Here is a 65,689-nt window from a genome sequence, read left to right on the forward strand (position 1 = left end):
CATTCATTCATTCATTCATTCATTCATTCATTCATTCATTCATTCATTCATCTTGCTCTCAACAGAGCTATGTTTAGTACTTGCTGTGCTAAGTGCTGTTTGGAGCACCAAGACAGGAGGGTGCAGGGACCTCATTCTCAGTTTCCTTTGGGGAGTCCTATCCATGCACCACAAACTGCTTCTTAGATTTTATGTGACACGTGGCTGAGTCCAGATTCCTCTACAGTCCGTTCTCCCCACCCATGCTACCTTGTTGCTGGCATGGTCAGGCCTAGGATGGCTGCTTCTGTTCCAAACATGGAAGCCATCAGTACACTCTGCACTATACAGAGACCAACTCTTAACGGCATTTACATTGTGTTAGGTGTTGCAAGCAATCTATAGGTGATCTAAAGAATACAGTATATGCAATTACAACAAATTCTATGAGACCCAACCTCTGCTCCCACTTCTGCATGCCCAGCCCTGCCACCACCACAGGGAAGTACTGTATTTTCCACCTTTCTCAGCCTGTGCTTGTCCAAGGCCCTAAAACGGAGCACACATTTGTACAAAGATCTTGACTGTGTTACCTTTCTCTTAAGTCTGCAACTGCCTTCTTTAGGCCTTCTTTTTTGTTGTTGTTTTCATTTGTATGTATGTGGCCTTGGACCCTTCAGAGCAATTAACACTAGACATCTTGCTTTGGTTTTGTTTGTTTCAAGATTTTATGTGTGTGAGTACTTGCTTGCATGTATGTATATGCACCATTTGTGTGCCTGATGACCCAGAAGCAGAAGAAGGTGCCAGAGCCTCTGGAACTGGGGTAATAGACAGTTGAGAATCACCATATAGGTTCTGGGAACTGAACCCAGGTCCTCTGCAAAGAGCAGCAAGTGCTACTCTTAACCACTTGAGCCAACTCTCGGGCTCCTTGGAGTTTTTATTTAATCTTGGTTTTATTTATCACAGTGTGTCACTCAACATCCTTTAGTAGGCCTTATCCAGGGCTTGCACTCATAGCTTCCTCTCCAAGACACATGATGCAAATCAACCATTCCGTTGTAATTCAAGTGCTTTAAAGAGGGTATAATGTATGCTCTGAGCTAGATGCCTGAATCCATATTTTGTCACTGTGTTCCCGTTGTCTTGGTGCTATGTCTGAGGTTTCCATTCTGGAGTCATCTTCTCATAAATGAGAGAATCGTACCAATTCTGATTTCCAATAGCTGTTTTGAGACCCCCTAGTCAATGCTCTGAGTATTTAACAAAGTGCTGTGGCCTACAGTCAGCAATTATATGGGACACACTGTGAATGTCCTTGGGTAAAAGATCCTCCAAGTGTGCCTACAGCTTCATAGAGGAGGCAGCATTTGAGTGGAGACTTCAAGGCAAAGAATTTGCCAGAGAGCAGAGCAAGCTAGTCAAAACCACCATGGAGAGTTCTCTCAAACATGGAGTTCAGATTTAAATTATATATGTATGTGTGTGTGTTTACATATAAGGGGCTGTGATACAAGGAAGACCCTGTGGAAGAAAGAGTAACATAACATGACATAAAAGTAAAAGGAAGAAAACCCATCAAGGAGACACAAAGAAGGCCAATGGGAGAAGAACAAATGAAAACACGCCTGCATGAAGATGCATATTGAAACCCATTACTCTGAATGCTAACCTAAAAATTAGTCAAGAACAAAAAGCAGTTGCCCAAGGTAACTCAGCACTATAAAAAAGTACAGGGTCACAACAAAGCACAAATTAATGAAGAGTTTGCCGTGGACACATGGACAAGAAGACTATCTATTATAAAAATGGCTATCCTCAATCTATAAATTAAATTCCACCTTCTAGGAGTTCTACTCCAGTAAGACTGTGTGTGTATATACACGACAGAGTTAAACTGTAAGTATCATTTTTTAGGAACCATCAAACTTGTTTTTCAGACAAGGTTTATTTCTGGCTAGGAACTTTGCTACTAGGCTAGGCTGGCTAGTCTGAAAGCTCCAGGGCTATGCCTGTCTTCATCTCTACCACACCTAGCTTTTACATAGGTGCTGTGGACCAAACTCAGGTCCTTATGCTTGCGCAATGATCACTTTACTGAGCTATATCCCCAGCATCCCATACCTGACTCTGCAAAGGACTTTTTAGAATATTCAAGCAAAATAGTAGTCAAGAATGAAGATAATTTTAGAAAAGTGGATTTTATAGAAATCTATCTGAATCACTTGATTCAATTTTAATCTTAAAACTATTAAAAATCTGTACAAGAGCTTTAGAATGATGTGTTTCATCAGTAGCAGATAGAAATTGACAGATTTCTATCAGATTTCAAGAATAGCAAAATATAATAACTTGTAGAATTATTAACTATTAGACTAATAGACAATAGAAAACAAGAGTATAAATAAAATGAACTTTCGTGGGAATGATAACAGGAGAGTACAGAGATAGCCTATGCCTCCATTCAGCTGCTTGATTTAGTAGGTTTTTAGCAATACATTCTTCCTTTACAAAATGTCCTAAACGCACATAGGAAAACTTGACCATGATTCCTAATAAGATAACTTCGGAGGTTTTTTTCTTCATGAGTCCTAAGTATTTCCAGAAGTGATCAGGGACTTCATCAATTAATGTCTCTCCATTTCCCAAAGGGATGCTCCATCCTGTCCTGTTTCACAAATAAATCTGGCTGTTCTTTATGTTGCAGCCTAACAAAAGCAGAAATAAAATGGCTTTTCATGACAATTTATAAAATGCATAAATTACATTGCATCTCTGTTGAGATTTGATCTGATGCTGTATTTTCATGTTGATTATTGGTTACTGCCTGGATACACCTATCCTTGTTGTGTAAACCTGCCTAAGACATTATATCTAATCGGTTGATTAAAAGCCTAAAACCTGGACAGGACAGAATGAGGCATGGTTAAAGTTCCCGAGTTTGGGGAAGAGGATGGGAAGAGAGGAGGAAGGAGGATGCCATGATGGGTTAGTGTGGAGAAGGAACCATGTGGGCCAGGAGGAAAGACTCCAAGGATGGCATGGATGGAAAAAACACCAAGTACAAACAAGTATTCATAAGATTATGGATAGAAAGTAGCCCAGATTAGGATAATTAAGGCAGATGACATTGGATGGAGCTTGGGAGGTAGACGGTGAGGTTATTGAGATGGCGTAGGTAGAAATATCTGCCCAGCTCAAGGTAAATCGACAATTATAAAATATAACAGGTGTCTGTGTCATATTATTTGTGCAGGTTAAATAATACCACCACAATAATTATAGGGCTAATAATATTAGCCCTATAGCCAACACCCCCCCCTTTTTTTTTTTAACAATAACACATCTATATAATCTTGATGGCAGTAATATGATCACTTCAGTAACATTGCCTCAGGGGGAGTTCTGTAGTTTCTTAATGTCTTTTTTTTTAAGATGTATTTATTATGTATACAGTGTTCTGTCTGCATGTACACCTGCTCCTCAGAAGAGGGAACCAGATCTCATCTTAGGTGGTTGTGAGCCACCATGTGGTTGCTGGGATTTGAACTCAGGACCTTTGGAAGAGTAGCCAGTGCTCTTAACCTCTGAGCCATCTCTCCACACTTCTTAATGTCATTTAAATATTTTATATTTATTTTAAATCATATGTACATATATGCTGGCCTGTGTGGGTGTGTGGAGATGAGTGCAGCACCAGAGGAAGCCAGAAGACCTGGAACTGGACAAGTGGTTGTGAGGCACCAAAAGTGGATGGGAGCTGAACTCGGGCTCTCTGAAGAGTAGCAAGCATTCTTAACTGCTGAGCTATCTCTCTAGCCCCTCACTCTCAACTTAAAAAATGTAGTCCTCAAAATATGATTCAAAATTAAGATGAATTTATTGAACTCACAAATAAATTATTAACTGAAAATAATGTTCATGATGCATTGTTTAGGGATATTTAGTTAATGATTATACAGTGTGATAATTATCACCTCACCTGAATTATTTTAATCTTAAAACTAAGATATCAAAAATCTACTGTTAGCACAAGAGCTTTAGAATGAAGTGGTCCATCTGTTTGGCTTCAGCTTCAATGTGTAGTTTTTACTCTATGGTCAAAATAAAATCAACATTAAGTTTTTGAAAATGTACTGGTCAAAGTGTGGACTTCTTATAAATAGGGATGGTGAAGAAAACAGAAAGTAGGATGCTCTTGACACGGTAAGGCAGCAGATGGACTTCTCCAAAGGCAATCTCCAGACTAGACACACATCCAACAAAAGCTTTCAGCTCCACAAAATATCAAATAAAAGAAAATCAAACACAGACACTCTGCCATCTAACAAAATCGCTAGCATACAAAACCATCTGTTGAACAGAAGCATCAAAGTATGAAGCTGCCTCTAAAACACCTGCCTGTTGATTTTACATGGGGAGAGTTGAGACTCTTAGCAGAGTTAAGAAAGCCTGATGTTTCCACGTGGCAATTCAAGTCTACTTTGGGAAACCTTACAAATTAACATTGCTGCTGGAAGGATCATTATACTTGATTTCAAGCTGTACTGCAGAGCCATAGTAACAAAAAAAAAAAAAAAAATGATATGGCAGTAACACACAGACATACAGATCAATGGAACATTATAAAGGACCCAAATTAAAAAAAAAAAAAAAAAACCCATGCAGCAATTAGTCACTTTGTTCTTGACAAAGTTACCAAAAACATCCCTTGGAGAAAAGGTAGACTCATCCACAAGTGGTGTTGGGAAAAGTGAGTATCAACCTGTAGAAGAATGAAACTAGACTACCCCCTCTCTGTATAATAAGCAGATGAAAATAGACTAATGTAAGACCTGGCACTTTGAAACTATTAGAGCAGCGGTTCTCAACCTGTGGGTCGGGACCTCCTTGGCAACCTCTATCTCCAAAAATATTCACAATTCATAGCTAGCAAAATTACAGTTATGAAGTAGCAACATAAATCATTTTATGGTTGGGGGAATCAGCACAAGATGAGGAACTTATTAACGGGCTGCGGCACTGGGAAGGTTGAGAACTAGTGTACTAAGAGGAACGTGGGAAGCAGAGGAAACCCTGAGTGAACGTGGGCTGCGGAGTCAAGTGTGAATGTTGAGAGTGTGTGCAGAAACGTCCACCACAGCTTTTTGCCCCCAGATGTTTATGAGCTGAAATCTGATCCCCTCAGAGGCTGCTCCTACCCCCATCAGCTAACCCTTCCTCCTCGATGCAGACGTAGACCCTGAGTGCTGCTTCCTGTTTCTCTGTATGTAATAGCCCAGCTACCTCACCCAGCTATAACCGATGACCTCGCCCCTCTCTCTGCAAGTTTACATAATAAACATACTGAACTTCCAGAGTGCTGAAGCTTCTCCATCAGAGAACCCAATCTCCCTGATCCCATCTTTTCTGTGTGTCCATGTGGCTGTGTTTTCCTTCATTCTCTCGAAGCCCCAGGCATGACTGTCCCTGGAGCCCTGCAGGATTCAGCAGAGGAAAACACAGGGTAGACATCCTAAGAAACAGGCTTGGGTCAACACTTTTCTAGGAAGACTCTAACAGCTCAGGAAGTAGTAGCAAGTGCTGACAAACGGGAGTACACAAACTTAAAGTTTCTGCACCATCCAGGGAGCATTCTACCCGTCTCCCGCTCCTTCAGACCTTGCTGCTGCTGGGAATGTAAACTATTACAGATGTGCTGAAAATGAAATTGGCAGGTTTCTTAGGAGGTTAAGCATACACTTACCATGAACCCAGCCATTTTTCTCTTGGCTCATCCTCAAGAGATGCAAATCCTACATAAACCTCTGTATGAATGTTGTTGGTAGCTTATTTATAACAGTTCCAAAGTAGAGCTAGCCCAGAGGTCCCTGTCAAGGGAGTGGATGGGTAAACAGGCATATACACATTAGGTCCCTGTCAAGAGAGTGGATGGGTAAACAGGCATATACACATTAGGGATTTCCCAGCCATGAAGGGGCACATGTGCACGGACTGGAGCAGCCCTGAAAAGTACAGAACTGAGTAAAAAGGCCAGTTTCAAAGGGTCACATATGACCTTCTTCCATTTATAGACTGTGCCACAAGTGACAAAATTAAAGGAAGGCAAAACAGACCAGTGTTTGCCAAGAGTGAGGTTTGGAGGAGAATATTAGAAAAGTGTGGGCTTTTTGTTTTGCTTTATGAAGGACAACTAGAGAGGGACCCTGTGGTAACCAATCAGTGTTATGGCCTGATGGTGGTGACCAAATGAGTACGTGTGATGGGACCCTAAACTACCACACACCTACCTACTGCAGATGGAAAAATCGTCAGCTCTAAGCATGACCTGAGATGAGTTGTAGTATTTTATCAGTGATAATTTTGGCTTTATTTTTAAATTAATTTTAACCGTTACAGAAAACATTAAAGAATCATATATTCTTCTGGAGTACCATGTAAAGTTTCAATATATGTACACATTTTATGATGTTTAAATAAGGCTACATATATTTTTATTTTTTTTATTTCATCTTAGTGAAGACCAAAAATAGACCTGCTAAAAACTGGTATACCCTTTAATACCCAAAATATCTTCTATAGTAAAATTGATGTAGTGACTGAATTTTTTTACAAACTGTTACCAAAGCTTCATTAATTATCACTTATTCACTATGTGCAAATGGGCTGTTAATGAAGGGGAATCTGGAGACTGGTGTGTGGGAATCAGTGTATTATATTTTTACTCTTTGGGCATCAAAATAAAGTGCTTTTTTGTCTTCATGAATGAATAAGCTTCTGCATGATGAGTCCTTTTCAGTTTATAGTTTGTGTTGACATCTGGGCCCCAACGATAAGCCTCATCTTATCGTTGATGAGACTGTGGCCTGCAAAGACACACCAGGGAACATAGCAGGTAAGTGGATTCTCCTGGACCTTGGGTGTTTTATTTGTGCTAGTGTATGCCTTCTTGGTTGTGACAGCTTGAGTACGTGCATGGGTGGACTGCTACAATGGCTGGCTATCTTACTACCTCTGGGCTTTAACTTGGAAATGCTGTTATTTGTAAACTATTGTTGCTTGAAAGTCACATACTGGACTCAAAGAGAATATCTGTCCGTTTTCCCCAGCCTAGACCTGCAACAGAAAATGTTACATAAAAACATTGTTATTAGTCAGGTGGGGTCTAAGACGGTGCTCTTGGTTGAAGGTGGTTGAGGAGCAGCTCCAAATCCGTCTTGTCCTGGACAGTGGTTGAGCTTCACCCAGACAGAGCAAGGACTCAGAGGGCAGGTGCTTGTGGGAACTCACAGACCTCTAAAAGCCTGCACTGCCAGCAAGCACAGCACACGCTTGTCATCCCAAATCCACACACTGGGGAAAACACCATCTACAGGGAAAGGAGGCAAAGGCACTGTGAACCACTGGCTCCACCTACCATCCATGATAGATACTGAGTTCTGACCAGCATGCTTGCTCCTCTTCTGAGCAATGTGTACCGAAATGGGGCCAACTCACATGTGTCAGTTGGGTTCAGACAGTTGTCACAGGGATACAAATTTACAGACATTCAAAATGGAAATGAAACTGCCCTACTTTTTCGATAGTCTGATTCAAATAATTAGACCGGTAATTAAGAGTAACTTGCCAATTAGGTTTTATAACCCATGCTTCACATAAATTAACTGAACCGTTTATAGCTCCAAAGTTCTGATAAAAGTATATTTGTAGTTCATGATGGGAGAAAAATCGTTGTTATTCTATCACTCAGTCTCTGATTTAATGATCTATTTCTAATTATTTTGTGTGTTCCTATGTGTATGATTGAGTGCATATGCTACAGCACACATGTCTTAGTCAGTGTTCTGTTGCTGTGAAGAGACACCATGACCATGACCACAGCAACTCTTGTAAAAGAAAGCATTTTTCTAGGTCTTGTTTATACTTTCAGAGCTTTATTTCATTATCATCATAGCAGAAAGCATAGTGGCATGAAACCCCAAAGCCCACTTCCAGTGACACACTTCTTCCAACAAGGCCCACCTACTCCAACAAAGCCACACCTTCTAATCCCTCTCAAGTAACACTACACCCTAATGACCAAGCATTCAAATATATGACTCTATAAGGGCCATTCCTATTCAAACTGAGGTCAGGGGACAATTTTGTGGAGTCAGATCTGTCTTTCCAACTTCACTTTGTCTATGGAGATCGCATGCAGGTCATCAAGCTCACACTGTCTGGTGGCAAGTATCTATCCACTGAGCATCTCACCAGGACACATTTCCCCACTTAACAATCTTAGCAAAGCCTTGTTGACATGTAGAATAGTCGGGGGGCTGCCTCCCAGATTTTATTTATTGTTTGTTAGTTTGCAGTACTGAGGGTGGGTCCCAGCACTTGCTGAACACCAGCTCTCTGCTATGGGGCTGTTATTTCCATACTTTATATGCTAAGATCCTAACCCCAAGGTGAAGAACTTAGGAGGTGGAGCCATAGAGGTGACTAAGGCATAGGGTGGCACCCCTTTGGATAGGATTGGCAGCTTTACGTAAGATCCTAGTGAGCTAGCTTGCCCCTTCCCTCATGTGAAGACCCACTTAGAAGGTACTATCTATGGCCCAGAAGGAAGGCTCCTACCAAACACCAGTTCTGCCTGCTTTGATCTTGGACATTTGAGGCTCCAGTACTATGGAGAAAATATCGCTTTTCTTAGGATATCCATTTTATAGTATTTTGTCAAACTAATCAAAGCATACTAAGACTGTGCTTCCCAAAGGTAGAATGAATAGCTACTTTGAAGAAAGAGCAACAAATACTTTTCCAAGTCAGGTGATTTCTAAGTATTTGTGAGGGGGAAAAAAAAAAGGACAAGAACTCAATTAAGTTGCCAAATGGTGCAGTAAGAGAAAGAAACACACACACACACACACACACACACACACACAAACCCTCTGTGACTAAGCATTATATGATGAGGTGTATAATTTGGGGAAAGTTCAAAGATTTGAGAGATGATACTTTAAAAAGCATCTTCCACTCTTGTGTTTTCATTTACATGGAAATATTTCTCCAAGGGCACATTCACACCATGACATAGAACTGGGACAAGCTCAGAGTCCTGCTTCCAACTAGTGACAGGAAACACCACCCAGGACCTTGTGGAGATGCCCAGCCCCCAGCCCAGCTGAACTCCCTGTCCAAACTAAGCTTATATGTTATATATACTAAGAATTTGTCCAAATATGTGCTGCTACATCTGTGTCACTTTGATCAAATACATGCTTACGCTACTTAATTATGACCTCTGAAAGCACAGAAATTGTTCAAACTTAGATCCTTGTTGTCACGAAAAGCTTGAAAAATTAATATTCAGTTTATCACATAATTTTGCTGTGAGAAGATATGAAGGGGTGACAGTAGAAGATTTTAATAAAATATACTAATGGGGCTATTGGTTGTTTTTTTTTTTCTTTAGGGATCCAATTCAAGCTCTCATGCTAAGCTTTGAGATGCCCTCCCAGCCATTAACAAGTTTTATGAGTTAAGTAGAATAGAAATATAAAATAATGAGAAAAAGATTAAATTACCATGCTGTTTAGAGTTCTTTGGATACATTTTAAATGGTAAAATATCTAATTTATGTTCACTTATTTTTAATTAAACATTTTTAAATTGCAGGCTGGATATGGCCATACACATCTTTTGTCCCAGCACTCAGGAGGTGGAGGCGAGCAGATCTCTGTGAGTTTGAGGTCAGTCTGGTCTACATAGAGAGTTCCAGGCCACTACAGAACTGAGGCTACATAGTGAGACCCTGTCTCAAAAATATTCTCAAATTGCATTAGTTATATATGTTGTGTAATTATATGTGTGTGCATGTGCATCCAAGTGTATGATCCAAGTGTATGCATAGAGCATGTGTGGAGGTCAGTTCTCTGCTTTTACCATATAGGTCCTGGGAATGAACTCAGCTTGTTAAGTGGAGCCATCTCACTGGCCTTTTAAGTTTATTTTAACAGTTAGGTAAACACCTAAAAAAAATGTGTATCTGTATTAGTCAACGTCCTCTGTTTGAACCAATAAGATATAAAGAATTTATTAAATTAGTCTGTTAGAATAACAGCTGTCTCACACCTGCGAGGCAGAGAACCCGGTAGATGCTCAGTCTTTGAGGCTGAGTACCTCGGCAGTTGGAATAGTCCCACAGTGGCTGTGACACACTGAAGTAGTTGACAACCTGCTGGTGGCTTGGTTCACCAGGCAGAGTGCCTTAGTAGTTCCAATGTGGTGCTGAAACCATGGAAGGCTCCTGGACAGTCACTAACCTTTAGTCCATGAAGGTACTGATACCAATGAAGAAATCAGTAGTGGCCACAGTAAAAACAGCTCAGAGGAAAGAGGAAACACAGACTGGGCAGAGCAAAAGGTGAATGATCTTCCTCCTGTGCGTGGAGCCATAAAATGGCTGCTTGATTCTAGGCTGCTTGGACTCCATGAAGCACAGTGTGCCCAGCATGACATGATGATTTTTTGCCTCTGGACCACGGTGTTCTTTGTTCTTTAGATGTGTGCTCAACCATTTAGATTTGGCAGGTATCCGCATGCGAATTTGCCTCCTGCTTACCTGAGAACTTTTCTCCCGCTTTTAGAATTTCCTTGAGAATATCCTGCTTTTTTATTTTCACTGAAACTAGTTCCTCCCCCCCAAACTGCCCATTCTTACCCCTTATAAGCTGTAACCTAAAGAACAATAAACAAAGACTTGATCGGAATTTTGTCTTGTCTGCATTCTTCAGGTCTCTTGTCCCATCCCATTCTCACCCCTCTGTTAGGGTCTCGTTTGACTGACCTGCGGGATGGGTCACTCCTGCAGCACCCTCTTTCCACCTGCCACGCCCCGTCTCCACTGGCCTTTCCACCTGGGCCTCTACCAGAAGGTGCTGCCCACACTTGAGCTGGGGTTTCCACTGTCAGTTCTTCAGGTGAGGCTTCCTACTTAGCTGATTCTAATTTGTGGCAGGCTGATAGTGAAACCAACTATCACAACATCCTACTGGAATGCAGTGTGCTCCTTTCTTATGTGTACATTTTATTACATTGAAGCATTCATCTGCTCAAACATTTCTTTCTGGTGTAAACTTCTGAGACACTTCTAGCTTTGAAATCCGTGCCCGTATCTAGATACCATATATGTAATAGCCCACCAGAAAATGGCTGCTGTGTTTCTGTGCCATGAATGAATGGCTTCATCTCTCCCCAGCTTTACATTTAAATATTTACAGTAATAGGAAAAGACAGTCACCACACTATCAATCAAAATCATATGAAATTGTTCATTTCAACCTGTAAATATCAATTTAATGTACTCAAACTAATACTTAAACTTAAAAAAAATAAAAAATAAAAATAAAGAAGTTGGATTTCCGCAGCAGCTGCAGCAGCTCAGATCTTCTGTAGCTCTATCTCCCTTTCATTTCCAGAAATACGGCTTTCTCTGATGGTGTCATTAAGGTGTTCAATGACATGAAAGTCCTCCATGCCAGAAGAAGTGAAGAAACACGAGAAGGCAGTGCTCTTCTGTCTGTGTGAGAACAAGAAGAACACCATCCTGGAGGAAGGCAAGGAGATTCTGATAAGAGATGTGGGGTAGACTGTGGATGACCCCTATACCACTTTTGTCAAGACACTGCCAGACAAGGACTGCAGGTATGCTCTCTATGAGACAACCTTTGAGACCAAGGAACAAGGAGGAGGACCTGGTATTCGACTTCTGGGGCCCTGAGGGTACAAAATTATCTATGCCAACTCCAAGCATGCCATCAAAAAGGAGCTGACCATAAGCATAAATCATAAGCAAACAGGGACTGCTGCACCCTGGCAGCTCCATCATCTCCCTGGAGGGCAACCCTTTGTGAGCTGCCTCCAGCACCCTGCCTGGAGCATTTAGCAGCCCCTGACCTGCTCTTGGGTGTTGCAAGCTGCCCCTTTCCTGCCAGACCAGAGAGTCTGGAGGATCCCAGTACAGAGAGGACAATCGCTTCACTCCAGTTGCCACATGTTCCTCCTATCCCCTCTTCCCTCCATCCCTGATGGTTCTGGCCTTCCCAAACTGTTTCTGATCTTCTTATTCAATCTCTTGGGTTTGAAGCAGACCAAGTTCTGTTTCAAGCACCCAGTTTGGAGGGGGAACCTGTGTTTTTTTAACAACACCCCTACTCCTCATCCCTCGCCATCCCATGCTGCCAATTTCTTAACACAATCATAACCCTCCACTCTTTTGTTTAGTTCTGTGTATGAGTGAAATGTGGAACTGACCCTCCCTGTGCTGGATGGTTGTCTTCCCCTTTTCCTTGATTGTGGCCATGCATGGAAGCAGTACCAGTAAAGGACCTTCAATTAAAAACAACAACAACAATAAAAGACTAACAAAAATATTAGAAACAAAAAAGCATTTTAGATACTGTTGAAAATAACCACTGAAAACACATTTTTAAATTTTTTAATGATTTTTGTATGAGTTTCACATCATACACCATTCATCTGTTCATTCCCTCATATCTGCATTTTGCCCTTGCAACCTCCCCCACAATATAAAAAACACAAACAGCAGCAACAACAAAAGCATAGAAAACATCTCATTGCGGAAGCTGTAGTATGTTACAGTGTGTCTCACGTTAGGTCCCTTTGTCCACACATCTTCACTTGCAATTGTTCATCGCAATGAGTCATTGGTCTGGTTCAAGATCTCTGGCTTCTGTGACCCCATCAAGGTTGGTTCTTCACTGGGACTCCTCTCAGTTATCCCACTTCACCCTTTATCATGGAGATCCTGCAGCTTTGGAAAAGCAGGACTGGCCCTTTCACCAACCGTCTGCAGATGATATAGATTTTGGGGTGGGCCAATTCAGAGCTCTGGATCTGGACCAGGGTAGCTGAGATGATCAGGATGCCAGCTCTAACTTATCTGTACCACTAGGGTGAGCTCTCCAGTGCTGCTCCAGCTAGCCCACCCAAAGCCACCATCTGCCTGAGGCAGGGCCAGCTCTCCTGTTCTCATGCTCTCAGGGTGGCTCACCTGCACTCACACCTCCAGAGCCAGATCCACTGTGCTGCCAAGTTAAGGTTTGGGGGCCCACTCTCTTCTAAGTGCTTCATCCTGTGAGGGTCTGGGATAGCTCTCACACTCTTGGGGCTGGCTCACTGATCATTGCCATCAGGGCCAGCTCCACTATATTGCCCAGGCCAGGTGCAGGGCCTGCTCTCCTGAGTGCTACAGCCAGTGAGTGGACAGGGCTAGCTCTCCCACTTTCATGACCCCAGGATCCACTCTCCCAGCTGCAGGTGGTGGAGGTAGGGGACACGGGAATGTCCTGCACCTGTGTTCTTAAATGGCAGATGAGTGGCAGGGCCAGCCCTCTCATCCTCTCATCATCAGTGCTGGTTCACCTGCACCCGTCCACCAGGGGGTGCTTTACTGTGCTGCCCAGAGGAGGTACAGTGTCTACTCTCCACAGTGTTGTTGCATTGGGCAAGGGGTAGGGCCAGCTCACCCACTCTCATGCCCCAGGGTCAGCTCTTCCAATTGCCTCAGGTGGTGAGGGTCAAAGGGGCAGAGGGCATCTCCTCCTCCCACCTCATGGCAGAGGGGGCCAGCTCTCCCACATTCTTGCCCTCCAGTCCGAATGAAACTTCAGGGAAGCAGGGTACAGGGCCCTCTCTCCCAAGTGCTGCAGCTGCAGCTGGAGAAGGCAGGCCGGTTCATCCACACACATGACCCCAGGGCCAGTTCTCCTGACTGCCTCAGGTGATGAGGTGGGGAGGGAGGGATGCATCACCCCACACCCAGTGTCATCTCACAGCAGACAAATAGCAGAGCTAGATCCCCAAAGCTCTCAACTTACCTACCCTCCCCTGCCCCCAGCCACCAGGGTCAGCTCTGCTGTGCTGTACAGGTAAGTGCTGAAGCTGGTAAGGAGCAGGAATAGCTCTCCCAAGCTCATGACGCTGTTGGCAGCTTTTCTGACTGCTGGAGGTGGTAAGGGGCAGGGGTTGGGCATCACCTCTGTGCCAGTACCACCCCACAGCAGATAAGTGGCAAGGTCAGCTTTCCCACACTCACACCCTGGGTGCTGGCTCACTCAGGCCCCCAGTACCAGGACCAGCTCTACTGTGCTTCCTAGGTGAATTACAGGGCCAGTGCTCCCAAGTGCTTCCATGGGTGAGAGATGGGGTCAGCTCTCCAGAGAGCTGGATCCAGTGAGGGGCAGGGACAATTATGCACAGCCCCTGGATGTCTACTTGGCCCCTGGTGGCTGCACCAAGCAGGGACATTCCCATGTTCTCTAGTAAGCCACGACACCAACCCTGACCCTGCCACCGCAGAGCCACAAACTCAGGCATGGCCCTCAGTGGCAGCTTGGGCAGGGACCTCACCATGGCCTTAGATGGTGGTGTTGGCCACTCATAACAGACTACTCCTCTCCACCCTCGAGTGTCCAGTTCCATCTCTCTTCATAATGCTCAAGCTACTCCACTTCCCTTTTTCTCCCATATGATCACTACATACTTGCACATTGTGGTGGCTCCCAAAATGCAGGCTGACCATGTGACTGGCAGGGCCCTGGGCAACATCCTCCATTGTGCTAAGTGGCATGGTGGACAAGCAAGTGTCTATGGCCCCCGCCTGTGCCATTTGCTGGAGGGCAGGTCTGTAGGTGGCACAATAGTTCAAAGGTTTCTGTCTTCCTCCTTCTGGACTGTGCTGCCTGGATTTGATTTGATTTGACTTTTATGAGTCCTAGGCATAAGACAGCTTTGGCCACTAAGCCAGACATCAAGTTAGGATGAAAAAAGGACTGCCATCTGCTCTGCCCCTGACTGATATAAGAACAACACCAATGACAAGGTGTCTCCACCCATTGCCCGGGATGGAGGGTGTACATATATATATATATATATATATATATATATATATATATATATATATATATATATATATATATATATATATATATATATATATATGTATATATATATATGTATGTATGTATGTATCTTCAGCCATATATGACAGCCAGGGCTGCATAGAGGGATCCTGTCTCAACAAGAAAAAGAAAGAGAGAAAATTGGCAAAGAACAAAGATACTCCTTCTTTTATGACTTTTTGGTCATGGTGTTTTATCACAGTAAAGAAAAGGAGCAGCAATACCCCATTCCCTGGTACCAACTTCCATCTTCATAGTTTCTACAACTATGAAGAGACACCATGACCATGAAAATTCTTATAAAAGAAAGCATTTAATTGGGGCTTGCTTACAGTTTTGGGAAGTTAGTTCATTATTGTGTCAGGGAGCATGGCAACACTCAGGCAGACGTGGTGCTGGAGAAGTAGCTGGGAGTTCTACATTGAGATCTGCAGGCAGAAGGAAAAGTGAGATTCTGGGTTTGGAATGGGCTTTTTGAAACCTCAAAGGCCAGTGACACACTTCCTCCATTAAGGCCACACTTCCTAATCCTTTCAAATAGTGTCACTTCCTGGTGACCAAGTATTCAAATCTATGAGCCTTTGGGAGCCATTCTCATTCAAACCACCACACACAGACATTGATACTAATTGGCCAAATATTTTAAATTAATTCTTTAAGTATTCTCAAGAAGCTAAAGGGAACCACAGACCAAGAGCTAAAGTAGGAAAGAGAGTGATATCTTAGCAAACAGAGAGAAAGCTTCTCTCTTGTTTGCATTTTTATTTTAGTTAGGGAACATTGTCTTGGTTTTATCTTCCAAGATAACTAAGAATAACTTTGTGTTCTTTAATTTTTCCAATAACATTGTTTTCATTTCAAAAACCATCTTTTTGAAAAAACTCCTAGACTACAGAGAATATGTACAGAAGATAAATAAACATACCCATGCAGAGACACATGCACATACATTATTAAAAATAAAATAATTTTTAAATTCTTGAATGTATTACTGTTGGTACTTTTAAAAATATTTATTCATTTCACTGTGCATGCATGCACACACACACATGTCACAGCATGCATGCCAAAGTCAGAGGACAACTTTCAAGAGTCAGTTCTCTCCTTCCATTGTGGCACCAGGGAATAGAAGTCAGGTCATCAGGCTAGTGTGGCAAGTGCTTATAAGAGCTGAGCCACCTCACCAGCCCTAAACTTTGTTACAGTATCGTGATTAATGACCAAAAAGCATGGAAAATCTAAATCCTAATTCGTAGAATGGATGGCTGGCTTGGTGCACAGTTGTATAAATTATACCTTTTTAAAACTTTGTAAGATTTTTTAAAAATGTGTGTCTTTTGCCTGCATGTATGTCTGTGCCCAACATGTATGCAGTGCCCTTGGAGACCAGAAGAGGGCACAGTTCTCCTGGAACTGGGGTTACAGTTGGCTGTTAGCCACTATGAGGGTGCTGGGAATCAAATCCAGGTCCTCTGCAAGAGCAGGCGATGCTTTCAGCCACTGAACCATCTCTCAGCACCTAAATGGATATCTGACAGAAATTAAAATGAATAAAATAGAGTTCTAGGTCCAGATGTGGACAGATCTCAAAAACTTGAAGCTGAAGGAAGAGGCAAACTGCAAAGAGATGCAAATATTTTCATTTCATTTACAAAAGATTGAACCATATGCAAGAATGGTATTATGTAGTTAATGAATCCACACATATGAAATAAATATTTTAAGCCATTTAGAATAATAAACTCCAAACTCAGGAGAGTAATTAGATGTAGGGAGGCAAAAATACTGAAATGAAAAGCATAAGCGGCTTTTATTACAAAATTTTGTTTCTAAAGCTACAGGTAGATAGATATTTTTATATTTTATAATTATATTTTTACTTATAAATGAGAATAGTTCAAAACTGTAGTTAATAGAAAAGTCGTGTTTTACCTATTTTTTCTCTTTTAAAATTTTTTATTCACTTTACATCCTTGTTGTAGCCCCATCCCTCTCAGCCCTATCCTCTCTCCATCTCTCTCCCTCTTCCTCCCCTTTTCCTCATAAAAGGGGAGCTACCTTTCCCATCCAGCCCAACTCATCAAGTTACATCAAGACTGAGCATGTCCTCTTCCCCTGTGACCTGGCAAGGAAGTCCTGCCAGAGGAAGTGATCAAAAAGCTAGCAAGTGAGTCTGTGTCCAACGCAGTTCCCACTTCTCTTTCTAGAAGACCCACATGAGGTCTAAGCGGCGACAACTTTGTAAGGGGCCTAGATCCAGTTTGTTCATGGTCCTTGGTTGTTGCTTCAGTGTCAGCAAGCCCCTCTGGGCCATGGTTAGTTGGCTCTGTTGGTCTTCTTGTGGAGCTCCTGTCATCTCCAGGTCTTTTTCTCTTTCCTCCCACTTTTCCACAAGATGCCCTATGCATCGCCCAATGTTTGGCTGTGAGTCTCAGCATCTGTTTTGAGGACAACTCTGTCAGGCTTCTGTCTGCAAGTTTAGCAGAGCATCATTCACAGTGTCAGGGGCTGAGTACTTTCTGATAGGATGGTTCTTTGGTTGGGCATTCCCTCAGTCTTTGCTCTATTTGCTCTATCTATATCCCTGCACATCTTGTAGGCAAGGTAAATTTGGGACCAAAGTTTTTGTGGGTGGTTTGGTGTTCCTTTCCCTCTCCTAGGAGACTAGTCTAGGTCCTGGGTGTCCTCTTCAGTCTCTATGGCCTCTGCAATTAGGAGTCTCCGCTTGAGAACCCCTCATAGCCTCCCAAAAGCCTGCCCTGACTTAGACTGTCCCAGAGATACCCCATCCTCAGTTTCACTTTTCTTTACAGTCCTTCTGTCCTCTTGCCCTTGTTCTCCCCCAGGTCCATTCTCCACCCTCCACCCTCTTAATTCTCTGAACCCACTCTCCTACCTTGTTCCCTCTCTTCAGCCACTACCTCTGCCTATTCTATTTCCCCTTCTGAGTGAGATTTATGCATCTTCCCTTGGATCCTCTATGTTACTTATCTTCTTTGAGTCTGTGCCTCATAGTATGCTTATCCTGTACTATATGGCTAAAATCTACTTATGTATTTCTTTCTGGGTCTGCGTTACTTCACTTGGGATGATCTCTTCTATCATGTTTTATTTAAAATAGAAAGGAACTCATGAAAATCAGGTCTCTGCTTAAATACATTAGAATAAAAGTATAAGGATAAAGGAGAAGATATCAAAATCCAGCTTCCATTTACAAGACATCAATAAACACTCTAGTTTTGCTTAAATTTAACCAAAAAGGATTGGCCTGTACAAGACTATACACAGAAAAATAATCAATAATAAATTGCAACAGAAAGGGAATTATGCAAGCAGGAGGCAAGATTTCCTAATAGGCTAAAATGACTTTTCTTATAATTCCAAAAGGATGATATTTGACTGGTGTGTAAATTGACAGGTATGGTATACAACATCTCTTGCTAATCTCCCTGGGATTAGCAAGCATGGTGAAGGAGGTAAGGAAGGTAGTGTGGGAGAGTTTAGGATTACACATCTATCTGATAATTCTCCAGGATTCTGTGATTGTTCTTCCTGCCCACCCAGCTACCACTGAGATAAAATAGGCCAACATGGCCTGCATTGCCTCACTTGCTGTTCCCATCAGCATCCTTATGTGCAATGTCCCTGAAATGGAAGATGGTGGTCTCATCTGGCTGATCAAGGAAATCACCCAGGCACCCTGTTCTCTCTATTCCACCTGAGTTAAGAAGGTCTACATCATACCACCTTGACCATGCTTGTCTGATCTTGGAAGCTAAGCAGGGTTGGGCTTCGTTAGTACTTGGATTGGAAAAAATTGAGATGGCCCCAGAAAGGAATCAGAGGTCCTTCAATATCACAAAGCAGGTTACTATAACAACAAATGACTCCCCCTTCTCCCCTGCCTCTTTCTACTCTTCTCCAGAGGCAAGCACTTGCAACAGGGCTTTCCAGAAGGTTCTTCCAGTATTTATTTACCTACATGTTTCAAAACAAAATAAACTATAATTTTGCAACTTCTCAACTTTAGACACTGTTTGTTAGCTTCCTCTCACAAAAGACAAGCACTTGGTCTTTGCATTTCTCCTCCCATTTCCCTGCATCCACTCAACATATCTTATCAACATTTTCATTAAATTCATGCTCAAATTACTAGAACTATGATCTGTTGAACCAAGCACTGAGATATTGAGTGCTTTCTCAACCTTTAAATTTTTCCTTAGGGATAGTGCCTGTCTTCTACTCACTGAACTTTCTAAAGCACCTACTACTTATTTCTACTCTTCCTGCATCTCAAACAGCCTTTTACTATGATTTCCTACATGGTCTAAGGTAATTTATCACTGTTTCTTTGGATATAAAAGTAAATAAGTCCTTGAACCATCTGTTCTGCTCCAGTCCAAACCACTTGTCCTCTAGACCTGCTTATACAACTGCTATCTGGGACTTCTCTTTGCCAGCAACCCAAAAATTCCCTTTGCTTCCCCTCTGTGGGGGTTCCTATTTCCTGAGCCTATGCTATATTCCTTCTCGGTTCATTTACTCATCTTACTGAGATGCAACCAACACTGGCTTCCCAGGAGAGTTAGTGGGGCAGGTGGAAATGCCCCCCAGACTCGGGTTGGATATCTATAGGATACTAGATGGAGAATCAATATCTGAGACATTCAGCTTATAGGAAAGATTGATTTTGGCTCACAGTTTCAGAGACTACAATTCATGATCAGTTGGGCATATGACAAGATAGATCATTATGGCAGGGAGCATATGGCAGGGCAAAGCTGCCCACTATACAGTAGCCAAGAAGTAAAGACAGGGAAAAGAGGAGCCGGTCTCAACAGGGCATGCCTTTCCCTACAAATAAACTAACTTCCCTCCCAATAGATCTCACCTCCTAAGATCACTTCTCAATGGTACTGTCAGCTGGGAACCAAGCATTCATACACAGCCTTTGAGTGACATTAGAGATCAAAACATAACATCTCCACTTGCATTTTTCAAAGTACTCATTCTTCTATTTGGTGTTAGTGTCACTGTGACTGCTGCTAAGTCCTGATTTTTCTCCCAGAAAGCTTTGAGGACTTTTTTTTTAACCCATTGATTTGGAGTAACTATTACCTTAATGCTGAACTTGGGATTTTTGTCCAGTTCATGCTGAGCACTACAGACCCCATCTGTAGATCTAGTTATGAGAGATTTCTTAAATAATTGTTGTATTTTTACCCTAATTTCAGCTCCACTGTAATCTTATAGGCTCACTGTCTTATTCTGTACAGCCCGCTGCTGACCAAATGTCACTCTGTAACATGACTGTTTGAAAATGTTATCTACAGGATTTTTCACCCCCTCCTTTTTTTTTATTTTTGAGACAGTGTCTTCTTTTGTAGATCAGGTTGGCCTTGAACTTAGATACTTCTGCCTCTGCCTCCTGAGTGCTTGGATTAAAGGCATGCCTAACCAGATTTTGTCATATTTTTTTTCCAGCTATATGCAAGGCTGGAGATTGACCCCAGAGCAGAGTATATGTTAGGCAAGTGTCATACCACTGACCTATATCCTAACCCCCTTTTGTCATTGTTACTCATCTAACTAACCACAACCGGCTTCTTCCTATTAAAAGAGCAAACACAAAGAAACCCACAACCACCTCTTTTCTTCTAATTCCATTTATTAATTCTGGGCATGTGTTGCCTTTATTGGAACTTGGCTTCTTTTAGTATCAAAGATTCAAGGACTTAAGCCAACTAATGCAGTCATTCCTAAATGCCTGAGGCTATGGGTACTTCCTCAAGAACAGGCATACATTGACATGATAGCAAATTTTGCACACATATCTGGGAGCACCTAGATTCCTAAAAATGCTCCGGGGCCCTGGTAAGTTTCAATAAATAAGGAAACACAGAAGCCTAGAAAAGCTGAGGCATCTCAAGCTCCTAGTTAATTATACTGTCAGGATTAGAGAGGGCTCTTATAGAAGCCAAGACTGCCTCAATGAAGGAGCTCTGAAAGCATCACCTGGGTGGAGGATGTGGCTCAGTTGTAGAGCACTCCATCTACAACCAGTGTGTGTGCAAGGCCTGAACAAAAACAGATAACTGAGTAAATAACCAAACCAAAACAAAAACCTTACCTGGAGAGGTAAGAGGGACTTCCTAATGACCCTGAAATGTCCTTGACATTGTGCTTGGATTGTAGGTAGCCTGGGGTGGGTAGAGGTGAATGACAATGTATTTTAACTAGGAAAAGGACTGGGAATATGCAAAAATCGACCTACCACAGGAGTAGATGGAAAAGCACTGAGTGCCTGGAGCTTCTGTGTCTAGCCCATAGTACTAATGACCAGGTTCCTCTCCTGTGCTTGCCAACAATGCAAGAGCTGTCAGGATATTCTCTGACTTCAAGAACCAGCCAGGCCTGAAGCCTGCCCCAAACATAGTCACTGATATCCCCAGGCTTGGATTCTATTGAGACTAGTCATTTGATGCAAACCACATGTAATTATGTGTTTTGAAAAATCAGCTCCCCCTCAAACATGCTGCACTCAGGGAGACTGCAATCTCTATGATCACATCTCCCAGAATACAAGCCCACTCTGGCCACATGGCCCTTCCCTATAGCTGACAGGAGCGTGTGCAATTCCAGTGTGTAATTTTTGTCTTGGAAGTGGAACACCTCTATCCTTACATGATTGTCCTTAGCCTTGAAAGGATTAGGCCTTATAAAGACTCCTATCAAGGCCAGATATACTAATGTTATTTGAATGTGCTTTCTTATCCTTCACATTTTTGTTTTCATACAAAATTTCTTTTTATTGTCAAACCAACACGTCAAGGTATGTATTATTCCTTCATGCCAACCCAGAATTCTGGATCCCAGGGAAAGGTGCCACAAAACAGCCTGAATCACACCTCAGGTTCCCTTTGCAAACCTTTACAAGCTCCCTCCCCTCTCCTGACCCACAGGCCTCACACAAAGTGACTGCAAGAAACTCCAGAAGAATGCCAAGCTGCTGAGCATGTGGCCACAGTGTCCTAGAAAGGAATTCTAAGTTCATAACAGAGTGATTCTCCAGCGTGTATATGGGACTGGATTGAGGAGGGTCAGTGACGGGCCAGAGATGGATAATAGAACAATTCAGTCACCCAAGCCCCCAGCTGGGCTTCAAGTTATGTGGGAATGGGGACAGGATTTTGTGCCACCCATATTATGCCTGCATCCACACTCTAGCTAAAAATAGTAATGGCTCAGGAACAGGCATGGTGGGCAGAAAGAATTTTTTTTATCTGTAACATTCCATGTTCTTAAAAAAGAACATATAGTCATGCATACTTTCATAATTATAAGTTGTCTTCAAAAAGTCAAAAGAAGATGGTTTTTGTTGCCACTTTGAGAACCCTTGCATTCTAGAGTGTTGTATGGGTGGAGAAGATTCCTAACATACTATTTATCTCAAATACACAACCATCCACATCTATTCAAGTCAGCCAACATGTGCCTGCCACTATTGTAAACCACAGTTAAGTTAACTGCCTTCCAGGCCCAAGTCACATGGTCTCTTCAGAAATGCAGGTTATAGACCAGCAAGGGCTTTGTTAGTCAGCTTCCCATTAATGTGATAAAATACCTGAGGTTAGGGTTGGAGAGATGGCTCAGTGGTTAAGAGCTCCGACTGCTTTTCCAGAGGTCCTGAGTTCAATTCCCGGCAACCACATGGTGGCTCACAACCATCTGTACCTTCTACTGTTCTCTTCTGGCATTCAGCTGTACATAATGATAGAACATTCAAAATAAATAAATAAAATCTTAAAAAAAGAAAGAAGAAAAAAAATACCTGAGGTTAGCAATGTTTAAGCAGCAATGGCTTTTTTTGGCTCAGGTTTTCAGGGGTTTCAGATCTTTGAAAAAGCCATTTGGTATCTTTGCTTGGGCCTGTGGTAGCACATGGAAGAGAAGGACTATTCATTTCATGATACTAGGAGGCACATAGCTAGACAAAAAGGGGCCAGGGTTCCAATACCTCCATTAAGGTCACACCTCAAGTGACCTAACTTCCTCCCACTAGGCCTTGGGCCTAAAGGGTCTACCATCTTCCCCCATAGTTCCCTAAGCTAGGGACCAACCCTTCAACACACAGGCCTTTTGGGGGCATTCAAATACCAAACTGGATCAAGTTTGCTCTCAAGTCACCTACGCCTGTGGTTGGTTGAGGACAAATTGAGATGAGCCAGACAAAAAGTACAAAGTTAAAAAGAAATGGGTCCTGTATCAGAAACAGTAGAGAACTCCCTCATGAAATCCAGTTTAAATTTTGACAGTGAAGGGAGGGATAAAGCAGGACAGAGGTATTCTACAAGAAGTAAAAGTCTGGGAAGAAAAATGAGGTTATAGGTGAAAACAACCAGAAACAAACTACATCAAAAGCTGCATAGTCAGAAGCACAGCAGGGGCTCTTAGGATAATTTCGTGCTGATCCCAGCTCTCCTCTTTACAGCAACATAACTCAGTCACCTGTGTTTTGAATGGAGTGACAATTGCAGTCATCATCACTTAAGGACAGGAATGCATCTTGAGAAAGGGGTCCTTGTAGGATTTTGTGACTGTCAGATTGTGTTTAACATTCTCAGATGGTGGAGGTCAATAACTCAATGGGAACTTTATACAATCAAGACACACAGTAGAACACAGAAGTGAGAGGCTGCTCCAGGGGAACCTCCTTTTGATGTGTACAGAACAGAAGCATATCTGGAGAGACCCCCTACATATTCAAGAGTTTCCAGAAGACTTAAATTTCACCTACTGAAGCATTCTTGTTATCAGACACATTCATGTCCATAAACTGTCTGCCTGATTAACCTGGTAGGATTTAGAATCAACATGAAAACAAATCTCTGGGCATGTCTAGATTAAGTTGAGGTGGGAAAACCCAGACTAAGTGTGAGAAGTAGCATCTCTCTCTCTCTCTCTCTCTCTCTCTCTCTCTCTCTCTCTGTGTGTGTGTGGGGGGGGGTTCTGTACTGAATTTTTAAAAAATGAAAGCAATTAAGCACAGCACAGCATTTAATTTATCACTCTCTGATCTTTGCTTCCTGACTGTTGATAAAATGTGTGAACTTCAGCCAGGTGGTGCACACCTTTAACCCAGCAAAGGCAGGTGGATCTCTGTGAATTTGAGGCCAGCCTGGTCTACAAAAGCGAGTCCAGGACAGCCAAGGCTACACAGATAAACCTTGTCTCAAAAACAAAACAAAACAAACAAAAAGAATGTGTGAACTGCAGAATAGCCACTTCTATAGTGCCTGGCCATGATGGGCCGTATCTCCTGAAACTGTAAGCCAAAACAAACCCATTTTCCCTTAGGTTCATTTTGTCAGATATTTTGTTGCAACAGTGAGACAAGCCCTCGGTTTGAAGGGTAGGATGGTTATCTTGTCTTTGTGACTGGGTTTGGAGTCACCTAGGAGATAACCGTCTGGCCTGGTTACCAGTCAACTCTCCTACTGCAGATCTGGACAATCCTCTGCAGTGGGGTGGAGACCTTTCACATTCCTTTGCAGTGGGGTGGGTCTTGTCTCAACTCATCTGCTTCTCCTGCCTTCTGGAAAAGTACTGGGAGAATTTAGTTTAACATAGGGTATAAAATTTATAAAGAAACTTGTAAAGTTAACTTGTTCCTTTCACCGTGTGGTGACTGATAAAAAGAAGGAAGTGAGCTGAGCACCAGCACTCATCTGCTTCCTCACTCAGACTCATTGTGACCAACACCTAATGCTCCAACCACCACACTTTCCCCCTCTAGGACAGACTGTATCTTCAGTGAGCCCATTATTCTTTCCTCTTCTCAGTTGTCAAGTGTTTTGTCACAAGGAGAAGGTAACGTACACAAGGGTCACTGACCCAATGTGGTGGGGAGGCATGGCAGAGAGCAGGCCACAGCTGTTTGTTATGTGGCACAGGGAGCAGAAAGGGGTCAGACAGGAGTCAGGGCTGGGCTATAAACCCCTCATTGACCTGTTTTCTCCAGTCAGGCCCCACTCCCTGAAAGTTTCACAAGCTCCTACAACAACACAGTCAGCTAGGGGACAAGTATTCAAATACAAGTCTGCAGGGGACATTTCACATTCAAATGGTAACACACGGTCCTTGGAGGACCACATTATTGGGAAATGGGGTGTTAACTTGTTTATGCTCCTGGGGCATAGTCATTCAAGTTGGCTCAGAACAAGCCAATTCTTTCAGGATTGTCATTGTTTTATTTATATCAATAGTAAACACTGGAACTTCCTAATTATTTTCTTTTAACCATGCTAAGGATTGAATCTAGAGCTTTGCAAATGCTAAGCAAGTGCTGTACTACTATTTGCCCAGCCCCGAGAGAGTTTGCTTACAGATGGAATATATATTCTATAATGACAATAGGAAGTAGAGTAAGTTCTCAAGCAGGTAACATTGTGATAACATTGTCTATTGTGATAGATACCTTACTGTTGGAAGTTGGTCTGATGCGGGTTACTGGCCCTTAAGATCTGGTTACACCTATCTTTTGTTTTGCAAACCTGCCTAAGACATTTATGATTGGTTGTTTAAACAGCCTATACCTGGGCAGAGCAGAATGGGGTGGGCATAGCTAAGGTTCCCAGGTTTTGGAGGACAGAGAGGCTCATGGGAGACATAGATGGACAGGAAGAGAGGAGGAAAGAGGCTGCCACTATAGGTTAGTGTGGAGAAAAAAGCATGTGGGTGAGGAGGAAGGACTCCAATAATGAAGATGAAGAATAAAAACAAGTACCATGGGAATATGTATGGAAGGTGGACCAGATGAGGATTAGGTAGATGGCACTGGATGGGGCTGGAAGATGGCTGGTTAGGATATTGAGAAATGTAAGGAAATATCTGCCTGGCCCAAGGAAAAATAAGGCAATTATAAATTTAAGAGGTGTCTGGGTCTTATTTGTGATAGCAGGTTAGATAATACCTGTGATAATCATAGGGCAAATAATAATAAACATTATATAGCCCAAAAGCCATTTTTTATTATACTACAACACTGTACACAATATTCAAAACGTTTACTTTTTTTGTGTGTGGAGGTCAGAGAACAACTCAGGTTCTCTGAGTTGTTGGTTCTCTCCTTCTACCATGTACATCCCAGGGACTGAACTCAGGGTGTCAGGTTTAGTGGCAAGTGCCTTTATCCATGAACCAGCCCTGTACAAAATGTTGTGTGCTATATCTTTTAGTTGGCATTTTAATATGTGTTTATAATACGACTTGCTCATATTCACACACCCTCTGCTTTCTTGCGTCTTGCGTCATGCCAAGGGCAGCACGAGTCCAAGTGACTCACTGCTGTGACACTCAACAGGTGCCGCATCACTGGATGACAGGACTTCTTTAGTTTTTCACATGTAAACCTACGTGGCTACTGTTTTATGTACAGTTCTACTGTTGAGGAAGATGTCATTATTTGGTGCATGGCTATATTTGTGAATAGCTCAGTCACTGAGGTATATTATTTTGTGTGTGTTAGGGGCCAACCCCAAAGCCTTATGCATGCTAGGCAAGTGCCATACCACTCTACTCCAAACCCCTCTTGTCATTTTTATTCATCTAATGATGCCCTGCTTCTTTCGGTGAGGGAAAAAAGAAAATGGACACAAGAAACCAGCAACTGTTCTATATCCACTTGATTCCTTTATTATTCCATTGTAATAATTTTGGACATGAGCTGCCTTTAACAGACTTTTTCCTTGAGCCTCAAAGATTCGAAGACTTGAGGTCAGCTAGTATTGTCGTCGGTCAATTGCCTGGGCCTTTGATCACCTATCTGAGAACAAATATATACGGACAGGGCAGCAATCTGCCCTGCAATTTCTAGGAGCACCTGGACCTTAAAGCTCCCAAGGAGCTTTCATGTAACTCAGTCAGCCAGGAAATAGCTTCCAGAAGGCTGAGATGACTCAAGCTCCCAGGTAACTATATTGTCCAGATCTGACTGCAGATTCCCCCCACCCCACCCCGTGGGTGGCTGTGGCAGAAGGGTCACACCTTGGGCCATGTTGCCTGGGAACTTGTGTCAGTTATTCAGGCCCTTGGTGCCTTAGCTTTACCATCTGAGGATGGGGTAACAAGGCCCCTTCATGGTATCTGGGCTTACGTCTGTGTTTGCCACCACTGTTTTTCAGCGAAGGACAAGCTCAGGAGACAGTTATCCCTGGCCACTCCCAAAACTTGCCTCAAAGCCTGGAGGCTGAGCATCCAGCATTCTGCACTCTCTGCCCTGTTCTTCACAAACCTTGTTTTCAAAGTCTAGCAAGGTGCAGATTAAGCAGGAGCTGCTTCTTCAGGGCGCTGACTCAAGCCTAACACGGGGGGGGGGGGGGGAGGGGGACACCAGACAGAAGCAGAGTGGAGAAGTCTTGTCGCAGGTTTAGAAAGGGGCGGAGACTCGGGTGAAGTAAAGCCAGTCAAGGCAGGATGGGGAGGAAGGAAGGAGCCTGAACACTCCACCCGGGAGGTCACAGTCACAGTAGCACAGGGACAGCACCGGATGAGAGACATGGCAGGGGACCAGCTCATGCTGCAGAATGGCCTTCTGGGAGTGTGCAGCTGTAGGGACCTGGCAACCTCCCTGAGCTGAGAATTCTCCAAGGCCCCTCCTCCCAGCTGCTCTCAGTTTCAGTTTTGTTTTCTTGTGTGAAAAAAGAAGAAAAAAAACGAAAGTCTACAGAAATACTCCAAGGAGCAGACCATGGAGGCTGACTTCCAGGTGTGCAGGAACTGGTAAGAAGGCATTTTCTCCAGGGCTGGCCAGAGAGGGGCAGCGCAGGAAAAAAAAAAAAAAAAAAAAAAAAAAAGCTTTTTGAGGTGAGAAGAATGAGGGACACTCCAGAGGGCACTAAGCATATGGTATTGCATGGAAGGAGCCAAACATTCTACTGAGCTGTAGTATCCCCAGCTCTATTTTTCCTTTTCATTTTGAGACAGGTTCTCACTAAGTTGCCCAGGTTTATCTTGACCTCACTCTATAGCATAAGTCAGCCTTGAACTAGCCATCCTCTGGGCTCAGTCTTATGAACAGCTGGGATTACAGGCCTGCTAACTTGTACATGTTTTAAGTACACCTTTTGATATGTTATCTGTGAAACCATCTCACAATGTAGGAAATTTATCATCACTTTCAAAAATTGCCCTGTTGACCTGGTAATGCTTTCTTACCAGTTTTTCCTCCTACCCTCCGGGGCAGTGTGGTACTTATTTTATGATAATAAATTTTTCTTTTTTCATGAGCACAAGCAGGGTAGGAGGGCATCATAAGCATTAGTATATTTCCCATGCTGCAGGCTGGGAATTGCTTGCCCAAGCTAAGCAACGAGGCTTCGTGTTTATACCAAAACAATGAACCTTTCTCCCCCTACTTTATCCTGAAGCAAAAGAAACGTGCCCTCTCTCCACTTCACCCTCCACGAGGCCCACTGCCTGCACTTCCTGGCCCTTTGCCCAGAATGTGAGGAGCCCATCTTACAGTCAAAGATGAAGGAGCATGTAGAAGCTGTGCACCAGCAGGTGAGCAGGTGGCGGGTGGGACAGGGGCAGGGGGCAGCAACTGGAGTTCAGCCCTCCCTGGCCCTGTGGGTAAGTTTTTTAGCTCCTTCATGTTTAGTCTCCTTTTGGGAAAAGGTATTTTTGTTTTGGTTTGGTTTGGTTTTTGTTTTTTGTTTGTTTTTCTTTTTTTGGTTTGGTTTGGTTTTGGTTTTGATTGGTTTGTTTTGTGCTACACTGAGGCTGTTCCCGGTTTTTCCCTTTGTACTCTCCACTGAAGGGCTATGGGTCTGGCAGGACAGCAGATCCATTTTAAGAAAGGCTAACCATTCTTCAGAGACTTGTAAGGAGGTGGCAAGCAGGCCCAGCTGAATCTTCTTTCCTACCTTTTTGAGTCAGTCCCTCTTGTGGCTTTATCTTTCTGAGAATTAAGCTCAGGCAACCACTTAGATTTAAGCTGGTCCAACAAACACTTTTTGATCCCTAGACTAGGTGCTAGAGGAAAACATAAGCAGCCATTCTTGGTCTCTGCCCTCTAGGATCTAATGGACCTGCATGTGAAGTATGGCTAGCCTGAGTGATGTAAGAAGAGGCCAGAGGCTGGAACCCACATTTCTGTATATAGTTAAGGCTACTGCTTTGATGAAACCCTGTGACTAAAGCAACTTGGGGAAGAAAAGATTTGTCTTACATGTCTGTATCACTGTTCATCATCAAAGGATATTAAGACAGGAACTCAAAAAGAACAGGAATCCAGAGGCAGGAACTGATGCAGAGGCCATGAAGGGGTGCTGCTTACTGGCTTGCCCCCATGGCTTGCTCAGCCTGTTTTCTTATAGAACCCAGGACCACCAGCCCAGGGATGGCACCACCCACGGTGGACTGGGCCCTCACTCATCAATCTCTATTTAAGAAAATGTCCTATAGCCATTTTTTAGAGAAGCATTTTCTCAATTGAGGTTCCCTCCTTTCAGATAACTCTAGCTTCTGTCAAGTCGACATACCAGCCAGTATAGTTTGGGTATTCTGTACTATGTCAGAAGCATTTTGTAAGCCTTCCCATGCTGGAGTTGGAGTGAATTCTCCTCCATAGGCAAGTGGGAGAAAGAGGCAGAGAGGGGAGGATATGCCAGTCATAAAGATTCCCCTAACCAGTCCCTCCCCTCCCGAGGGGCTAGGAGAACAGTGAAGAACCATGCCACCCAGAGACGAAGATTCTTCTGCACATGTACATGCTTGCATACATGGCATGTGTACATGCTTGACAGGAGAGAGTCCCTTGGTCTAAGAGTGGTTACTTTTGTTAACTTGACCCAGGTTATGGTCACCTGGGAAGAAGGACTCTCAGTTGAAGAATTCCATCAGCTTGGTGTGTGTCTACAGGCATTTTCCTGATTAATGTCTGATGCAGGAGATCCCAGCACACTGTGGGCAGTACCATGCCTGGGCAGGTGGTCCTGGGTTGTAAAGAAAGCAAGCTGAGTAAGCTAGTATGCAGCACCCCTCCATGGCTTCTGCTTCAGCTCCTGCCTCCAGGTTCCTTCCTTGAGTTCCTGCCCTGACTCCCCAGTGATGGGCTGTGATGTAGCAGTGCAAGTGAAATAAACCCTTTTCTCCGCAGGTTGCTTTTGGTCATGGTGTTTATCACAGCAACAGAGAGTAAAGTAGGACAAGGAATCAAAGAGAATTACTAGTTGAATTACTAGTTCCCAAGGGCAGTCTCTTGCCAATACTTTCTCTAATTGGCTTCAATTCCCTAGGGAGTTGGGGTTGTGTCTTCCATTTTCCCCATGACCAAGGAGAGCCAACAGCACCCTGCCAAGTGCAAGTTCTGTGAGCTGGCTGTTCATCCCAGCAATCTGGATATCCACGGGTCCCACTGTGGCAGCCAGACAGAGCACTGTCTACACTGCAACCAGCCCATTATACTCCGAGCACTGGCCCAGCACAAAGATGTGTGTCAGAGTTCAAAGGGCAGGCCTGAGGAAGGTGAGCAGCAGGGAGACACCAGGGCAGGATGCAAGGAATGGAATCCTTGATGGCACTGGAGAGATGAGTGTCCATTCTGTATGTTTCCATTAAACTGGAGTAGCCTTCTTGTGTATCTGTAGTGGCCTTCAATATCTTAACCAGGGAAAACAAGAGGCCAGGAATGGGGGTGTTAGAACTGCACAGAAGAGGAAGAGAAAAACCATGGGGAATCCTAAATGTGAAGGGTTTTCTTTACATTCCAATGACATAACCCTAGCCTGGTAAGGCACATCTGAATCATCCTATAGGTGAAAAACATACGGAGAGATTAGGAAACAAGACTATGCACTCCAGCTTCCAGCACTATACCCAGATCCTAGGCTATTGCTCATTTTTATAATTCTGTGATTTAAAAATGACGCTGATGAGAAGAAGTAGCAGCTTAAGGAAGAAAAGGTTTATTGTCCTCACAATTTGAGGAAATAACAGCCTTGTTATGTTGGGGAAAACATGATAGCAGGAGTGTGAGGCACTGCACTGGCCACGCAAAGCCCACAGTCAGGGAACAGAAAGCACAAGATGTGGAACTGGGCTAAGAAACCTCTAAGCCTGCACCTAGCACCCCACTTCTTCCAGTGAGGCTCAACCTCATAAAGGTTCCATGACTTTCCAAAACAGCATTAGAAGCTAAATGTCCAAGTGTTCAAACACATGAGCTCATGAGGAGGGTGGAGGGTTTTCATTCAAACCATACCAAGTAGCAATGGCCAGATGGGAGGCTGCTGTAACTCAAGACTGAGGTTTGTACTGTCAGCTTTCTAGTATCACTTCATATTCTCTCTCTCTCTCTCTCTCTCTCTCTCTCTCTCTCCTCTCTCTCTATCTCTCTCCCTCTTTTCCCTCTCCCTCTTTCTCTCTTCCCTCTCCCCCTCTTGCTATCCCTCTCCTCCCTCTTCCTCTCCCTCTCCTCCCTCTCCCTCTTCTCCTTCTCCCGCTTTCCCTCCTCCCCCTCTTCCCTCTCCTCTCTCTCCCTCTCCTTCTCCTCCTTCTCCCTCTCCGCCTCCCTCTCTGTCTCCCTCTCCTCCTCCCTTTCCCTCTCCTCTCTTCCTCTCCCTCTCCTCTCTCTCCCTTTCCTCTCTCTACCCTAGTAGCCAGTTCATATGCCAAAAAGGCACAGTGTGAAAAGCAGATTCTGGATAAACTTTGCATGGCAACAATTATCAAAGGTTTGAATATTTGTTATTTCATTTCATTTTGTTTTGCTCTCTTCCAAGGTTTTCTTTGGGCAAATCTGGCATGCATAGTGGTTTTCATTTGTGCCTAACCCATCAAGGAGCAGTCCTGATAATTCCTGATGACCCTGATCACCTCTAATCATCACCATCCTTCAGGGCCAGGACCCTGCAAAGTACTCAACTGGGTCTGCCTTTTTAGGCTCTCTGCCCACATGGTATTTAGGCTGTGAACTCCCTGATGTGACTAAAAGGGCTTTTTTTTCATCTTTGTATAATAAAGCTCACTGCACACTGAGTATAAAAGGGGACTCCAAAGATGTCAGATGATGTAGTTGGTTGACTGACTGGTTTTACTTAGGAGCATTCCCAGACTGATCCCTCCGTAGCCTTAAATGCCTTTTAGTGCATCACCGAACCAAGATGCCCTCTTGTCTTATGGAGCTTTTTCCTCCTGAGAAACTTCCTACAGCTTCTCTCCTAAGAACTTGCCTCACCCTCTAGGACAAAGAGCTGTTCGTCTTTCTAAGCAATTCAGCTATTTAAAACAAACAAACAAAGAACACCCAGAATATCCCAGCACTCTGAGGCCATCCTGGTCGACAAGGTGAATTCCAGGCCAGCCAGAGTTACATAGTGAGACAGCAGAACTAGGTGGACCTAGCTCTTTGGTTATTGCAACAGCTGAATCATGCCATTCCTGGCAGTGTGGTAAAGCTTTTCCTTCTCATTCATCTTTCACAGCTAGGATTTTCCTCTCACTCAAGCCCCTGAGTTACAAGATCAACAACTCTTGGCTTCCAGGGCCTTGGTCCATTTGCACTGCTGTAACGGAAGACCACAGGCCGGGTAATTTCTACATGACAGAAATGTATTTTTCAATGTTCTGAAGCTTCAAAATCCAAGTTCAGAGTGTGGGCAACTGGAGTCTAGGGAGGAGGGTGTTGCTGCTGCCTCAAATGGCAGAGCAAAAGAGCAAGCTATCAGCTAACTAGGCTACTCAAAGCCTCTTTTATAATCCCATTTGTGTGGGAGGAGCCATCATGACCTTCACCTCCCAAACACGCATCCCCCTACAAGCATATATGTAACATACGGATTTTAATTTATTTTCTAGGAGACAAGGGGAGACAAGATTTCTCTACATAGCCCTGGCTGTGCAAAACAGGGTAGCCTTGAATTTACAGACATCCACCTGCCTCTACCTCCCCCCTCCCCAAGTGCTTGGGATTAAAGGCATATGCCATTATGCCTTATTTTGAAATTTATTCATGTGTATATGTGTGCACCTACTTGTCTGTATGTGCACTATGTGTGTGCAGAAGAGTGTGTCATACCCTTTAGAACTGGAGTTACAGGTGGTTGTGAGTTGCCTCACATGGGTGCTGAGAACTACCAAACTGGGTCCTCTATAAGAGCAGCAAGTCCCTTTATAACTTAGCCATCTCTCCAGCCCCCAAAACCTGGAATTTACAGGGATGCATTCAAACCTCCATGCATGGAACCTGAGTCTTCTTTTAGCCAAGTCAGCTGTAACACTGAATATCTACCTTATATTATTCAGCATTGTGTGTGTGTGTGTTGTGTAAAGGCCTGTGAGGATAGGTCTTTTCTTTCTACTATTTGAGTTCTAGAGATCAAATTCAGGTCTTCAGGCTTGACAGCAAGCACCCTAACCCACAGAGCCATTTTCCTGACCTTTGTCCATCATTTTCTAAGTGTATATAGGGGAGCCTTTTGGGTTATTTCAACTGCATTGTCCAACTGTTACAGTGAAGTAACTGCTTCTTTAATCTCACACATTACTAGAATATGCAGAAACAGTCCTTGATATACCTTCGGAACGGAAAGCCAATAATCCTTCCTTCATCCCTTGCAATTATGGAGACTGAAAAGCAAACATCCACATTGAGGAAAGATGTTCGTCCAAAGACAAAAATTAGAAGCAGTTCAAGAAAGCAAAAGACAAAGGATCAAAGTGACACAGCAGATCTGCCTTTGATGTCTGTGCTCCAGCAGGGGGCTGCTCTTCCTGCAAGAGATGAGGATGCCTATGACATCCTTCGAAGGTGTTGTCAGTGTGGAATCTTACTTCCCTTGCCCATTCTAAATGAACACCAGGTACCTTGCTCTCCCCTCACCCCTCCTGTCTCCTCACCCAGCTGGCAGCCTGCTGCACAGTGTCTCAAACTCACCCAACCCTTGAGGAGAGGGGGGCTTACCAGTGATGTGGCAGCTCCTCCCCTGCCTCCTCCTGCTTCTGTGTGCCCATGCACATTCTCCCCAGCTACCTGGCTTGTATTACTTCTCAGTCACTGGGTCACCTTTGAGGGTAGAACTGGATTTCTGCTCTGTGTCTGCAGCTAGACCAGGCCCTGTATGTGGCAACACTCCAAGGCAGTAGAGTGAATGATCGAAGCCCAGGGCTGTCAACAAAGTCCTAGTGGAGATAAAGCAGCTTTAGGCCTGAGAGCAGAAGGGCCTGGCTCCACCTGTGAAGGCAACTGGTGGCTTGCCTCTAACATACCCAGAGCTTGCGCTCTCATCCTGTTTTCCATCCAAGACTATTCTTCTTTTTTGTTTTTGCTTTTATTTTTCTAAGACAGGGTTTTCTCTGTGTAGCTCTGGATGTCAGATGTGAAACTCACTCTTTTTAAAATATTATTATTATTATTTATACAGCATCCTGCCTGCATGTGTGCCTATCTACCAGCAGAGGGCACCAGATCTCACTGTAGATGGTTATGAGCCACCATGTGGTTGCTGGGACCTGAACTCAGGACCTTTGGAAGAACAGTCAGTATTCTTGACCTCTGAGCCATCTCTCCAGCACCGCTGGAATTCCCTCTATAGACCAGGCTGGCCTTCAGTTTACAGAGATTCATCTGCCCCTGCCTCCCCAGTACGAGGATTAAAGGCACACAGCACCACTGCTCCACCAAATGTTTATATTCTAAATGATTGTTTTTTAAAAGCCATTTTGGAGAGAAAAGGGTTTATTTCAACTTACTGCTTGGGGAAGTTGGGGAAGTCATGAAGGAATGCTGCTTACTGGCATGCTTCCACATGGCCTATTCAGCCTCCTGTCTTATTGCAGCCATGACCACCAGCCGACTGGTGGTACTATCCACAAAAAACTGGGCCCTCCCCACAGCAATTATCAGAATCAAGAAAATGCCACATAGATTTGCTACAGGCCAATACGATGGAGACATTTTTCTCATTTGAGGTCTCTCTTCCCAGAAGACCCCAGCTTGTGTCAAGTTAGCAAAAACCTAACCAGCATACTCAGTGAGGTTTAGTGGTGAATTCCTGTAATTCTAGCACTTAGGAAAGACAAGGCAGGGGCTGAGGAGATGGCTAGGTGGTTAAGGTGCTTAACATGAGGATATGAGTTCAAGTTTGTAGCTACCATGCAGAAGCCAGGCACAATGACTTGTGCTGGACACCTCAGTGTGTTAGAGGAACAGAGACAGGTGAGTCCCAGCCAGCCAGTCTAGCCAAACTGGTGAGTTTGAGGTTCAATGAGAGACTGTCACAAAACAAAGCAGAGACACATCAAGAAAAGATACCTCTGGTCTTTACATATGGGAGCATGGACCCTTACACACATATCTGCACATAGGTGCCAACACCACACAACTTTTAAAAAGGAAGGCTGAGACAGAAGGACCCTTGCATTTGAGAACAGCCTAGGCTATGTAATGAGTTTAAGGCCAACTAAGTTACATAGTGAGACCCTGTGTCAAAAATAAATAACCAAATGAGGGGAGGGAAGACTAGATAAAACATTTTTCCATTATGCTTAAGGCCTGGATTTAGTCTTTAACATCACACATATGCACAAGCTAATTCTCCCCTGCTACTCCACTTCTCCAGCCATATCACTGAGAAAGCTAATTCAGCAGCCTGTGTTGTCCTTTCAAAAGTTCACCTTCTCTAACATGAACCCTATTGGTAAACACAGACCTGAATTGTTTGCCATCTGTGTTATCTTAGTTTATTTATTACTCTGTATGATGTGCAGTCCTTTGTAAAAGGGGGTCTACATTTTTTTCTAATTCATTTATGCATTAATAAGCTTTATTAAAATGAACTAATTTCCTCCTTAGTGGGGTCTTTCCACACTTTTCTCCATATTTGTCAGACTTACCAAGAAGAAATATAATATGCCCAATCAAATTTAAATTTCAAAGGACTATCTAAGTATGTCTGGAGGAATGTACAAAATCTACCATTTTCAGTATGAAAACGAATTTCATTGTGAAAGTACATTTAGAGCTCACTACTGAGTTGCAGGTTAGCAGGAGACACTGGGCCTCTTGTCTTCTCTGGCTAGCAGTAGGCACCCATTTGCCTGGGTGCTTCTTAGTTTATGTCAGGGTTGAAAAGTTGTTTTGCTGCATGATTGAGCCCCTGTACTAGAATAGAGGAGGCTCTGAAACCACCACCACCACTTATGGAAAAAGGTGGGCAAGAATTTTTCACAGTCGAGAATTACAAAAATACTGTTTTGTGCCAAATGGGAGTGCTAGCAATTTTTGTCTTTTCTTTAGAGACCTACAAGGTTTAAACTGCTTCAGCTGCTTGCTTCTGTTTGGCTGCTCCGAGTCTCCCCTAACCTTATTATGAAAAGAAGATCATTGTTGCTTGCACAGTGATTTTTTTTTTTTTTTTTTTTTTTTTTTTTTTAGTCTGTGAAACTGAAAGTCAGTGGGTCATCCTGTATTTTACCCAACAGCCCTATGAGATACCCATATACAAACAGAAACATTTGGGAGTGTTGCTACACAAATTCCTCCATCCCTCAGTTCTGTGACTTGGCACTAAACAAGTAAACAATGAGGCTCTCTCATTTCAGTGGCTACACAGAAGCCGTTCATGTGCTTCTTCCCATTTGCCCATGATGCTCACCTCCATTAGCCACTACCACAAATCTCCAGACACCCTCCTAGCTCACAGTTTCTTCTATCCCATCTCATTCCAGTCTGTCACAGGGCACCCACGCCCTTCCAGGCTCACATTTCAGAACAAGGGACAGCATCACCCAGAGATGTTTGGAAACCAGCAGCTTTGGAGGGATGTGGCTGGTATAGCATTCACACAAAGCACAACCTTTGCTAGCCCCTGTTGGTGGAGTGGACAGACTACAGAAAAGTCAGAAAATAGCTTAGCAACTTGCCTCCCACTTGAAGCTTTTTTTTTTTCTAAATTTTTATTTTTTATATTAATTACAATTTATTCACTTTGTAACCACTTGAAGCTTTTTAATATGTATTTTCATTTCTTTAGGAGAAGTGCCTGATGTTAGCTCATCAGAAGAAAACCTAATGAGGAGGGTCATCTGGCTCCAGAGGAAAAGGACCCTAGGAAAAAGAGCAGTTCACACTGGCTTCCTTGCTTCTTTTCATGATGGTTACAACTTTTCTTTACCAATCTCTGTAACTGATTTTTTTCCTTTAATTTTTGACAGTTTCATGCATGCTTACAATGCATCATAATCATACTTATTCCCATTGCCTTCTCTCACCCTCATTCTATTCCTGTGAACCCCCTTCTTCCCAACAGTTCCCTGCTTTCACACCTTGATCCATGTGGGCCAGTGCTTGGCTGAGTATACACACCCGCTAGCACACACATGCATTTGCAGGTCTTGTGCAAGGAACCACAGCTGAGGAGTGCTCACGTATACAACAGCCATGGCCATGCTAAATCCAGAAGAGCATTTCATAGCACTTTATCTGAAGCCCTACTCCTTTGGCTCTCACAGCCTTTCTGCCTTCCACAATGTCCCCTGGGCCTTAGAGGGGGATGATGTGTCTCTCATTCTAGCTCAGGGCAGGATACTCAACTGTCACTTACTCTCAGCGCTTTGGGGTGGTCTTTATTTAGGAAAAGAGACAGCATTAATCTTTGGGCTTCAAAAGATGACTTTTCTTTCTTCTGAGCAAGACTCTGTAGGCTCAGGAGCTACATACAGACTTTCCACTCTTCCACTGCACTCCTGACTAAGCACTTAGGCTCAATGGCTGTGTTGCCCAAGAGACCCCACTTTATCCTGACGAAGTTTCTTCTTGTCCTCTTTCTTTGCCTTCCTCATTGGTTTTCGGGGCAAGGCATATTAGAAGTGTGGGGCCTATAGAGGAAAGGAAGGACTCATTGTTAGAATGTCAGTGGTTGTGGGAAGTTAGCATGTTGCAGGTCCAGCACGACTATCTTGAGCTATCTTAGCCCCTTAAATAGCTGATTATTGTCCCCACCTGTGTGTGACCTAACATCCTGTGACTCTTGGGTAAAGCTTTTGGAACATATCCCAAATGCTAAGGAAGATCACCTGCTTTGCTGTAGCCGGCCTACCTGATGTATCACCAGCATTTGTAAAGGGACTTTCTTGTTGTTACTATAAAAACTTCACAGAATGTATTTGTCGGAACACAGTTATTTGCAACCAACTGAGTCTGCATTTCTGGGCTGTGATCACACATACTTGGCTCTACAATAAACTATTTCTTCGTTTTCTTTGAAGTGAGAACTGTTTTTCACGTTGGAGGGTTGGGGCAAGGTAAAGCTCCCCCGTCCTGAGTGGGGTGACTGGCAGAGGCAGGGCGTGCAGGTGAGGCCTTTAGCAGTAAAGTAAGAGGTTGAGGCAGCTTATCTGGGGACAGACAGAACACTCAACTTTCAGCCTTGGCCTTCAGCACCAGGTAGGAAAGGGCAAAGCAAGGTTGGGTGTGTTTAGGGGTGTACCACCCTCCAGAAGCTGGGAAGGGGAACTGAGTTCAGGCTTTGTTAGATTCAAGTAAAGTCTGCTTGCAGATTCGATTTGAAATCCACCCATTGTGGGTGAGGTGTTAACCCATCTGAGGATAGGAGAGAAGAGGAGGTCCACGGCTAGCATGGGAGTGGGAGAAGTCTTCATGGAAGTCAAAACTGTAGAGAACAGACCTAAGCGCAGAGCAAGGTCAGACATCTTGCCTGCTGCGCACAGAGGTAAGGCTATACGTGTGCCTCCCTCCAGCCTCCGGCCTCTGCCTGGGCGCTTTCCTGGTGCAGCGCCCTCTTCCTTTGCCATCAGTGGATCATTGGCGACTCCGGGTTTGGGACCCTACGAGGCGGGCTCTAGCAGAGCCAGTAAGTGGCGGCGCGTCACAAAGGCGGCGGTGGCCTTGGCCGCGGCGGGCACAGGAGTCGCCCGCGTTGCTCTCGGAGTCGGTGTGAAAGCAGCAGCGCGGGCGGAGGGGCAGGCGCGCTCGGCGTCCATGCAGCCCGAGCGGGGCGCAGCCAGCCGGTAACGGGCGGCCCGAGGCACCTACGGCCCGAGGCACCCACGCACCCAGAGAATAGTGGTGGTCTCGCGCAGCCGCTAGGCCCTCGTGGGAGGGGCGCGCCGTCCTGGTGACGGGACAGCCTTAAGTTTCCCTCGCTGGTTGGCAGCTGTGTCCTATTATAGTGGACCAAGCCCAGGTTTGGGAATATTAGCGTAGGTTCAAATTCCTCAGCCATATACTTCGAACACCATCTCACTAGGAAACTTTATTAACCTCCCAACACCTCGCACTCCCCACCCACCGCGCCACCACGTTCTCTATTTGCAAAATGAGTATGTTCCCATCTTCATAAGGGAAATGCAGAGTACCTTGGCCCCGACTTACTAATGGCAGCTTACTCTTGCAGAGCACTTTCTGCCTTCCAGAATCAGCTCATTTAAATTCCCCAAAAGTTAGGAGAAAGGAATTGCTATTTCTATCTTCATGTTAGACAGCAGGGCACAAAATAATTGACAGTAGCAATTGGCAGGCCGCCGGATCCACTTGCCTCCTGCCAGTGAGAGAGATTCTCGTTTATTTGGGGAGTCCTTGGGGGGGGGGGACATCTCAAACTCAGGGACAGGGCAAAGCTCAAGGGGTAAAGCACTTGCAGGTGTGGGAGTTATTGTCCCCAGGGCCCTTAGGATGCTGTAGCTGTAATCCTGATGGCCCTACAACAAGAAAAGAAGTGTAAACACAAGAGAAGCCAGAAGCTCTTGCATGGCAAACAAGAGACCCTGTCTCAACAAGGTGGAAGGGGCAAACGAGGGGCAATGCTCTGACTTCCACACACGCACACACATTCATGCTTGCGCACGTCTGTAGCCCACCAACATAGTCTTCTAGCCTGTGTCTTTGCCGAGGTTCAGCAACGGAGCACGCGCTCGCGCACGCGCACACACACACACACACACACGAAGTCTGGGAGGCACCACATGTTTATGCATGCTGAGGATTAAACCCTAAACTTCAAGTGTGCTAGACAGCACTCTATTACCAAGCTCTACCCCAGATCTTGATTTGGCTCTTTTGATTGTTTTCATTTTCCCAGGTTACCTTTTGGCCTCTTGATTCACTCTGTCCCCAGTAGAGGCTCATTATCTTGGACAGATTGTTTACATGCAATCAAAGAAAGGTTTTTTTGTTTGTTTGTTTGTTTGGTTGGTTGGTTTGTTAAATAGAATTTACAAGCTCAGGATATACAAGCAATTGTTAGCTTATCAGTGTGAGCACTGTTCTGGTATAAAAATAGCCACACAAACCACTCAAACTGTGGTCTCAGATATGGACGGTTTATTGGAATGCCCACTTCAAGCTGATTGCTCAGGACCACAGTAAGGACTAGAGAGCTTAACTGTGACATCTACAAGTTCTCACAGCAGGGTTTTTATAGAAAGAACCAAATGCAAAAGACATAGGGAGGGCAGTAACACATTTTGACTAACCGTGCAAAGCAATTTTACATTTTAGGCTGACTAGACAAAGTATTACAGTTAACCTTTAAGCTGATTGGTCCTAAGTGAGGTAAGTGGGGCAAGGCTTGAAGTCTTTAAGAGTCCATCCAAAGTGTAGCCAGGTGTGTAGATAAGGGTGCAGCCAGAGTGTAGCCAAGTGAACAGATAATAAAGCACGAGTTATAGCACTATTGAATCACAGCAAAATATGACGTCATCTTGACCATCTGACAGGGTCTGCTAGTGCCAGCTATGAACAACTGTTCTAGGAAGCAAACTTGAAGAGTTTAAATTTTTGAAATTAATTTCACCTTAGTAACAAAATGGATACAAAGATGGCTGCAGTTTTGTCTCAAATAGCTTGATACAACAGCACATCACATGAATTCACATTTCTGTGGCTTTGCACATCACGCTATTTCTTTCGCCTGTAATACAATCAGCTTTTCCTCTGTCACTAGGCCAGCCTGGTCTGGCTTGCATCCTTTAAAACTTAACTCAGACATCACCTTCTCTGAGAAGCCCTCAGCACTTCCTCTTTACATGGAAATTAGTCACTCCTTATTTGTGCTATCCCCTCTATATTGTGAGCATGCCTGGACCTCCTCACTTCTCTTGTTGTGTTAACACTCACTGGGTGTTTTGTTTTGTTGGAGACAGGGTCTTGCTACATAGGATGCCTGGGACTCACCGAGTAGCCTAGGCTAGCCTTGAGATTGTGCTCCTTCTGCTTCAGCCTCCTGAGTCCTGGTGGCATATTACAGGAATACGCCACCACAGGTGGCTTCTCACTGTGCTGACACTGGGTGCTGATCTGGGACCCTAGATGAACTATGCACACTTCATAGGTGTATGGTGTGTTCACCAGTGAGCCACATACATCTGGTATAGTGCCTGATACAGTTCAGTTGAGTTTGATTTCTGCTTGGGAGGTAACAGGTCTTCCTTCTTACCCCTCACAGAGAACACAAGATTGCATTCTTTCCCTATCTGGGGAAGCCCTGCTCACCACACCACTACACTGTACATCTGGGTTCTTTGATGGATGAAGAAGGTGAAGTGATCCAGCCCCAAGAGCAGAGCTGCTGGGCCACTCTGCCAGATGTGTGCCTGCGACGTGTTTTCTGGTGGCTGGGAGACAGGGACAGGTCCAGAGCTGCCCTGGTCTGCAGAAAGTGGAACCAGATAATGTACTCAGCTGACCTCTGGCGATACAGGACCATCACGTTCAGTGGGAGGCCATCCAGGGTACATGCATCCGAATTCGAGTCAGCTCTCTGGTACATTAAAAAATTTGGCCGCTACCTGGAACACTTGGAAATCAAGTTTCTGAACCCTTACAATGCAGTCTTGACCAAGAAGTTCCAGGTCACCATGCGAGGCCTCCTGTCGTGCCTTGGCAAGAGCAACAACCGTCTAAAGTCACTCTCCATCCAGCACCTGGAGCTGGACCGACTGGTCTGGAGAAACAGCATCAGGGGTTCCCTCATCAAGAGCTTGAGTTTTTTCTTAAAGAAAATGGGCAAACACCTGGACCATCTTAGCCTGAAAGGAGCACGGCTGACAGTGGAGCAAGGCTGCCACATCCTCAACTCCCTGAGCTACCTGCGGAATGAGAGCACAGCCTCAGAGCTCAACATTGAAGACTTCTTCAGCCATCACCTGGCGGTCTATGGCAGCTCCCAGTTCAACAAGGCCATGGCCACTTTCCACAACTTGACATACCTGACACTCAACTACAACTGTATCTCCGACGAGCTGCTCGAGACCTTGAGTGAGAACAATGCTGGCACCCTCCGGACCATGAACATCAAATGCCACGTTCATGACCCCCATGGACAGATAGTCTGGGGCATGTCCTGGGCCAAGCTGGCCAGGCAGGCCAGCAACCTGAAGGTGAACTTCTTCTTTGAGCGAGTGATGAAGTATGAGCACCTGGCCCGGATCTTGCTGCAGGAGATTCCACTTAGGAGCATCAGCCTAAGAAGCTGTTATTTCAGCGACCCAGACTGGTCCATGCGGCCCACTCTGATGGAGCTCCTACCCACCTTCCGGAACACCCTGCAGGTGAGTGGCAAGTTAGGCCTCCAGGAGCTTCTGAGAAGCTCTGGCTCATGGAGAAGCCCACTGCCCATTCTCTGTTGGGATTTTACATGCTCACTTCATTCTTTGTCAAAGTTCTAGATGTTACCAAGCACACACTCAAGCCTCCCACATGCTTGCAAGACCACAACAGATGACAAAGCCACTATCCACTGGCTGGCTGTCAAGCAAGAAAAGCTCCTTTATCTTTAGTGTAGCGCTGTGAAGCCTGAGCCAGGAGATGCCTTGCCAGAGATAGGCAGCCTCTTCCCACCTTCCCATTGGCTCACAGCAGTACACAGGCAGCCCTGTGGTCCCCTGTGGTCCCCTGTGGTCCCTGTGGTCAATACTAAGCAGGGAAATGGGAAGACCAAACTTGACAAAAAGCCAAATTTGATTTAAGTCACTAGAGATCTCCAACCTTCTGGGCAGTCCCAGTACCTCTGTCCCCCACCTCACCTCCGTCCGGTGCTTTTCTAGAAGTTAACATTCGAGTTCAACAATAACCACGAGTCACTAGATGAACAGCTGCATCTCCTCATCCTGGCCTGCCGGAAGCTGTTTTACTTCAAAATCTGGGCTTTCCTGGATGTTAAGTTTGTGGAGCGGATCCTGAAGAGCCAGGAGGAGGGGCAGTGCTCCCTGCGCACACTAAAGGTAAGGACCCTCAGCTGCTTGCATGAGCTGAAGCAGGGGCGTGTAGACTTGGCACTTCTGCTCTGATGCAGGTTGGAAATTGAGACAGAGGATAGATATGAGACAGGCACTGACCCTGAATCTGTCCATGGGAGATGACCAGCCCCATAGACAGGATCTGGCGGTCCCTTCTGCTCTGTCTCCTCAGGGTTCTACATCCATGAATCAGATTTTATTGAAGATGTATAGTTTTTGTTATTTCCTAAACATAGCATCCATATTATAATGGTTTTATGAACAACCCAGAGATAATCTGCACATACTGTTCCATTTTACATAAAGGACTTGAACATCCATGTATGCATCTTGGTAGCCAAAGGGGTCCTGGATTTAATCCCTTGTGAATACCAAGGGAAACTGTGCTTATGCTTTTTCTGATTCTACCATTAATTTGGGGTGTATAGATGCATTTGGATGATTGTCAGATCCTAAGTGATGTAGTTTTACAGTGTGTGTGTGTGTGTATGATGTGTGGTGTTTCTTTATTGGCACAGGTGAGAATTTATACAAACCGATATGAGACAAATGAAGAGGACAGGACCCTACGTGAAATTTACCGGAAATACAGAAAGCTGATCGATTCAGAACTTAACTATTTTGTCATCGCCTACCCCATGATGTAAAGAGCGCCCTCCAGAGGAAGACATCTAGATTCACTTTGAACCTGAAAACCCTGTTCTCAGTGAATTACATTTGGGACTCCCATGCTCTCATCCCTTTTTCTTCTTTCTTTTCGCCAGTTCCACACCATCATGAAAAGCCTGGCAAAGGCTGAAATGCTGGTGATTGGAGAGGTCCCAAGCATCTTTAAAGTGCTATCTTTACCAACAATCCTGGATGACTTCTTTTTGTCATTTGCTGTAGTTTTTTTGTAGTTGTTGTTGTTTTGGATTTGTTTTGTTGTTGTTGTTTTGTTGGTTTGGGGGTTTGTTTAGTGAGTTGGTTGTTTTGTTTTAATTTGGGCATTCCCACTCAATCACAGAACAAATTCAAAGTAAGTTTGCTAGGGAGTCTAACCTGTGCTTACCTGGACAGGTGTGACCAGCCAGTACACAAACCTTCTACCAACCAGCTTTACCCATTAGAAATGCTTTGCAGCCAGGTGGTTGATAACGCACACTTTTAATTCTAGCATACGGGAGGCAGAGGCAGGTGGATCTCTGAGTTGGAGTCCAGCCTGGTCTACAGATCCAGAACAGCCAAGGCTACACAGAGAAACCCTATTTTGAAAAACAAACCAGCAACAACAAAATACTTTGTATCCTGGCTGACCTTTATATCAGAGCCTCTTGACCTTGAGGTTGTCTGGGCCTGATCACATGCAATTAGAACCCACTAGTATGTCCTAGGATGAAGCAGGACCATTCCCACTATTAGAGGGGCCACTCAAGAACAGGAACTGCTCATAGAAGGAACTCGGTGCTATGTTATCAGCCCTGTGAAAGACTCCTGCCTCAGCTTAGCTACTTTTAGTTTTCTATTCAGGTGACAATCATGCTCAGCCTGCTGTGGACAATTAGTCCTCACATGTGAGGGCAGACTAGAAGTGACCATTACACCCATGTTTATAAAGAATCTGTAATGTAGTGTGTCCTAATGTAATGTAATGTGTCTATATTTAGAATTATATCTTACTATATAAACTACATCTAAAGACATGCTTAACACATAGAAGAGGTGTAACAAAATTGATTTGGGGTAGAATTTTGGTGGGTATTGTCTGTCTTCTCTCAATGACAGTGTCATGGTTAGTCACTAAAAACATGATCTAACATGTCTCTGATCATGAGTAACCACTGGGTCCTGAGGCTGGGTTGCCATTATTGCTTCTGTTCCATTGATGTCTTTTAAAGCTTCTTCATCTTTTAAAATCAACTATAAAGTATTAGGTATTGTTATGTCCCCCCCTCCCTTCCCTCTCACCATTCTTCTTGTAAATCCTTCCAGTCTTTTTTTTTTTTTAAACATCATGTGTCCTTTTGGCCCCAACCTACCACTCATCCTCACCATCAGACATCCTCCCTTATCTATTTTTACTCTCCCTTCATCTCCTTCCTAGTACCTTAAGTTTTAGACACATTTAGCTTCATTTACATATTCACATGTATACATAGCAGGTTACGATCTACATATGAGAGCATGTGGCTTCAATTTTTTTTAGTTTGGGTCACTTTGCTTAATATACTTTCCATATTCATTTATTTTTCTGAAAATTTCCTAATTTTAGTTTTTATTATAGCTGAATACAATTGCTTTGTATATGGGCCTGTACTAGCTAATTTTATGTCAACTTGACACAAACTAGAGTTATCAGAGGGAGAAGACTCAATTGTGAAAAGGCATCCATAAGATCTGGCTGTAAGGCATTTTCTTAATTGGTGATTGATAAGGGAGGGTCCAGGACATAGTGAGTAGTTTTACCTCTGGGCTGGTGGTTCTGAGTTCTAAAAGAAAGCATGCTGAGCAAGCCATGGGCAAGCAGTAAGCAACACCTCTCCATGACCGCAGCATCAGCCACTGCTTCCGGGTTTCTGCCCTGTGTGAGTTCCTGCCTGATTTCCTTCAATGATGAACAGGGATATGGAACTATGAGTAAAATAAACCCTTTCCTCCCCAAGTTGTTTTTGGTTGTGGTGTTTCATCACAAAAATAGTAACCTTAACTAAGAGCCACATTTTCATTATACATTCATCTGCTGATGGGCAGAAATGGGTTCCATTGCCTAGATATCATGAACAAGAGCAGCAATAAACAGATATGCAAGTGTCTCTGTGAAAGGATATTGAGTCCTTTGCATTATGCCCAGAAATGGTATAGCTGGGTCACATGGTAGTTTTTAGTTTTTGAGAAACCTCTATACTAATTTCCATAACAGCTGTACTAGTTTGCATTCCTTACCAGTAGTGAATAAGGGTTCCTCTCTCCCCACATTCCTGCCAGCATTTCTTGTCAGATTTCTTGATGATAGCCATGCTGACTGGAAGAGGTAGTATCTATTCCAAATTAGCTTTAACTTGCATCTCCCTGATGGCTAGGGTGTTGAACACTTTTAAAAACATTTATTGGCCATTTCTTCTTTTGGAAAGTATGTATTTCATTGGCCTGTTTGTCTATTCCTTTGAGACTTTTGTGCACAAACTTGCATTTTGCTTTCTTTTTCAGTAGCTATGGATGACTACAGTACTGCAATTCCCTTACTGGGTGGCTCATTTCAGAGTCCATGCTTTTGCCTGTCTTACTTTTGGTAAGATATAGTTATGTTTGTCAGACCTTTGTTAAAGTTCACAGCTAACTTTTTTCTCGAAGCACTTTCACAACTATGCTATGGGACTATTCTGGGATGCTTAATGTTTACCTGACATTCAGAAAAAAAAAATCATACTGGTGAAGGCAAAGGGGCTCCCACCTATAGGAAGCTCCCAGGTCTGATGGAAAAGACACCTTACAGCATCATAATATGATGAAGCTGGGGTGGCCTAAGGAGTAAGCCAGCCAGCCTGTGCAGCACTGAGGTCAGAAGGGGCTCTCAGTTGGAATCCTGACCACCAGGAAGACAGGCCTAATACTGCGATACTTTCCTCTGAAACACTGTCAAAGCCAGTGGCTTTCAACCTTCCTGATACTGTCACCCTTTAATATAGTTCCTCATGTTGTGGTGACCCCCAGCCATAAAATTACTTTGTTGTTATTCCATAATTATAATTTTGCTACTTTTATGAATCAGAATGTAACTATATGATATGCAGGTAGTCTTATACGACCTCTGTGAAAGGGGTCACCACCCACAGCTGAGAACTGCTGCTCTAACCATAGATAACTTCAGTTACACAAAATATGCGAGCATGAGTACATTCTTATGAACATGTTTTCTACAAAATAGTAGATTCATCTTACAGGTCTGTACTACCCAGTCATATCTGGCTGGATAGTAGAAGCTCCAGTCTCCGTTCCTGCTTTTGCATTGGCCTAATACCACATCTTATACCATGTTACCCCTAAAGACCTCCAGAGACAATGAGAGCAAGAAATACATGCAAGAGCTTAGTGTGATTGTTAAAAATAATTCTTAACTCATGGCCCCTTGACAGAATGGTTTCACTAGGTCCCCCAAATATAAGGAAGAGCTACTGTTCTGGCTCTCCTGAAAATTGAAATAGACTTAAGATCAGGAGAACCCTGTTGAAAAATACAGAGCCAGAGAGATCCCCAAATGCATATATTTTTGAGTGAGTATCTTTTCTAATGGTAACACTCTGCTGTTCATAGGCCATTTGCCCTGTGGTGCCTTGACCAACATACAAGTACATACGTGGTGCTACATAGGCTTAATCTAATATGAAAACTGATGACACAACAGAATTTCTTTTGGGAAGACTCTCAGGGCTCAAGCTCCAGGTCCCTGAGGCCTGCATTCTCAGATAATTTAGACCACTAATTTATGTGGCCCAAGTAAGTTGCTCAACCTGTTTAAGCCTTGGTTTTAGGTATTTGTACAGTGAGAGGAGCTGACAAATGCCATATTCCTAAAGTTCTTAGGATGCAAATCTTGAGACTCAGATCTGTAGTGCTGAGCATGGACACCAGTAGCCACATTGTCCCAAACACCTAGCTTTGGAAGTCAAGTAGCATGGGCATGAGATCTGATCTGCCAATTGTTGTGTGTCAATTTATCATATTAAACTAATATAATACATGAATCTGACTCATAGAGTTTCAATAAATGCCCACTTTTCTATTTAATCAATGAGGAAATAGTCTTATAAAAAGGTGCTCTGTCCAGAGTCACCAGCTTGTTAGCAGCAGACTCAATGCCCTAGTTTCCAGATTTAGAGCTCAGATCTCTGTTCTCCAGGTAAGCAATAAAACAGGAAGGATCCGTCCCCTCTCCCTTCCCCAAACACAGTTCATGATGGACAGATGACAACAATTAGCTGTTGAGTATGTGTCAGTGAAGAATAAATTTACACAGTTCCACGCACACCACAACTCCAGAAAGGAGAGATGACTACCCAGGTCACTTAGAAAGTGCTGGAAGTACCAAATCTAACCCAACTTCAGAGCAATGCTCCCACACCCTGAAGATTTGGAAACCATTATTTTGTCATTCAATTAATGAAGAAGGGATCAATGGAAACTCTGCAGTGCTTTAGCCTAGAAATGCTACTGTGTAAGACACAAAATACTGTTGAGATGTTGGGAAATCAGGGCTGGAGAGATGGCTCAGCAGTAGAGAGTACTGGCCATCTCCTGGCCTCCTCAAGTGCCAGGCACACATGTGGTGCACATACATGCATTCAAGCAAAATACCCACCTACATTAAAAAAAACAAAACAAAACAAACGTTAGACTACCTTTATTACAAGAGCTGAAGAATGGAAGAGGGGAGTTAGGGAAAATTATTCCATGAACATTTGTGGTCTAAACCAGTAGAGACAGTTTCACATGCTGAATGTATGTGAAAGTCTTGCCTTTAAATCCCCATCACGTGGTGCCTAGAAAACTGCTTCTTTAAAAAAAAAAAAAAGAAAAGAAAAGAAAAGAGAAAAGAAAAGAAAAAAGAAAAGGAAGAAAGAAAAACTACTTCTCCTTATAACCTGCCATCCTATCCTAAGCCTGCCCCTCTTGGGGTTGTCCTGTCTGTCATATCTCTAGCCAGCAGAATCACAAGACAAACAGTTCATGCTTTTCTTCTCCAAAGTTTTGTGATTAAAATATTCTTAGCTTGGCCTGGGAATGTAGCTTAGTTATAAAGCACTTTCTTAGTTGCATGAGGCCCTGGGGTCCATCCTCAGCACAGGAAACAAAACAAAATCATTAGGCCAGGAATGGCAATGAACTTCTGTTGTCCCAGTACTCAAGAAGCTGTGACATGAGACTCTCATGAGCTCGAGGCCAGACTGAGTTATATAGTGAGTTTCAAAAATAAACACAACAAAAAGTTCCTAGCTTCAAGTCCAATGGGCTCTTTTTTTTTTCCCAGCTATGTTTCATCTCTGCTGCCAGCAGCTGCAGGAACTTGCCCCAAAATCTAGTCCTTTTCCTGTGGGGTCTGTAACTGCTCAACAAATACTTGGTCTCAATGAAACTTTGTAAGTGAAGTATTCCAGTAAGATCAAAGATATGACTGTATCTTTATGTTTTTTTTTTCTGCTTTGTTATACTTCTCCCTTTGCTGACTCATGATTCTCCATGTTTATAAGGAACAGAGTGATGACTCAGTCCACATACACAGGCTGTGACAAACACATCAGGACACAAAGTATTGCCATATTCTTGTTTCTCGTTCTTCAAATATCTTATTAGTTGCTATAGACCACAGGTACCATCTCATCTTATTGTAGAAGATCATGTGAAGCATATCTATCTTACATAACCATATTTAGGTACTCACTATCCAACCTCTATTTGTTTCCACCTTTCCCAGCCTCTATCAATTTCTATTATACTCATTGTCTTTTAAGACCAACCTTTCCAGCTCTCATATTTAAATGACCGCATGTAATATTTATCTGTCTATGTCTGGCTTCTTTCACTTAACACAATATCCTCCATTTCCAATGATTTTTGCTGACAGTTATGATGCTTTTAGAAAGATGGAGTCACTGTTTCAGGAGCCGGGGAAGTTCACCAACTATAACTCAAAAAAACAAGACAAAATATATCATATGCAAATATACAGATATATGGCATACATAGATATGACAGAAGGGGAATGTTTAGCTCAAGCTTGGAATATACTTGACTGAGTGACATAGAATGGTAGTGGTGCACGCCTTTAATCCCCGCACTCGGGAGGGGTGGGACCTCTGTGTTCAAGGCCAATCTGGTCTATAGAGCAAGTTCCGGGACAGCCAGGGCTACACAGAAATCCTGTCAAAAACAAACAAAAAAAAAAAAAAAGAAAGAAAGAAAGAAAGAAAGGAAAGAAAAGGATATAGATATATGAAAGATGAGTGTTAAATTCAAATAGGTCTCTCTGGATGTGAGAGCAACTGTCTCTGACGTCTGTCACTCCATTGATTGCCAGGGTCGATTCGGCTGATCTAGCTGGCTAGGTGGTTTCTTCTCTCATCTCTCCCTGTTCATCACAACCTTTCCTGAATAGAGGAGGGATGGTTTTCTGTCAAGGGTAGCCACACTCCCCTGCTAGAACCTCCAAACAAGCTCTCAAACAGGTCTTTCAGGTTTGAGTCCTCAGCTGAAGGGTCGAGACATCCAGCTCCTCACTGCTTTTACGTTGTTTTAAATCGACATTAAATTTCATGCCTTTGTTTCCTCTTACCCACCTTTATGGTTTCTTTCTATAACACAGACAACTCTAACTTTACATTTCCAGTAGTAGTGCAAAGTCTTTCAAAATAAACGTGCTGCCTGTAAAATAAATGTGTTTGAAGGTGGTGCATGGCTGTGTTAAAACTCAAGACCTGGGCACCAAATGACTGAGTGTCTGAAAGTGTCAGCCATTTGGTGAGTTCCATTTCAGCCAGGGCTACCCAGAGAAGCCAAAAACATCAACAAACAAAAGAAATTAATAAACATTTATTTCTCACACTTTGAGCAAATTGTTAAGTATGATGAAAGCTTACTTCCCGTTCGTAGCAGATGTCCAAACTGGGGCAGCAAGAAGCAGCCAGCTCTCCAGACACTTTGAAAGTCATTAATGCCATGCAAGAAATCTCTGCCCTTATGATTCAGCTCAACCTGTTACCTCCCAAAGAGTCACTTCCTACCCTGTTTCACTTCTAACTGTGTTAACTGAACCATGGAAAGGTGAAACATTAATACCATCTTTCTTTCATGTTGATTATGGTCAAGTTCAATTTTCGTTCTATTTAACAAAAGTTTAAGTTTAAATGACACCTGATTTAAAGAATAGCATCTAAAAACATATTACCTATAAATAATGTTCTTGTTTGATTTCTACAGTGCCTCACTCTGTAACTCAGGCTAGCCTTGGACTCACTATGTATCCCAGGCTAGCTTGGACTACCTGTGGACTCCTGAACTTCCTGCCTCTACCTCACAAGAAGTATCCCACTGCACCTGGCAAAAAGAAAGCTTATTTATCTTGAAAGGATTTCTGGTTTAAGTGGGTAGAGAGGACTGCAACAGGTCGACTTTGTAGCTACAAAGATTTTAACAGTCATGGGCTACTTCAGATGCCCCCTATAATATGGTATAGAACAGATTTCTTGGTGAAATGTCCTCATTCCACATTAGTACCAACAAGTAGGTGAATAAAGACAAATTTGCCTTCTTGAAACTGTGGTGTCCCTAGATTTCATATTTATACACTGAGAAATTATTTCTGCCACAACTGAAATGTTTCCCACAATGCCTGCCCAACACTGCATTGAGTGACCTTTTTTATTGGACTGGCCTGCATTTTATTAGTCTCCCTTTACAAATGGGGAAACTGAGGCTCAGGAAGCTGTGAACTTACTCAGGGTCTTCCACAGGCCGACTGCTCTGTGCTGTGTCTAAGTGCAGAGCCTGGCACTAAACAAATCCCCAGCCTAGCAAAGGTTTTCCTATAATGTTGCCAGCCATTCCCTAGGATGTTGTTGTCAGGCCCATCCCGGTGTTGAGTCAGCTGAAGTTCTGAGGTCTGCCCTCTAAGCTGGAAAAGAAAATATTTTTGCCCTCCCTGGTCAGAGTAGCAGAGTACCCACAGACTTCCCACTGGGCCCTGGGGCAGTTCACAGGGAGAAGGCACTCTGAAGGGTGACGCTCAGGCCCTGACTGGTTGGGTCACAGAACACAAATAGGCATTAGGGCCTGGAGAGGGTTTTTCCATCTCAGCATAGCCACTTTCTGATAGCAAAGAATGAACGGCCAATGACCACCCAACTCCTACTACTAAGAGTTGGGTTCATATCCTGAGATGGTCTATGCCACATAATACCAGATTTGAGGAGTGCCAGAGATGAGAAGGGCTCTAGGCTGTCTACTCCAATCCTTTCATTCTACAGGTGGCTCTAAAAGGGAGACAGACATGCCTGGCAGAGTCCCAACTAGAATCTAGGAGTCCTGGTTTTCTGGCTGATGCTGTGTGCTCACCAACGGCTGCCCACTAGGTTTCAGGATACCAAAAGTCAACATGGAGATCAAAGGCAGGTCACTGTGAGGAAGGGCACTGAGAAGAAGGTGAGCCCTTTCTAGTTAACAGGTGAATGAGTGAGCAGTTCCCCTGTCTTCTTCTGACCACCACACAGACCTGATCCTGAGCCACTGTGACTCAATACAAGAATCTGTCTACAAGCAGAGCTCTTACTGGAAGAGAAATGGCAAGCATGTGGGAAGTGGCTTAATCAGAACTTTTAAGAGGTTTATAATCATTGCAGTAATGATGCAGCAATGTGAAACATGTGAGCAACATGCAATCCGGAAGAAAACAATTATAAAAATTGAGACTTTCTGTGCACAGTTGGAATTGCAGTGACATAGGGGTGATGTTCCAAATGGCTTGTAGTTTCTGAGAATTTGCTTCCTTCTGAGACAGGTTGAGCACTGGGCCCTCCCTATACACAGGCTATCTCGTTCCATCTACAGTAATGCTAGGTACCATAGGAGATTTCCCCCAGGGATGCCTCACTGCAGAACTTACATGTCTATATGCATACATGTATGTTTGTGTGTATGTGTGAATTTAAAAAAATTTACATATGTTAAACAAGAACTCCACTACTGAGATATACCTCCAGATCCAAAAATTTTGATGGAGTAGGTAGGTAGAGAGAGAGAAAACCCATGCAGGCATACAGAGGTCATAGGTCAACATCAGAGTTCTTTATTGCTATTCACTTTGTTATTTTTTTAAGGTTGAGTCTTTTTGCTGTATTTGGAGCTTACTGGCTTTGTGCTAGACTGGATGTACAGTGAGCCCCCAGAATCATCTTGTCTCCATCTTCTAGCACTGGGCAAACTTCCATGATAGACAAACACTGCCACGTGTAGATTTTTTCCCTCTTTCATTTTATCTCCATTAAAGGCATTATAATGAATTCTTTTAATATTTTTACATGTGTAGATTTTTTTTACATATGTGTTGGGGATTCAAATTCGGGTTCTTCTACTACTTGCTTGAGGGAAGGGGCTGGGGGGGGCACAAGAATGCCATGGAGCAAGGGTGGAAGTCAGAAGACAACTTGTAGGAGTCAGTTCTCTCCTCCCACTATGTGGGTCCCAGGTATCAAACTCAGGTCTTCAGGTTTGGGTCTGAGCCATCTTGGCTGGCCCCTGACATCTTTACTTTTAACTGCTAAGTGAGTCAAATCTGTAGCATGAATTTGACTCTGGAGCATGAATTCGAATTTTATTTTTCATTACTGCTACTTATTTTTAAAATGAAAAATGTAACGAAATAAAAGCATGCAGTGAGTACTGAATAGTCTGGAATCAAACACAAAACTTTGTATTTCCCTTCAGCAAGGAAAAATAAGAGAGTAAAACTTCTTGCTGCCACATGGGGTTGCTAAAGGATGAAGGCTGGGCAAGGACCTGCCTTCCCAACCCAGACCAGGCTGTCAATCAGAAACTGCAGCAAACTGCAGCAAATACACATGACCACTGCTGCTTTCAGAACATTCCCCTAGCCTTTGAGCTAGGGACATTTCCTCTCTGACCTCACAACCACAGACACAAGTAATTCTGCTTACCATTACTCCTCTCCACCCCCAGACTAAACTTTAAACAACTGAGAGTCTTGGCCCTACCCTATCTTCTACTCACTCGAAGAAGGTAGCTTTAAGCTACCTTCCCTTTCATCTGTTTCTATGACACTTGCATAGACTTGTGATAAACTGCCACGAGGTGGGAGGGGTCATCTAAGCCAGTAGTATTCATAATGCTTCCTGGGGTAAATGGATTGCATCCCATTCCATGAGAAAGAGGGGCATGCTTTGGATAGAAAACCCAGCCCAAGCATACAAGTAAGATAACAGCTCCCTCCACTGGCACCAAGTCCTGTAAGATCCCCATGGCTGGTGCTGAAATATGCATTGAACTGTGAAGTATCCACCTCATTAATAGCTACAGCAGAACAGAACCTTATCCCCAAGTCGCTGACCACAGCAGGCCTGAGCTATTCTGCCAAGAGTCTCTGGCAGGCTGCCCAAAGTTCTGCCCATCTGAATGAGAGTTCTGTACTTTTTTTCCCACCTTTCAAGACAGGGTTTCCCTGGTCTACAAAGTGAGTCCAGGACAGCTACGACTGTCTTAAGATGTAATTTAATGAATGGTTCCTATTAGCAGATGGCCTCAGCCCTGATGCCCCCCTCCCAGGCCCCATGTTCATCGCCATCTCGAGGGGGTATAGACTGCCTCATCGTCATACACAGCACCTCATCAATATAGATGGTGTTCTCCTTAACCTGGATTTCCTCCTGCAGGGCCAGCTGCCTGCGGTACAATGCCTTCAGCTCTGTCTGAGCCTGAGCCAAGATTTCCTTTAACCTGGAAGAAGGAGAAGAACATGAGGAATCATCATTCACTCTGTATCACTTTTTCTAGGGATAGAGGATTATGCTTAAATATTCAGTCAAATTAACAGTGCTCTTCCCCTTACTTGCTTTCTCAAGGCAGGGCTTTCTGGCTAGTGGCTACAGTCAGGCTTCTGACACATATTTGCTAGATGTAATCCCAGCACTCAAGGGACGGGTTAGACTTAAAAGCCAGCCTGGGCTACATATAAAGTTTAAGGCTAGCCCAAACTACTTAGCAAGAACTGGTCTCAAAACAAGAGTTGCAGCATGTTGCTCAGTGGTAGAGTTCTTGCATAGTGAACCTAAGGCCCTGGGCTTTATTTTCAACACTAAAAAAGAAAAGCCAATATTTTAAAGGGCAGATATTATCTAAACATATGGATTTGGACTTCATAACAAAATGTCTTGATATTGAGATCTGCTTCACGAATGACAGCAGCTTTGTCCTGAGTTAGCAGGCCTGGCATCTAAGAAGGCACCCTTCCAATGTTACAGAGCCAGCAGTACCCTTTGCCTAGCTCCTCCCTACAATTTACAATGCAGGCTGAAGTCATGGCCCAGCAGGGCGTGGCCCACCTGGCAACATTATGGTTGATCTCCTGAATCTCCTTGATCAGCCGATACTGAGCGACATCACGACACAGTTCTACATTAGGCCGGTGTGTCCTGGTCTCCAGACGTGTGTGCGCCACTTTAGCGGGCCCTTCTTGGTCCAAGATAGCATTTTCAAGAGCCTCAATGTTTTTCTCCTGGGAAGCGATTTCTTTCATAATCTGATGGAAAGGATTGGAGTAGGTGAGGCTGCTGTGGTGTGTTCCTTGAAAATCAACAGCACATGACCCATGCGTATGAAGACCCAATTTTACATTTTGACATAGCAGAAGCCCAAACAGCCTGATCACCTGTCCCCCAAGCAGAGATGCTCCAGCAACTATGAAACCCAGACATGGAGTGGATCTGACTGGCTGCCAATCTGACACAGATGGGGTGGGTTCCCAGGAGAACACCCTCAGCAAAGGCTTGACCATTGAGTGTCTGAATGAGAAATGTCCCCCATAGACTAATGTATGGGAACATTTGTTCCCCAGGTGTTGGTGGTATTTGGGTAGTTATGGATCGTTTAGTAGATAGAGCCTGCTGGAGGAAGGCTTTGAAGGTTTATGATCTCATTCCACTTCCTGCTCTTTCACTCTTTCTACTTCCTGTGTAGATGAAAATGTGAATAGCTAGCCTCCTGATCCTGTCATCAAGCTAAAACTTCCCTGACAAGAGGGGCTCTATCCCTCTAACACTGCCAGCAAAAATAAATACTTTTCTTTCCTAAGTTGCTTTTGCCGGGGTGTTTAATCACAGCAACAGTAAAGTAGCTGATACAACCAACTATGCCCCACATTTTTGCTCAAGGCCTCCTGCCAACCTAGTTACAAAGTTACTTTCACATCAGGGACAGAAAGGTGCTATTTCCTTGCACATGTACATGTACATGTACACACACACACACACACACACACACACACACACACACACAAGCACCAGTTCCATGTCCTGGAATGCTAAGAAAAGAATGACAGTGTCACCTGAGCTTTGTAGTATACGTATATACATTCATGTATGCCTATGTGCATGTTTGTGTGTGAGCATGGAAGCCAAATGTGAATTCCGATTATTGTTTTTTGGGTGCTGGCCACCTTTTTTATTTCCAGCAGAGTCTCTCATTGTCCCAGAGCTCACAAGTAGGCCAGGCTGGCTGATCTGCAAGCTCCAGAGATCCACCTGTCTCTACCAGTGCTGGGATTACAAGCACATGCTCCCATATCTGGCTATTTTATTTTCTGGCCTTTTAGAATAAAAAAAGGGGAGAGAAGCTGGAGAGATGGCTCAGCAGTTAGAAGCACTGGCTGCTCTTCCAGAGGTCCTGAGTTCAATTCCCAGCACTCACATGGCACCACACCACCATCTACCGAAAGGGATCTGATGCCCTTTTCTGGCATGCAGGTGTGTATGCAGCAGAGCGCTCATACATAAAAGAAAACAAACAAACAAACATGAGTAATTGGTGATCAAATTCAGATTGAGACTGAGCCACAAGGAGAGGTCCAAGAAGCATCAGGAGAAGAGAACTGGAGTCAAGTGAAGATTAAAAAACCCAAGTATTGAGGGAGGGGACCATGGTCGGGTGTAAAGTGAGTGAGTGAGTGAGTAAGTGAACAAATGAATGATAAATGCAAGTATGATGGGGATTCTGGCTGGGAGAAAGCTGGACTGGTTTGGAGGTTCAGGATGGAGTAATCATTTCTCAGTATTGTGCTCAAGGCTAATTAAATAAATCAATCTCCAAGTGCCATTATTTGAGTGACTAGCTGGCTAAAGATAAGCTGCCACCATATTAATTTTATGTATTTATATCCATGTTAATAATCATATTACAGGTGCAAAGAGGATACAATTAAGCCCTTCAGCTCACTGCTACCAGATTGGAATGTGGGTTAGGGTTAAGGTTAAGTTCAAAACACAGCCCTATCCCACTAGACTCTACTTCATACCTCTGAACTCAGGATGTGGACTGTACAGGAAGGAAGGTGTGTGGGAGCTGCCTCCTGTGGGTTCTGATGGTTAAATTTTCAGTGACTCTGCCAGCTCTTTTTAAACAGGGAGTCTGAATCTGACCACAGTAGGAATATTTACACCATGGGAATCAGCAAGTTCTAAACCTCAGAGAATTTTTATTTTGGCAAAAAGCCATTTGCCAGTGTACTACTGCATAACTAGCAGGGACAGTTGACCAGGGACCAGAGCTAGATTTGGAGAAACTGGGTGCTTCGGCTCATATGAGTCCAGAGCCCTTCTCCTCATGTGACGTGAGGAGGCTCTAAGGCTGTGCACAGACCCCAGCCTCTGGGATCTGTCTTCCTGCAGACCTGTTTTCTGCAGCGTGTCAACAGAGATCTAGCATACATAGACATTTATGCTTCCATGTTAAGACCTCATGACTACAGTGTGTCCCTTGGGAATCTCACCTTAGCCAGATAATCAGCCAGCTTGTTCCTGGCATCCTTGGTCTCCTTCAGCCCATTTACAAATGCTGTGTCTACCACATCACGCTGTCGGCGCAGGTCATGGGCCGTCTGGGACAGGATTCGGTCCACTAGGGTTTTCAGCATCATAGAGTTGTTCCGCTGCTTGTCTGCCTTCTCCACATTGGCATTGGAGAAGTCCAGCCAGTCCTCCAGACTCACTGAGCTGAAATACATGTTTCTCACTCATTCACCCCAGCACATCAAGGACTAGAGTAGCCAGGGCAACTCCTGAGAATTACTGAAAACTAAGCTACCTCCACCCTACAAGTACATACGATGTGTTTCTTCCACTGGCCATAGCCAACACGAAGGAAATCTCTCATCTCTGACATGGGATGGCACCCTAAAGATGGCACCCTCACTTCATCCCCAGGAAACCTACTGAGCTACTTTTATGACCTCAACTTTACAGAGGTAAAAACAAGCTCAGAGAAACAAACAAACTTGATCAAAACCACACAGCTAGACAACGAGTATCAACATGGAATACAAACATAACAATAATTATAACCTAGCTCACTGAATGAGAGGAAGCCAGGAGTTGAACAGATGCCTAGTTTGGTGAGGAACTGTTAGTAACCTTGATAAATATGTTTTAAATGTTACTTGAAAGTTTATTTTATTTTCTGTGTATGAGTGTTTTGCTACATGCATGGCTGTGCACCATGTGTATGCCTGGCTCCCACAGAGCTAAGAAGAGGACATCAGATTCTCTGATGAATTATAGACAGTTGTGAGCCACCATTTAGGTTTTGGAAATTGAACCCATGTTGTCTACAAGAGCAGCAAAGTGCCCTTAACTACAGAGCCAGCTCTGTTTTTCTAAAAATGTTACACACACACAACACAGAATGATGTTATTTAATAAAAATCAGGCAAACAACCTTATTAGAAGTCAAGAGAGTGTGTACTTTGAGAGAGTAAAAACAAAATATTAGGCAGAAGGGAACTGAGGGAGGCTGAGGTAGAAGGATCTCAATTTCCAGGCCAACCTGGGTTACAATGATTTGTCTCAAAGAAAGGGGGGAGGGGAAGGAAGAGAGGACAGAGTTCCCTCCATGCCTGGGAACTACCTGAGGATTGACTAGAGGCAGGCCATGGCTAGTCCCCAGAGATCCCTGTCTCCTTTGCCTTGAGGATAAGAACAAATTTGCTAACTTTTTTCTCACAAGTCCAAAGATGAGATACCAGTTTTGAAACAGGGATATTAAAAAGCATCAGAGCAGGGCTGGAGAGATGGCCCAGTGGTTAAGAACACTGGCTGCTCTTCTAACAGGCCTGGGTTCAATTCCCAGCACCCATTTGGCAGCTCACAACTGTCTATAGCTCCAATTCCAGGGGGATCTGTCACCTTTGCAGATATACGTGCAGGTAAAACATCAATGCACATTAAAAAAAAGCATCATAGCTTTTCTTATATCTCCCTCTCCCTCCCACCTTTTTGCCTTTCTTTTTCTTCCATCACTCCAGATGGGAGGGAGAAGCCAGCTTGCATGTCATGAAACTGTCCTTGGAGAAGTTCACAAATCTGGGAACTGAGGCCTACATCACCACATGAGTCACCTTGGAAGCCAACTGCTCCAAGTAGAAGTCGAGCCTTCAAGGGGTGCAGCCCCAGCACCCAGCCTAACTTTACCCAAGGACACCTTGAGGCAGGCTGACAGCTAAGCAGTGCCTGGCCTCTCAACCCATCCAAGGTCTGAGATAATAAACATTTATTATTCTGAGAGGCTAAATTTGAAGTACTTTATCCTTCTATTTTTTATACATAAAAATATATTAATACTGGGGCTGGGGAGATGGCTCAGTAGTTAAGAGCATGAGCTGCTCTTCCAAAGGACCAGGGTTCAATTGCCAGCACCAACATGGCAGCTCATAACTGTCTATAACTCTAGTTCCAGGGGATCCAACACCATCTCACAGACATACATATAAGCAAAACACCAACACACATAAAATAAACATTTTTTAATTATTAAAAAGATACTAATACAATGATATCATTGAACTGTGTATTTAGTATTTGTTTATGTATTTATGTATGCATGTTTAATTTTAAAAATAAAAAATGAATGAATTAGCCCTATGATATAATACAAATTGAGAATGCAAGTTAAGGGTCCAGTGAGGTAGTTCAACAGGTAAAATTGCCTTCCACCAAGCCTATCTACTTGAGTGGGATCCCCAAAACCTACGGTAGAAGGAAAGAACCAACTCCCACAAGTTGCCCTCTGACCTCCACATGTGCATGAGTGTAACCACACATCAGTACACATTTATGAACAAATACCTTTTTAAAACTTAAAAACTACAAATTAGGGGCTGGAATGTTGGCTCAGGTGTTAAGAGCACTGGCTGCTCGCTCTTCCTGAGGTTTTAAGTTCAATTCCCAGCAACCATACGGTGCCTCACAAGCATATGTTTGCATGGACCAACAATGTGGGGAATTTCAAACTCACCAATTACTGTAGTTTTTACTGTCTTTCACTTGTTGAACTACAAACAGATGAAGGGATACACTGTAAATCATTGGACATATTGCGCCAGTCTTAAAGTGGGAGAAGGCTCTGGGCGGGGGGGGGGGGGGGGGGGGTGAGATACAAGGTAAAACACTCAGCAGACGCTTTGCCACAAGCCTCCTGGCTCCGAGGCCCTGTTAGATTGAGAGGACCTAGGGCATTTCCAGTTCAACCTATGTCAGAGGCAGAGGCAGCCCCCACTCACTTGGGCTCGATTCTCACAACATTCTCAGAGTACTTGATATTGGGTGAATTGTTGTTGAGTGAGAAGCAGATGTCGTCGATAGTTAGAGCCGTGAACTTATCCTTCAAATCCTTTTCCAAACTGTACTTGGCAGAGCGGTTGAGCCTGAAGGAAGAAGGTAAACAGCGTCTGATCACCCCTACAGGACCATGGGAGGCCCTGGAAGAGGAAGCTGAAACTAGGTCCTTTCAGCATGGCCTCCCCTTGAGCCCTGCTTCCATGTCCCCGGTGCACACATGTGCCATTTGATGCTTGGAGACCAAGCCTCAGCTGAAATCCTCTCTGCCAAACTGTACTGAGGTGAGGGGGCTGCGTGGTTGCAAAGGGATCCAGTGAGTCACCCTGGTGAGATGCCGCCACAACCCTTCTCCCCCCCCACCCCCCGACCCCGGCCCAGCCGCCACCACCAGGGCGGCACTTGTGGGCAAGGCAGAAACCCGGCCTCCTCACGCCAGTGTTCCACCAGGGGGCGCAGACGGACCGTTTCCCCCGGCTCAGGTGAGGGTCTGCAGTACCTGATCTGCTCCGTTGTCTCCTCCAGTGTGCGCCTAAGCAGGTCCATGACACCACGGATGATCTCGGCCTCCTTCACCAGCTCCTGATCCACCACATCGTGCACGAAATCGATGCCCATTCGTTTATCCCTGAAGCGGGGGGGGGGGGGGGGGGGGGGGGGGGGACACTACTTTCTGCATGTGCCTCTTCAAATTATCCCAAACGCATGCAGAAGCCTGGCCTGGAAACCCTTGTACATCCCCGCCCTTCAATTTGTTTGGCTGCTTGGCTGGCTGCCTGGTTGGTTGGTTGGTTTGTTGTTGTTGTTTTTCATTGCTATAATTTTATAAAGTTTTGTTAACAACATTGACACATACATATGACATACAGTCATGGAAACTACAAAAATGATGAATTACAGTTCAAGAAAAAGCACAATAACCTCAATAAAAATTGAAAACATCTTGATTTTTTAAATCAAACTTAAATTTATGTTTATGTAATTCAGATTTTATGCAGATTACTAAATATGTAGCATCTAAATGTGTCTCATTTATAATACGTGCAAAATATATTCTCGTTCTTGTTGGTTTTTGAGACAGTGTCCCCCTATGTATTCCAGGCTGGTCTCCAGTTCCTCAGCACCTGAATGCTGGGACTCCAGGCATGTCCCATTTGCTGCCTCTTCCTACTCAATTTGGCCATCTGCTCTGAAGCCTTCCCTTTTGTTCTTTTCTTTTTTTTTTTTAAAGATGTATTTATTTCTTATTTATACAATATTCTGCCTGCATGTGTGCCTACAGACCAGAAGATGGCACAAAATCTCATTATACATGGCTGTGAGCCACCATGTGGTTGATTGGGACTAGAACTCAGGACCTTTGGAAGAACAGCCAGTGCTCTTAACCTCTGAGCCATCTCTCCAGCCCTCCCTTTCACGCTTACTCATTGGAAACAACTGTCTTTTGACCTAGCATTTCAAAGACCAGTGTTTCTTTCTTTGGTCCTATTCCTGTTTTTTAAACAAGAAATTGAATTCAGACAAAAGTTCTGTTTTAGTATTAGTAACTAATAATGCCGATATTGATACTGCCCACGCTACCAAGCCCCACCATGTGGCGGGCACTGTGCTGTTTTTAACGTAAATAGTCCCTCTTAGCCCCCACCCTATGCAGGGGATGAGCCCTGGAGCATGCTAACCAACTGTTCCACTACTGAACACCACACCCTAACCCTTCCACTCAACCCTTTCATAGAGAAATTTTAATGCAGAGCTTTGCTACTCTGGCAAGAGATCACATCCAAAGACCTAAATCTGTGTAATCCAGCTGGGATATGAATACACCTTTAATCCAGGAGACAGAGGCAAGCAGATCTGAATTCAAGGCCAGCCTGATATAGAGCTTAAGTCCAGGAGTGGTGGTACATGCTTTTAATCCCAAACAATGAGGAAAAAGTCAGTTTGAAGAAGGAAATACCCATGCTTGAAAGTGATGTCTAAGCAGAAAAGGTGACAAATCAGAGAAAGATCTGACAGAGTAGGATACACCCAACTCTCCTGAGAACAGAATAAAGGGAAGCTACTTAAGGGAGCAACACAGAGAATGAGGAGAGAGGAGGCAGTTTTACCCAGAGAGTTTTACAGAGAGAGGTAGAATTTGAGAACAAGCTAAACACAGGAGAAGACAGAATGAGCCAGAGAATGAGAAGGAGCCAGAAGATTAGAAAAGATTGCTGGGGTTAGTTTGAAGCCAAGCAGAGCAACTCAGAGGCTGAGAGAAAAGCCAGATTGAATAAGTTAGCTGGGAGAGGAGTTTGAGCCAGAACAGCTGAGTTGAGCCAGCCAGCTATGAGCTCGGAAAGAACAAGAAGTAAGTCTCAGAGGCTGAAAACATTACAGGCCTAAGTTAGATTGTACAAACGCTAGAAGCTTCCAGGACTAGGTCTTGGTTAGCTGACAGAGGCAGCAAATTTCTGAGACAACAATTGAATCAGGTGAATAAATGATCCTTTTTACACCCTTTAACATACATATGGGACAACCAAGTCTCAAAGAACTGATGTAACTCACCCAGTCACATGCTGAGGTTACATGTGCTTCTAACCACCACACTATACTACTCCCCAAAACTAACCCACTGACAGAGACACTGTTATTTCTATCCTGCTTTGAAGTACTGAGGTGGGAGATCCCCTAGCCACTTGCTGTGGGGCCTGAGGTGTGTCTTGATATCCCCTTCTGTAAAGGGGGATAACTATTAGTACTTAATAGGGTGTACCAAGGAACAGACAAGATAGAAAACAGTGTTCCTAAGCCGGCCTTGGTGGTACACGCCTGTAATCCCAGCACTCAGGGAGGCAGAGGCAGGCTGATCTTTTTCAGTCTGGTCTACAAAGGGAGTTCAGGACAGTCAACGCTATACACAGAAACCCTGTCTCAAAAAACAAAAAGAATGAAATAAAGGAAGGAAGAAAGGAAGGGAGAGAGGGAAGGAGGGAGGGAGGGAAGGAGGGAGGGAGGGAGGGAGGAAGGAAGGAAGGAAGGAAGGAAGGAAGGAAGGAAGGAAGGAAGGAGTGTTCCTGCCTTCAGTGCATAGTGCATGCTCAGTAATTTGGCACCCTCAGGCTTAGGAGCACACTCAAGGCGTGGGGACCTGTCACTGCCCTTGCCTTCAAGAGCTCTCTGAATCTCTCTGGGGATTACTGCTTGCTTGCTGTCCAGGATCAGGGCCAAGGTCATGGGGGAACTGGGCTTTCGCCTTAGAAACAGTACCATGTATTTGGGACCTGCAGAGGGCTCAGCACTTCTAAGTTCCTCCCTGTAATGGAGATGAGATAAGGAGAATTCACTGGAGCTCAGTCATGACAACTCTGCTAAGCTAAGGATGTTGAAGCTTTTGGGACACACTGCTGTAATTACAAGGTTTGAAGCTGGGAGTGACCTGCAACACTCAAGATTTGGATATGTTCACTCAAAACCAGTGTGGAGCTGGGAACACGGTTCAGTAGAATGCTTGCCTAGCACTCATGAAGCCCTGGGTTTGAACCTTTAGAGTTTAACTAGACATGTGGAAGGCGTGGGCAAGAAGATCAAAAGTGCAAAGTCATCCTCAGCTAGTGAATGTGAGGCCAGCCTGGGCTATGCAAGCCTCTGTCTCAAAACATTAAAGGTAAGGCCAGGCGGTGGTGGTACACACCTTTAATCTCAGTACTGTGGAGACAGAGACAGGTGGATCTCTGAGTTTGAGGCCAGCCTGGTCTACAGAGTAAGAGCCAGGACTAAACAGAGAAACCCTGTCTTGAAAAAATAAAAAATAAAAAAATGAAAAGTCAGTATTTTCAAATCTAGAATGCTGGATTAGAAAGGGCTCTGCTGGAGCAAAACCACCTATAAGAGACAGGTATGGAGGAACAGCACTGAGGAGGGTGAGGTGGGAAGATGTGGCATTCTAGACTTACATCAGTTCATCATGACTCTCCAACTAGACTAGGAAACAGGTCTAGGACTTGGCATCACCTAAGCAGAGAAGAGAATAATCCTATCCCTGGATTTATAGATCATCAGAAGTGTGTCCATCTATTCTCTAGACATTAGGGTGCTCTGTGTGTCAGCACCTGACTGCACCAACTAAAGACAGCCATTTCCCAGGTTCTACTTGGGAAACCCAAGAAACCCACGAAGAGCCTGGAACCCTAATACTACAGCACACCATGCCAATAAACACTGAACATTTATAGATTACTTAAAAGTGATGGGAAAGGTGGCTAGAGAGATGGCTCAGCAGCTAAGAGCACTGGCTGCTTTTCCAGAGAACCTGGGTTCAATTCACAGCACCTGCTTGATGGTTAAAAATGTCTGTAACTCCAGTTCCAAGGGGATCTAGCACCCTCTTCTGGACTCCTCTGGCACTGCCACACCTGGCACATAGACACCCATGCAAGCAAAACACATACACATTAAAAAAATAAATAAATCTCAAAACATTCTTAAGTGACTGAAAAAAAAAAAAAACTACTTTAAGATTAATTTGATTTTGTAATTCTTTGACACTCACAGAAAACTAAGCCCTAACTTTCAGTTAGAGGAGAGCAGAGTTTAGGTATGAGGCAAATGCAGTATTCCTTCCACTGACACCATGACCAAGACAGGTCTCATCTCAGCTCCAACAGAACACCTACTGATTTGCCTGCGCAACACATCATTCAGCACAGTCAGCTTTTGCTAGCAGCACAGAGTCTCCTCCAGCAGGTGACTCACCTGTAGGCCAGGCACCTCTCCGTGATGTGTAGGGGCTCCTTAAAGCTCTCCAAGGATTTCTCCAGGCGAATCTTGTATGTGAGCAGATCGTCTGTCTCATGCATAAGTTGTTCAAGTTTGTCATCTAATTCCTTCTTCCAGAACTTGACTTCCTCAAGTCTCTGCTCTGAAGACACAGAGAAGTCACACCTGGGTTTATCTGCTCCTGAAGGAGCTGACTGTGGGGTGTGTGTGTGTGTGTGTGTGCAATAAACAAATGCTTATTAGCAAAATGGGAGATATTTCTTCTTACATTCTAAACTCAAATTCTTTAACTGCCTTCTATTTTTAAATAACGTATCTATCTATCTATCTATCTATCTATCTATCTATCTATCTATCTAT

The 65,689-nt window shown here is 43.9% G+C and overlaps 3 protein-coding genes and 1 non-coding gene across 5 annotated transcripts in view; 2 read left to right on the top strand and 2 right to left on the bottom strand.

Annotated features, from left to right (window-relative positions):
- Positions 1-14,752: 14,752 nt before the first annotated feature.
- On the bottom strand, positions 14,753-14,894 carry LOC129681222 (small nucleolar RNA SNORA48). Its single transcript, XR_008720817.1, has one exon. It is a non-coding gene; the product is annotated as a small nucleolar RNA SNORA48 (small nucleolar RNA).
- A 12,601-nt stretch (positions 14,895-27,495) lies between these two features.
- Positions 27,496-38,215, top strand: Xaf1 (XIAP associated factor 1). 2 transcript variants are annotated; one of them, XM_055613121.1, is made up of 4 exons: positions 27,496-27,728; positions 28,376-28,511; positions 33,500-33,811; positions 36,983-38,215. In XM_055613121.1, the coding sequence occupies exons 1-4, from the start codon at positions 27,697-27,699 to the stop codon at positions 37,019-37,021; spliced, it is 519 nt and encodes a 172-aa protein (XP_055469096.1). In that variant the 5' UTR covers positions 27,496-27,696; the 3' UTR covers positions 37,022-38,215. The 2 variants fall into 2 exon arrangements, with proteins under 2 accessions (XP_055469096.1, XP_055469097.1); XM_055613122.1 differs by having other exon boundaries at positions 33,500-33,759.
- A 3,277-nt stretch (positions 38,216-41,492) lies between these two features.
- On the top strand, positions 41,493-43,852 carry Fbxo39 (F-box protein 39). The gene is made up of 3 exons (XM_055613092.1): positions 41,493-42,518; positions 43,014-43,190; positions 43,724-43,852. Exons 1-3 carry the CDS (start codon positions 41,493-41,495, stop codon positions 43,850-43,852), a joined length of 1,332 nt encoding a protein of 443 aa, XP_055469067.1.
- A 10,590-nt stretch (positions 43,853-54,442) lies between these two features.
- The window catches only part of Tekt1 (tektin 1), a 17,501-nt gene continuing 6,254 nt past the window's right edge, over positions 54,443-65,689 (bottom strand). The window contains exons 3-8 of the mRNA XM_055613106.1: positions 65,306-65,471; positions 61,068-61,196; positions 60,514-60,657; positions 57,730-57,952; positions 55,289-55,485; positions 54,443-54,683 (exon numbers count right to left, since the gene is read on the bottom strand). Of these exons, the coding sequence (XP_055469081.1) occupies positions 54,476-54,683; positions 55,289-55,485; positions 57,730-57,952; positions 60,514-60,657; positions 61,068-61,196; positions 65,306-65,471 (1,067 nt within the window). The 3' untranslated portion in view covers positions 54,443-54,475. The remainder of the gene's footprint in view (positions 54,684-55,288; positions 55,486-57,729; positions 57,953-60,513; positions 60,658-61,067; positions 61,197-65,305; positions 65,472-65,689) is intronic.

The sequence above is a fragment of the Psammomys obesus genome, unplaced genomic scaffold (genome assembly GCF_907164565.1).
Source record: "Psammomys obesus unplaced genomic scaffold, mPsaObe1.curated_primary_1811, whole genome shotgun sequence".
In the NCBI taxonomy this organism is placed as follows: domain Eukaryota; kingdom Metazoa; phylum Chordata; class Mammalia; order Rodentia; family Muridae; genus Psammomys; species Psammomys obesus.

Excerpts from the sequence above, each read along its gene's own strand:
- Xaf1 (XM_055613121.1), top strand. The coding sequence starts at position 27,697 with ATGGAGGCTGACTTCCAGGTGTGCAGGAACTG. Across the intron at positions 27,729-28,375 it reads TTCCAGGTGTGCAGGAACTG|CAAAAGAAACGTGCCCTCTC; the intron begins GTAAGAAGGCAT and ends TTTATCCTGAAG. Across the intron at positions 28,512-33,499 it reads TAGAAGCTGTGCACCAGCAG|AATATGCAGAAACAGTCCTT; the intron begins GTGAGCAGGTGG and ends ACACATTACTAG.
- Fbxo39 (XM_055613092.1), top strand. The coding sequence starts at position 41,493 with ATGGATGAAGAAGGTGAAGTGATCCAGCCCCAAGAGCAGAGCTGCTGG. Across the intron at positions 42,519-43,013 it reads CCTTCCGGAACACCCTGCAG|AAGTTAACATTCGAGTTCAA; the intron begins GTGAGTGGCAAG and ends GTGCTTTTCTAG. Across the intron at positions 43,191-43,723 it reads GCTCCCTGCGCACACTAAAG|GTGAGAATTTATACAAACCG; the intron begins GTAAGGACCCTC and ends TTATTGGCACAG.